This window comes from Triticum urartu, chromosome 1A, assembly GCF_056163025.1.
Source record: "Triticum urartu cultivar PI428250 chromosome 1A, HENAU_Tu73, whole genome shotgun sequence".
In the NCBI taxonomy this organism is placed as follows: Eukaryota; Viridiplantae; Streptophyta; class Magnoliopsida; order Poales; family Poaceae; genus Triticum; species Triticum urartu.
In genome coordinates, this window is record NC_141873.1 from 357,048,080 (window position 1) to 357,120,168 (window position 72,089).

The following is a 72,089-nucleotide window of genomic DNA, read 5'->3' on the forward strand; positions in this document are numbered from 1 at the left end:
ATCAAACACATAGCTACTGGTACATACCCTCAGCCGCGAGGGAGAACTACTGCCTCCTCGTCATGGAGAGCACCGGGATGATGAAGATGGCCATCGGAGAGGGATTCCCCCCTCCGGCAGGGTGCCGAAACGGGTCTAGATTGGTTTTCGGTGGCTATGGAGGCTTCTGGCGGCGGAACTCCTGATCTATTGTGATCCCCGATCGTTTTAGGGTATATGGGTATATATAGGAGGAAGAAGTACGTCAGGGGAGCCACGAGAGGCCCACGAGGGTGGAGGGCGTGCCCAGGGGGTGGGCGCGCCCCCTGCCTCGTGGCTTCCTCGTTGTTTCCCTTACGTGGTCTCCAAGTCTTCCGGGTTGCTTTCCTTCCAAAAATAAGTTCCCTGAAGTTTTAGGTCAATTGGACTCCGTTTGATTTTCCTTTTCTGCGATACACTAAAACAAGGAAAAAACAGAAACTGGCACTGGGCTCTGGGTTAATAGGTTAGTCCCAAAAATAATATAAAAGTGTATAATAAAGCCCATAAACATCCAAAACACATAACATAATAGCATGGAACAATCAAAAATTATAGATACGTTGGAGATGTATCAGCATCCCCAAGCTTAATTCCTGCTCGTCCTCGAGTAGGTAAATGATAAAAACAGAATTTTTGATGTGGAATGCTACCTAACATATTTCTCTAAGTAATTCTCTTTTTTGTGGCATGAATGTTCAGATCCATAAGATTCAAGACAAAAGTTTAATATTGACATAAAAACAATAATACTTCAACCATACTAACTAAGCAATCATGTCTTCTCAAAATAACATGGTCAAAGAAAGCTATCCCTACAAAATCATATAGTCTGGCTATGCTCCATCTTCACCACACAAAATATTTAAATCATGCACAACCCCTATGACAAGCCAAGCAATTGTTTCATACTTTTGATGTTCTCAAACTTTTTTAATCTTCACACAATACATGAGCGTGAGCCATGGACATAGCACTATAGGCGGAATACAATGGTGGTTGTGGAGAAGACAAAAAGGAGAAGATAGTCTCACATCAACTAGGCATATCAACGGGCTATGGATATGCCCATCAATAGATATCAATGTGAATGAGTAGGGATTGCCATGCAACGGATGCACTAGAGCTATAAGTGTATGAAAGCTCAACAAAAGAAACTAGTGGGTGTGCATCCAACTCGCTTGCTCACGAATACCTAGGGCATTTTGAGGAAGCCCATCATTGGAATATACAAGCCAAGTTCTATAATGAAAGATTCCCGCTAGTATATGAAAGTGACAACATAGGCGACTCTCTATCATGAAGATCATGGTGCTACATTGCCCCTTCTCTCTTTTTCTCTCATTTTTTTATTTGGGACTTCTCTTTTTTATGGCCTCTTTTCTCGTTTTTTGGGCTTCTTTGGCCTCTTTTATTTATTTATCTATTTTCGTCCGGAGTCTCATCCCGACTTGTGGGGGAATCATAGTCTCCATCATCCTTTCCTCACTGGGACAATGCTCTAATAATGATGATCATCACACTTTTATTTACTTACAACTCAAGAATTACAACTTGATTCTTAGAACAAAATATGACTCTATATGAATTCCTCTAGCGGTGTAGCGGGATGTGCAATGACTCATGAGTGACATGTATGAAAGAATTATGAATGGTGGCTTTGCCACAAATACAATGTCAACTACATGATCATGCATAGCAATATGACAGTGATGGAGCGTGTCATAATAAACAGAACGGTGGAAAGTTGCATGGCAATATATCTCGAAATGGTATGGAAATGCCATAATAGGTAGGTATGATGGCTGTTTTGAGGAAGGTATATGGTGGGTTTATGGTACCGGCGAAAGTTGCGCGGTACTAGAGAGGCTAACAATGGTGGAAGGGTGAGAGTGCGTATAATCCATGGACTCAACATTAGTCATAAAGAACTCACATACTTATTGCAAAAATCTATTAGTTATTGAAACAAAGTACTATGCGCATGCTCCCAGGGGGATAGACTGGTAGGAAAATACCATCGCTCGCCCCCGACCTCCACTCATAAGGAAGACAATCAATAAATAAATCATGCTCCGACTTCATCACATAACGGTTCACCATACGTGAATGCTACGGGAATCACAAAGTTCAACACAAGTATTTCTCAAATTCACAACTACTCAACTAGCATGACTCTAATATTACCATCCTCATATCTCAAAACAATCATCAAGTATCAGACTTCTCATAGTATTCAATGCACTCTACATGAAAGTTTTTATTATATCCCTCTTGGATGCCCATCATATTAGGACTAGTTTCATAACCAAAGCAAATTACCATGCTGTTCTAAAGACTCTCAAAATAATATAAGTGAAGCATGAGAGTTCATCTATTTCTACAAAATAAAACCACCACCGTGCTCTAAAAAGATATAAGTGAAGCACTAGAGCAACAACAAACTACTCCGAAAGATATAAGTGAAGATCAATGAGTAGTCAAATAATTATGCAACTATGTGAAGACTCTCTAACATTTAATAATTTCAAATCTTGGTATTTCATTCAAACAGCAAGCAAAACAAAAAGAAATAAAATGACGCTCCAAGCAAAACACATATCATGTGGTAAATAAAACTATAGCTCCAAATAAAGTTATCGATGAACGAATACGAAAGAGGGGATGCCTTCCAGGGCATACCCAAGCTTAGGCTTTTGGTTGTCCTTGAATATTACCTTGGGGTGCCTTGGGCATCCCCAAGCTTAGGCTCTTGCCACTCCTTATTCCATAGTCCATTGAATCTTTACCCAATACTTGAAAACTTCACAACACAAAACTTAACAAAAAACTCATGAGCTCCGTTAGCGAAAGAAAGCAAAACACCACTTCAAGGTACTATAATGAACTCATTCTTTATATATATTGGTGTAATATCTACTGTACTCCAACTTATCTATGGTTCATACCTGATGTCTACTACACAACCTTCTTCTTGTAGACGTTGTTGGGCCTCCAAGTGCAGAGGTTTATAGGACAGTAGCAAATTTCCCTCGAGTGGATGACCTAAGGTTTATCAATCCGTAGGAGGCATAGGATGAAGATGGTCTCTCTCAAGCAACCCTGCAACCAAATAACAAAGAGTCTCTTGTGTCCCCAACACACCCAATACAATGGTCAATTGTATAGGTGCACTAGTTCGGCGAAGAGATGATGATACAAGTGGTATATGGATAGTAGATAAAGGTATTTGTAATCTGAAATTACAAAAACAGCAAGGTAACTAATGATAAAAGTGAGCGTAAACGGTATTGCAATGCGTTGAAACAAGGCCTAGGGTTCATACTTTCACTAGTACAAGTCCTCTCAACAATACTAACATAATTGGATCACATAACTATCCCTCAACATGCAACAAAGAGTCACTCCAAAGTCACTAATAGCGGAGAACGAACGAAGAGATTATGGCAGGGTACGAAACCACCTCAAAGTTATTCTTTCCAATCAATCCGTTGGGCTATTCCTATAAGTGTCACAAACAGCCCTAGAGTTCGTACTAGAATAACACCTTAAGACACAAATCAACCAAAACCCTAATGTCACCTAGATACTCCAATGTCACCTCAACTATCCGTGGGTATGATTATACGATATGCATCACACAATCTCAGATTCATCTATTCAACCAACACAAAGGACCTCAAAGAGTGACCCAAAGTTCTACCAGAGAATCACGACGAAAACATGTGCCATCCCCTATGCATAGGTTCATGGGCGGAACCCGCAAGTTGATCACCAAAACATACATCAAGTGAATCACGTGATATCCCATTGTCACCACAGATATCCATGACAAGACATACATCAAGTGTTCTCAAATATTTAAAGACTCAATCCGATAAGATTACTTCAAAGGGGAAACTCAATTCATTACAAGAGAGAAGAGGGGGAGGAGAAACATAAGATCCAACTATAATAGCAAAGCTCGCGATACATCAAGATCGTGCCAAATCAAGAACACGAGAGAGAGATCAAACACATAGCTACTGGTACCTACCCTCAGCCCCGAGGGAGAACTACTCCCTCCTCATCATGGAGAGCACCGGGATGATGAAGATGGCCACGGAGAAGGATTCCCCCTCCGGCAGGGTGCCGGAATGGGTCTAGATTGGCTTTCGGTGGCTATAGAGACTTCTGGCGGATCATATTCAGTCCCATCATTATCAAGATTCATATTGCAAAACAAAGATTTAATAGGGGACACATCAATAACTTTTAGATCTTCATCTTTATTTTCATAGGAACTAGAAGAACACACTCTTATAAAGGCATCTTTCTTAGCATGCATCCTAGCGGTTCTTTCTTTGCACTCATCAATGGAAATTATCATGGCTTTGAGAGACTCATTGATATCATGCTTAGGTGGAATAGATCTAAGTTTCAAAGAATCAACATCAAGAGAAATTCTATCAACGTTCCTAGCCAATTCATCAATCTTAAGCAATTTTTCTTCAATCATAGCATTAAAATTCTTTTGCAAAGTAATAAATTCTTTAATATTAGATTCAAAATCAGAGGGCGTCTTATTATAATTTCCATAAGAATTGTTGTAGGAATTACCATAATTATTAGAGGGATTACTAGGATAAGGCCTAGGATTAAAATTTCCTCTATACGCGTTGTTACCAAAATTGTTCCTACCAACAAAATTCACACCCATAGATTCATTATTATTATCAATCAAAGTAGACAAGGGCATATCATTGGGATCATAAGAAACACTCTTATTAGCAAATAATTTCATAAGTTCATCCATCTTTCAACTCAAAACATTAATTTCTTCTATCGCATGCACCTTTTTATTAGTAGATATTTCAGTATGCCATTGAGAATAATTAACCATAATATTATCTAGGAGTTTAGTAGCTTCTCCTAAAGTGATTTCCATAAAAGTGCCTCCCGCGGCTGAATCTAAAATATTTCTAGAAGCAAAATTCAATCCGGCATAAAAATTCTGAACAATCATCCACAAATTTAAACCATGAGTAGGGCAGTTACGTATCATTAGTTTCATTCTCTCCCAAGCTTGTGCAACATGTTCATGATCAAGTTGCTTAAAGTTCATAATATCGTTTCTAAGAGAGATGATCTTAGCCGGAGGAAAATACTTAGAGATAAAAGCATCTTTGCACTTGTTCCATGAATCAATACTATTTTTAGGCAAAGATAAAAACCAAGCTTTAGCACGATCTCTAAGAGAAAAAGGAAATAGCTTCAATTTAACAATATCATTATCCATCAGGTCAAAAAAAACAATATCATTATCCACATCTTTCTTCTTTTGCATGTCACACAAATCAACGAAGCTATTTAGATGGGTAGCGGCATCTTCACTAGGAAGCCCGGAAAACGGATCTTTCATGACAAGATTCAGCAAAGCAGTATTAATTTCACAAGATTCAGCATCGGTAAGAGGAGCAATCAGAGTGCTAATAAAATCATTGTTGTTGGTATTGGTGAAGTAACACAATTTAGTATTATCTTGAGCCATCGTGACAAGCAAGCAAACTAATACACAAGCAAACAAAAAGCAAGCGGGCAAAAACAGGTAAATAGAGAAAGAGAGTGAGGATAGAGAGAGAGAGGGCGAATAGAACGGAAAGGGTGAAGTGGGGGAGAGGAAAACGAGAGGCAAATGGAAAATAATGTAATGCAGGAGATAAGGCTATGTGATGGGTACTTGGTATGTTGACTTTTGCGTAGACCTCCCCGGCAACGGTGCCAGAAATCCTTCTTGCTACCTCTTGAGCACTGCGTTGGTTTTCCCCGAAGAGGAAGGGATGATGCAGCAAAGTAGCGTAAGTATTTCCCTCAGTTTTTGAGAACCAAGGTATCAATCCAGTAGGGGGCTACGCGGGAGTCCCTCGTACCTGCACAAAACAAATAAATCCTCGCAACCAATGCAAATATGGGTTGTCAATCCCTATAAGGCCACTTACGAGAGTGAGATCTGATAGATATGATAAGATAATATTTTTGGTATTTTTATGATAAAGATGCAAAGTAAAATAAAGGCAAAGTAAATAGCAAAGGAAATAACTAGGTAGTAGGAGATTAATATGATGAAGATAGACCCGGGGGCCATGGGTTTCACTAGTGGCTTCTCTTGAGAGCATAAGTATTCTACGGTGGGTGAACAAATTACTATTGAGCAATTGACAGAATTGAGCATAGTTATGATAATATCTAGGTATGATCATGTATATAGGCATCACGTCCGAGACAAGTAGACCGACTCCTGCCTGCATCTACTACTATTACTCCACTCATCAACCGCTATCCAGCATGCATCTAGAGTATTAAGTTAAAAACAGAGTAACGCCTTAAGCAAGATGACATGATGTAGAGGGATAGACTCATGCAATATGAAGAAAACCCCATCTTGTTATCCTCGATGGCGACAATACAATACGTGCCTTGCTGCCCCTACTGTCACCAGGAAAGGACACCGCAAGATTGAACCCAAAGCTAAGCACTTCTCCCATTGTAAGAAAGATCAATCTAGTAGGCCAAACCAAACTGATAATTCGAAGAGACTTGCAAAGATAACCAATCATACATAAAAGAATTCAGAGAAGATTCAAATATTATTCATAGATAGACTTGATCATAAACCCACAATTCATCGGTCTCAACAAACACACCGCAAAAAGAAGATTACATCGAATAGTTCTCCACAAGAGAGGGGGAGAACATTGTATTGCGATCCAAAAATAGAGAAGAAGCCATCTAGCTACTAACTATGGACCCGTAGGTCTGAGGTAAACTACTCACACTTCATTGGAGGGGCTATGGTGTTGATGTAGAAGCCCTCCGTGATCGATGCCCCTTCCGGTGGAGCTCCGGAATAGGCCCCAAGATGGGATCTCGTGGATACAGAAAGTTGCGGCGGTGGAATTAGGTTTTTGGCTCTGTATCTGATCGTTTGGGGGTACGTAGGTATATATAGGAGGAAGGAGTATGTCGGTGGAGCAACAGGGGGCCCACAAGGGTGGAGGGCGTGCCTGGGAGGGTAGGCGCGCCCCCTACCTCGTGGACTCCTCTTTTCTTTCTTGACATAGGGTCCAAGTCTCCCTGGTCTTGTTCGTTGAGAAAATCACGTCCCCGAAGGTTTCATTCCGTTTGGACTCCGTTTGATATTCCTTTTCTTCGAAACCCTAAAACAGGCAAAAAACAGCAATTTTGGGTTGGGCCTCCGGTTAATAGGTTAGTCCCAAAAATAATATAAAAGTGGATAATAAAGCCCAATAATGTCCAAAACAGTAGATAATATAGCATGGAGCAATCAAAAATTATAGATACGTTGGAGACGTATCAAAAAACAATTCTCATTCTTAACATAAGTGTGATAAAATACCGATTCCTTTTGCAGAGGATTAATAAACAAATTGCTTAGGTTGTCCTAATGTTTCAGACTTTTTGAAGTTACAGAAGTATTCGAGAGTTACAGATCACTACAGACTGTTCTGTTTTTGACATATTCTGTTTTCCTTGTGTTGTTTGCCTATTTTGATGAATCTATGGGTAGTATCGGGGGTATGAACCGTGGAAAAGTTGTAATAAAGTAGATATTACACCAATATAAATAAAGAATGAGTTCACAATAGTATCAGAAGTGGTGATTTATTTTGTTATACTAACGGAGCTTATACGATTTTCTGTTGAGTTTTGTGTTGTGAAGTTTTCAAGTTTTGGGTAGGGATTTGATGGGAAATGGGATAAGGAGTGGCAAGAGCCTAAGCTTCAGGATTCCCAAGGCACCCCAAGGTAATATTCAAGGACAACCAAGAGCCTAAGCTTGGGGATGCCCCGGAAGGCATCCCCTCTTTCGTCTTCGTCTATCGGTAACTTTACTTGAGGCTATATTTTATTCACCACATGATATGTGTTTTGCTTGGAGCGTCTTGTACGATTGGAGTCTTTGCTTTTTAGTTCGCCACAATCATCCTTGATGTACACACCTTTTGAGAGAGACACGCATGAATCGTGATTTATTAGAATACTCTATGTGCTTCACTTCTATCTTTTGAGCTAGGCAATTTTGCTCTAGTGCTTCACTTATATATTTTTAGAGCACGGATGTGGTTTTATTTTATAGAAATTGATGAAATCTCATGCTTCACTTATATTACTTTGAGAGTCTTTAAACATCATGGTAATTTGCTTTGGTTATAAATTTAGTCCTAATATGATAGGCATCCAAGAGGGATATAATAAAAATTGTCATATAAAGTGCATTGAATACTATGAGAAGTTTGATTCCTTATGATTGTTTTGAGATGTAATTATGGTGATATTAGAGTCATGCTAGTGAGTAGTTGTGAATTGGAGAAATACTTGTGTTAAGGTTTGTGAGTCTTGTAGCATGCACGTATGGTGAACCGTATTGTAACGAAGTTGGAGCATGAGATATTTTTTGATCGTCTTCCTTATGAGTGACGGTCGGGGGTGAGTGATGGTCTTTTCCTACCAATCTATCCCCCTAGGAGCATGTGCATAGTACTTTTTTCAATGACTTATAGATTTTTGCAATAAGTATGTGAGTTCTTTATGACTATGGATTATACGCACTCTCACCCTTCCACCATTGCTAGCCTCTCTAGTGCCGTGCAACTTTCGCCGGTGGCATAAACCCACCATATATCTTCCTCAAAATAGCCACCATACCTACCTATTGTGGAATTTCCATAGCCATTCCCAGATATATTGTCATGCAACTTTCCACTGTTCCGTTTATTATGACACGCTTCATCATTGTCATATTGCTTTACATGAACATGTAGTTGACATTGTATTTGTGGCAAAGCCACCTTTCATAATTTTTTATACATGTCGCTCTTGATTCATTGCACATCCCGGTACACCGTCGGAGTCATTCATATACTCATATTTTGTTCTAGTATCGAGTTGTAATTCTTGAGTTGTAAGTAAATAAAAGTGTGATGATCTTCATTATTAGAGCATTGTCCCATGTTAGGAAATAAAAAGAGAGAGAGAAAGGCCAAATAAAAAAAGAGAAGGCCCAAAAAATGAGAGAAAGAGAGAGAAGGGGCAATGTTACTATCCTTTTTCACACTTGTGCTTCAAAGTAGCACTATGATCTTCATGATAAAGAGTCTCCTATGTTATCACTTTCATATACTAGTGGGAATTTTTCATTATAGAACTTGGCTTGTATATTCCAATGATGGGCTTCCTCAAATTGCCCTAGGTCTTCATGAGCAAGCAAGTTGGATGCACACCCACTTAGTTTTATTTTTGAGCTTTCATAAACTTATAGCTCTAGTGCATCCGTTGTATGGCAATCCCTACTCACTCACATTGATATCTATTGATGGGCATCTTCATAGCCCATTGGCCTAGTCGATGTGAGACTATCTCCCTCTTTTTGTCTTCTCCACAACCACCTTCTATTCCACCTATAGTGTTATGTCCATGGCTCACGCTCATGTATTGTGTGAAAGTTGAAAAAGTTTGAGAACATCAAAAGTATGAAACAATTACTTGGCTTGTCATCGGGGTTGTGCATGATTTGAATATTTTGTGTGAAGAAGATGGAGCATAGCCAGACTATATGATTTTGTAGGGATAAGCTTTCTTTGGCCATGATATTTTGAGAAGACATAATTGCCTTGTTGGTATGCTTGAAGTATTATTGTTTTTATGTCAATATTAAACTTTCATTTTGAATCTTACGGATATGAAAATTCATGCCACAATAAAGAAGTATTACATGGATAAATATGTTAGGTAGCATTCCACATTAGAAATTTTGTTTTTATCATTTACCTACTCGAGGATGAGCAGGAATTAAGCTTGGGGATGCTTAATATGTCTCCAATGTATCTATAATTTTTTATTGTTCCATGCTATTATATTATCTGTTTTGGATGTTTTATATGCATGTATATGCTATTTTATATTATTTTTGGGACTAACCTATTAACCTAGAGCCCAGAGCCAGTTCCTGTTTTTCCTTGTTTTTGAGTTTCGCAGAAAAGGAATACCAAACGGAGTCCAAACGGAATAAAACCTTCACGATGATTTTTTCTTGGACCAAAAGACAACCAAGAGACTTGGAGATGAAGTCGGAGGAGCCACGAGGAGGGCACAAGGACGGAGGGCGCGCCCAGGGGGTAGGGTGCGCCCCCACCCTTGTGGGCCCCTCGTGCACCTCCTGACCTAATTATTTCGCATATATATACCCATATATCCCCAAACCAATAGGGGAAGCCACAAAAACACTTTTCCACCGCCGCAACCTTCTGTACCCGTGAGATCCCATCTAGGGGACTTTTCCGGCGTCCTGCCGGAGGGGGATTCGATCACGGAGGGATTCTACATCAACTCTATTGCCCTTCCGATGAAGCGTGAGTAGTTTATTTCAGACCTACGGGTCCATAGCTAGTAGCTAGATGGCTTCTTCTCTCTCCTTGATTCTTAATACCATGTTCTCCTCGATGTTCTTGGAGATCTATTCGATGTAATACTCTTTGGCGGTGTGTTTTTCGAGATCCGATGAATTGTGGATTTATGACCAGCTTATCTATGATTATTATTTGAATCTTCTCTGAATTCTTTTATGCATGATTTGATATCTTTGTAATTCTCTTCGAACTATCGGTTTGGTTTGGCCAACTAGATTGGTTTTTCTTGCAATGGGATAAGTGCTTAGCTCTGGGTTCAATCTTGCGGTGTCCTTTCCTAGTGACAGTAGGGGCAGCAAGGCACATATTGTATTTTTGTCATCGAGGATAAAAAGATGGGGTTTTCATCATATTGCTTGAGTTAATTCCTCTACATCATGTCATCTTACCTAATGCATTACTCCGTTCTTTATGAACTTAATACTCTAGATGCATGCTGGATAGCGGTCGATGTGTGGAGTAATAGTAGTAGATGCAGAATCATTTCGGTCTACTTGACACACACGTGATGCCTATATTCATGATCATTGCCTTAGATATCGTCATAACTTTGCGCTTTTTTATCAATTGCTCGGCAGTAATTTGTTCACCCACCGTATTATTTTCTATCTTGAGAGAAGCCTCTAGTGAAACCTATGCCCCAGGTCTATTTTCCACCATATAAGTTTCCGATTTACTATTTTTGCAATCTTTTACTTTCCGATCTATAAACCAAAAATACCAAAAATATTTACTTACCGTTGATCTATCTTTATAAGATCTCACTTTTGCAAGTAACTGTGAAGGGATTGACAACCCTTTTATCGCGCTGGGTGCAAGTTGTTGTTTGTTTGTGCAGGTATTCGATGACTTGTGCGTTGTCTCCTACTGGATTGATACCTTGGTTCTCAATCTAAGGGAAATACTTATCTCTACTTTGCTGCATCACCCTTTCCTCTTCAAGGAAAAAACCAACGCAATCTCAAGAAGTAGCACATAGCCAGCAAGCTTTATTATATGCTCACTCATTGAGGAACCCTCTTTCATCTTGCATTCAATCAAGGCCTTGGTTAATTCAAACATTCAATCCTTGCCTGCTTCTTGTACAGAACTTCTAGTGACCCAAATATGAATTGAGTAGTGGATCGTTGAAAACGCTTCTGTAGTTCATGATCCATGAATGGTAACATGAGCCACTAGACTGAATCATAGTCATCACTATGAGCAGCGTAAGCATCAACTACTTCTGGTGTTGCGTCCTTTCCGGGAGCATCACCCAGGGGCTGATCCAGCACGTACTCCTTATCACTCCTGCGAACAAATCTCAAGTTCCGGATCCAATCCGCGTAGTTTCCACCATTAGCAGCCAACTTTTCTTTGTCCAACATAGGGGCTAAGTCAAACATATTGTGAGCCATTGATGTACAACTATAGACACAAAATACATTTAGACATTTATTCATAATTAATGTTGCCCTAGTATTTAACCAAATCTAATATAAAGTGCACTCCCACTCAAATTAATATCTCTCATAATTAATAGTGAGTGATTCAAGATCCAAATCTATTTCTCAGTCATTGATGTGGACATCACCGATGATGAGAATTTCAATCGGTGGGCAAACTATTGTCGATCATATCACCATATGATTCTTGTTCATCTTTCGGTGCTTTGTGCTCCAAGCTCAGAACGTTTCTGCTAGAACTTCAAGGTAACCGAGTGCTATCTGCACATATGGTCTAACCATCTTAGTCTTACATCTCTCATCTCGTTTGAACTCATATGGACATGACAAACTTCGCGATGCTAGAATGTCGTAGACGGTTGCAGCACTGGGAAGAGCACTTTTACTTGATATTTACTGTGAGAGATCACCCTAATAATTGACTACTATTGTAACGCCCCGAGACCGATGTGCCAGGTGTCCTCTAGTTATTCGCTGTTGTTGTCATGTCATTGCTTGCGTGTCATGCATTGCATATCATGTCATCATGTGCATTTCATTTGCATACAGGTTCGTCTCATGGATCCGAGCATTTTCCCCGTTGTCCGTTTTGCATTCTGGCGCTCCGTTCTCCTCCGGTGGTCATTTCTACCTTTCTTTCTTGTGTGGGATTAAACATTTCTGGATTGGACCGAGACTTGCCATGCGGCCTTGGTTTACTACCGGTAGACCGCCTGTCAAGTTTCGTACCATTTGGACTTCGTTTGATGCTCCAACGGTTAACCGAGGGACCGAGAAGGCCTCGTGAGTGTTGCAGCCCAACACCCCTCCAATTTGTCCCAAAACCCACCTAAACCTCCTCCATCATCTCGGTCGTGCGATCACGATTGCGTGGCCAAAAACCGCACCTCATTTGGACTCTCCTAGCTCCCTCTACCTATAAATATGTGGCTTCCCCCGAATTTTTCGGATCTTTCCCTACCCTAACCCTAGTCTCCGTCCTCCTCTAGCCGCCGGACGTGTCCGACCGGGCCGGAAATGTCCGCCCGCCGCCGCGCGTCCAACCGCCGCTCGCCACGTCGCCTCCCCGCCGGCCTCTCTCTCCCCGCGGCCCGCCCGGGCCCGAGGAGGGCCCCCGCGGCCCAATCGCGCCGCGCCGCTGCCTAGCGTCCCCGTCGCCCGCGGGTTCGATGCGCCGCCGCCCGCCTCCTTGCCGGCGTTCGCCCCGCCGCCACCGACGCTCGCCGGCGTCGACCGCCGCCTCGCCTCACCTTCCCCGCCGCCGTTTCTCCGTCGGATCTTGCTTCCGCCGCCGCGCCGCGGACCTCCTCCTCCGTGCCTCGGCGACCGAGCCTCCCTACCGCCTCCTCTCGCCGCTGCAAGCTCCGGCAGCCGCGTCGGCGTGCGCCGCCCCGTCTTCGACCTCGCCGGAGTTCGTCCCTCGCCGGCCGGATCCGGAGAAGAAGGTGGACAAGATCCACCACTCCATGAACCAAACGGTCCCTCCGATCTGGATCCGCGTCGTCCCGCACCGCACCATCCCGCGTTGACTTTTCCGAGGGTATAATTTTTCACTAAGTCCCCGAAATTCCCAGATCCACATGCCCATGTTCATCACATCGTAACTTTGCATCCGTAACTCCGTTTTGCGCATATAGCATATCAAAATGTTCGTCTCAGAGAGTATCATTTCATCTCATTGCATCATTTTCATTTGAGTTCATCTTGATGCCCGAAATGCTGTTAGAAGAGTGCTACTTGAGATAATTGTCAGATCTGCTGCTCCATTTAGATATTTGTCATTTTTGCCATGATTATTGTGTGCATGATATGCCCATGAGCTCTACATGTGTTTTGTTAAGGGTTTTGCCATCTTTCCAGAGGTGCAACCCATGTATTTTTGTGATGTGTGTGGTGACTAAAACAAGCTTGCTAAGTGGTGCACTTGGTAATGCTGATTTCAGGGACTTAGCAATTCCACTAAGTCCTTGACCTGTTTATCTCATTATGCCATATGTTCATGTTGTTTCCTAGTGATCCGTGCCTCTTTTGAGGATGATCAGTAAGGATGTTTTGTTAATCTTGTAGTGATCTATCCATCCATGTCTTTGTTTGCAATTATGGAGCACCCTAGCTTGAGTCAATCGAGCTCTACTTTTGCTTTTCGTGGATCTGGGCAGATTGTCTAGTTGTTAGCAATTTTGCCGAGGATGTTGTAGTTGATCCGTGCATGCTATGCCATTGTTCTTGCCATGTCTAGCTTGTATTTTGTGTATTCTTGATGGGTGTATGCTTAGATTGTCATGACTTTCTCTGTAGTGAGTGCATCGAGCTCGTAAACATGCCTACTTGATATCTGTTTCAGCATGCTCCAGTTTTCACTAAGTCTGAGAACTGATTATGTATTTGCCATGGTCACATGCTTGCAATTGTATTTTCTGATCCCTTTTGGCTCAAGGTCACTAAGGGACTTTTGTTAAGCTCTTTGAGTAGCTCCATGTCATGCTTTACTTTTCCATGTTCAGGCCCTGTAGCATATAGTTTTCATGCTCCAAAGAGTGCTATCTGATCTGAAATTCCAGACAAGTGTTAATTTCACTAAGTCTGAGATCTGTTTACCGTTTGCACTTTTGCCATGCTTGTTTGAACCTGTTAATGGATGAATTGTCCGTAGCTCAGTGTTCATCTTTTGTTAAGCATCATGAATGAATCCCTGCCATGTATTTTGTTGCCATGTTTGGGTGTTGTAGCATGTTCATCTCATTGCATTTAGATGGCTACTTGCTGTAAATCGCAGACCGGTGCCATATTTGTATTGCTTGCCATTTCCAAACCGTAACTCCAATTCCGGTGATCTTTATATCGTTTTCAAGCGATTTCACCTCATCTTTCCAGTGGCACACTTGGTTTTCCAAGTTGAGGCCAGGTTCATTCGTTCCTTGTCCAATCATGCATATGCATCGCATACCGCATCCCGCATATCATACCATGTTCATGTGTTGGTTGTTTACTATGTTGTGTGCTTCTTTTCCGGTGTTTGCTTCTTCGGGTTGGTTCCGATAATGTCGCGTTGTGAGGACCCGTTCGTCTACGTTCTGTTTGTCTTCTTCATGGACTCGTTCTTCTTCCTTGCGGGATTTCAGGCAAGATGACCATACCCTCGAAATCACTTCTATCTTTGCTTGCTTAGTTGCTCGCTCTTTTGCTATGCCTATGCTGCGATACCTACCACTTGCTTGCCTCCTATATTGTTGAACCAAGCCTCTAACCCACCTTGTCCTAGCAAACCGTTGTTTGGCTATGTTACCGCTTTGCTCAGCCCCTCTTATAGCATTGCTAGTTGCAGGTGAAGATTGAAGTTTGTTCCTTGTTGGAACATGGAGATGTTGTTCCTTGTTGGAACATGTTTACTTGTTGGGATATCACATTATATCTTATTTAATTAATGCATCTATACACTTGGTAAAGGGTGGAAGGCTCGGCCTTATGCCTGGTGTTTTGTTCCACTCTTGCCGCCCTAGTTTCCGTCATATCGGTGTTATGTTTCCGGATTTTGCGTTCCTTATGCGGTTGGGTTATAATGGGAACCCCTTGACAGTTTGCTTTGAATAAAACTCCTCCAGCAAGGCCCAACCTTGGTTTTACCATTTGCCACCTAGCCTTTTTCCCTTGGGAGTCGCGCATCCCGAGGGTCATCTTATTTTAACCCCCCCGGGCCAGTGCTTGTCTAAGTGTTGGTCCAAACTAGAGCCCCTTGTAGCGCCACCTCGGGGAAACTCGAGGGCTGGTTCTAGTTGTACGGATTGCTTATCCGGTGTTGCCCTGAGAACGAGATATGTGCAGCTCCTATCGGGATGTCGGCGCATCGGGTGGTCTTGCTGGACTTGTTTTACCATTGCCGAGGATGTCTTGAAGAACCGGGATACCGAGTCTGATCGGAATGTCTCGGGAGGAGGTCTATTCCTTCGTTGACCGTGAGAGCTTGTCATGGGCTAAGTTGGGACACCCCTGCAGGGATTTGAACTTTCGAAAGCCGTGCCCGCGGTTATGGGCAGATGGGAATTTGTTAATGTCCGGTTGTAGATAATTTGAACCTTAACTTAATTAAAATGAGTCAACTGCGTGTGTAACCGTGATGGTCTCTTTCCGGCGGAGTCCGGGAAGTGAACACGGTGTTGGAGTTATGCTTGACGTAGGTTGTTTTAGGATCACTTCTTGATCATACTTTTATCGACCGTGCTTTGCCTTCTCTTCTCGCTCTCTTTTGCGTATGTTAGCCACCATATATGCTAGTCGCTTGCTGCAGCTCCACCTCATACCTTTACCTTACCCATAAGCTTAAATAGTCTTGATCGCGAGGGTGCGAGATTGATGAGTCCCCGTGACTCACAGATTACTTCCAAAACCAGTTTTCAGGTGCCGTTGAGTCCGTGCAGATGACGCGACCCAGCTCAGGAGGAGCTCGTTGAAGATCTTGTCCTTCGTGTTGTTTCATTCTAGTTGATCAGTAGTGGAGCCCAGTTGGGGTCGTTCGGGGACCTTTGTCGCATTTGGGGTTCTTCTTTTATTTTGGTTCCGTAGTCGGACCTTGATTGTATTTGGATGATGTAATGCTTTGTTCATGTGTTGGGTGAAGTGGCGATTGTAAGCCAACTATGTATCTCTTTCCCTTATGTAGTACATGGGTTGTGTGAAGATTACCTCACTTGCGACATTGCTTTCAATGCGGTTATGCCTCTAAGTCGTGCTTCGACACATGGGAGATATAGCCGCATCGAGGGCGTTACAACTGTGCAATCAAAGGGTGCAAACAACAAAGAGATAAACATCTCAGGCGGTTCATAAAAGCATGATATGGTATAGCCCTGGGCATAGGGAATCTCCGTGATCATCTTCAATCCCCAATTGAAGTGTCGTGGTCGCTAATATTTTGTTGCCGTGGAAACCGTTTCAAAAATGTTGTCATGGCAGCAATTTCAGAAATCGTTGTTGTGGCGATCATTTCAGAAAATGTTGCCGTGGCACCAAATTCTGAAATTCCGTCGTGGCACGAAATTATAGCTCCTCGTCCGCGCCAAGTACACCTTCTCCATGTTGGGGTCCTTCGTGTATGGTTGCCATCGTCACTTGTAAAACGTAGGCCATCTCTACGATGTTTACATTAACGTGGCAATCTAGTGGCTCCAACCATCATGTCATGATGCGCATGCCACATAACATTACAACATATAACCATCTCATACATAAACTCATTATCGTGAAGAAGGCTATACCACATCATATGCATACCTTGCAAAACCAAATTAGACGTCCTCTAATCAGTTTTAGCAAAAATTTAGTTACGTGGTTAACCAATTTTAACAAGTAATACAAGTTACCTACGTCCACAATTTTAGGCGATGATTCTTGATGCTAGATTAAGTTTTGGTGTGTCAAATAAGAGACTTAACTAAAAAAATCTCTAACCCCACACTAAACTTCGTCAAATACGCGTGACCCCCTAAAAGATTATCTATCTTCGGCACCGTCTTTGTGTACGCGACATTTCACTATTCTCAACTATGGTGAAGCCCAAGCAACTGTTTGCAGATCATCGACAGCCAAATATGATCGATTGTTAGAACCTTGTAAGAAGCGACACCATGTATATATTAACATCTCCGGAAAAAATTTCCACCTATATATAATTTATCGGTAATACCCTGTATTACCCGATGCTCACCGAAAACCTTCCAATGACCCTGAAACGCTTCCGGATCCTCTCGAAACTACTCAGAATATTCATGAAATAATTCCACAAATAAATTCTCATGACCCCATCCTACTAACACTCAGCAAATTGTGATTGCCTTAAGCTTGTGATCCCGTAGGTTCAGTAACTCACAGACATGGACGAAACCGTTCGTTCAATGACCGCCAACAGGACCGCGGACGTGCATATTGGTCCCTGTGAGCACACGAACGATATTTGAGTGAACCTTTGGTTATCATGTGATGTTCCCTTTGCTTCGCGATACTTCACAAAACCCGGGATGCATCGGTATCCTCCTGAGTCATCACCATGCTCATTATACCGAAATCCTTGTTACCGGTTTTGTTCTTCTTTCTCGTTATTGTGTTCCGGCATCCCTGTGACAAAGTCACGAGTGTATGGCCAAACGATGATTGATGTCGTCACACCAAGAGGACCTTGAGAATATCTCTCCATCGTCGGAGGAGCAAATCTCACTCTCGAGCTATCCAATCACTTGTCAAATTTTCCGAGGAACCTGTAAGTTATCGTTATGTTCACTGTGTTACATGTGACGTTTCAGCAACCTCAAAGCCCATCGTATGGTAAGAAGTGACCATGAGACTCTCATGGTCTAAGGAGCAATATATCACATGTTAACACTCCGTGTTATTACAATTGAATGTAGACGATATTATCTCAATTCATAACAAATAAGATTGGGTCGATTCATTAGGATCGTTCTTCTAATGTCATAATCTCAATTTTGTTTTAGCATCGTCGTTACACTTAACGATATCCTAAGATGCAGAAAACGTGATCACCAACCACACTTGAGCTAGTCCTAGAGGCAAGACTAGGAACCTTTTATTTACCGTTTATCATTCGACACATGCATATGAGTTTTTCACTGAATCACATATTCCAGGATCACAACAGTTATAGCATAGAATAACTCCTAATTATGAATATGGAAACATAATAATACAAATATTATTGCCTTTAAGGCATATTTCCAACAGTCTCCCACTTGCACTAGAGTCAATAACCTAGTTGCATGTTTTTTCTTAACACATATGGCTTATTCGGTGCTGCTCATGCTTTGCTAGTGGTAGAGCCTCACTCTTCAAATCCCAATGTTATTTGTGTTACTCTTCATTTGTTACATTAATGGTGACACTATATCTCCGTATAGTCCATTTTATAGTAACACTATATCTTCATATAGTCCAATTGCTATATCTCAATATAGTCAATATTTATTTGGAACTACATCAATAAACTTTTATTGATCCAGATTATATTATATTGAAAAGTTCTCAAGTGTCTAACTATATCATTTATAGATCCACCATTTATCATTTTTTAAACTATTTCAAAATTATGGCCCGATAGTTTATCAGTCATGAAGTTGTCTTGTGTAACTTTTACAACAATTATTTTGTGCAACCTTTACAACAATCTCTTCATCTCCTCTCAAGGGAAGAAGCAAAGTTTTCGTCCAACTGAGGTACTTAAAACTTTAAGCAATTACCATTGTGAATCTTTTAGAGATCACTATGGCCTATTCAAAACATATGGCTTTGTACATTCTAATAACACACATGATAAATTCAATTTCTGAAGTAAATTGAACCCTGTTCATCCATACATGCTCATCAACTATTGATATTGCACAGTGTTATACTGTGTGACATTTTGAGAAAACTATTGATTTTGCATAGTGTTATACAGGCAGACATGCAAGTACGGATGAAAAGGAGGAAAATAAAAAAGGTTAATTAATCAAACAGGAAAAGAAAAAAGAAAAAGGTCCGCATGAATATCCGTGTGAAATCAAATGGTGGTAGAGGTTATAGTACGAAACTTTGTTGATTCTACTCGAGAATCAGCAAAAAGTAATTACATATGGCAGGACCAACTAATAAAAGCCGGATCGGATTTTGAAGAGTTTTAGCCGTGCTTTTACAAAGGGGGTGGACTTATAATAAACGGGAAAAGCCACGCTGTCATTTCTGCAGCAAACATCTCATCTCAATCCCCGCGGATAAATACGCCCGCGTACAACTCACCTTCCCGTTCCCCTGTTAAACCCCACCGCACCGCACCGCACCTATCCCGCACCGTAGCAACAGAAAGAAAAAAATCTCCTCCTCCGCCGCCGCCGCCGCAATGCAGCGCCTCTCCATCGGATCGCCGGGCTCGAGGCCCAGCCTGGATGCCGCCCCCGCCGCGGCCGCAGACGAGGCGGACGAGAAGGCGACGGGGAAGGCGGCCAGGGCGACCGCGCCGGACAAGTCCATCCACCTCGTCCCCCTCCTCACGCTCCTCTGCCTCCTCGTCCTCTTCCTCTTCTCCCACGACCCGGCCACTTCCCGCGCCATCGCCGGTAAGTAGCCAGCCAAACCTTCGCTCCACTCCCTTTCCCTCGCCGGCACTGCTCCTAACGCCGCTCGCCCGTCCGTGCAGATTCGCCGCCCGTCCTGGCCGTCACCGCCCGCTCCCTCGAGGCCACAGGTAGGCGATAAGACTCGCGACGAACACCCTGCGTCCCGTTCCCCCATCTCTTGCCTCGTTTGATTTTCTCTCTCTCTCTCTCCTTTGTTCGTTCCTGCAGCGGACACGACGCCGTCGGTGGCGCGGGGCGGCGCGCACCAGCGGCTGAAGGCGGACCCGACGCCGCGCCGCGGGCGAAGGCTGGGAGCGCCGCGGCGGTGACGGCGACGGCGACGGCGCGGAATTGGGGAACGGGAAGGCTAAGGCTGGCCCACGTCCGCGCAAGCAGCTAGCCGTTGGAACGTACGACGCGTCCTCAGCGCACGTCTCTTTCTTCCCTCCACCCCCGTGCTGCGTCGTTGGTGGAACTTGAATGGCCGCGAGCGTTCGTCTTCCTGTGGCCTCTAGAAATTGGGATTAGATTACCAGCCGCCCGTCGCAATCGTCAATCACCATGTGTTCATACCCCATCGTCATTCTTTTCCCCCTTCGGTTGCTCACCTGCTATTGATTCTGTAATTCTTTTTCCGTAATTGGTAGTACTGATGAGGAAATTGATTGATAGAATTCTGGTTCAGGTGCGTCGGATTGTCCATCGTCTTTGAACTGGTTTCTGTTTCTGCCTTTTGGGTTGAATGAATGGGCTGGTTCCAGCTTTCGGGGCCAAGCTGCCGCAGGGGATCGCGAGAAAATTTATTGCTCGGCAGCGGTAAAGTGGACAGACAGGCCACAACATACTGGGCGCTGGTACATTCACGTTGCTGCTGCTAGTGCAACTGGCCTGGCTGGCTTGGCTTGGCTTGGACTGGGTCCACTGGAAGCCTCAGGTGTAACGACTATATATGTCCAAGCTGGAGCCAATGCCCTCCATCTCTCACTTTTACAAGATTCAGAGAGACATTTACAGAATGCAAGTAATTAACCTTGAAAATGATCTTTCTATAAGTATGTGCATCTTTCTATAAGTATAAGCTCTGCCACCGTGGGTATGCGATATGCCCGATCACATTTGCAAACAGATTTACCATCACGGATCGAGGGTAGTTAGCTGGCAGTGGGGCAGGCTAGCAGACAATAGCATAGTGCAAATGTAGCGTTAATTCTAGACGAGTGATGAGCAAGTTTTGGACTAATGGATGACTTTGGCGGGACAAAGCGGGATGCCTACACGCAGGGCAAACTGCATCTCCATGGACACTAGTACAAAGCTTCGTATCTGAAACAAAAGCAAGCAAGAAAATGAAAAAGGAATACGGCAAGGAACAGAAGCAAGAAGAGATGGGAGTGGCAAAATCGTCGGTGGCGCCGGGGAGCACAGGCAACTGAGCAGTGGCCACAGCAGGAGATCCATATACAAGTGCTATCAGCAGCGCACCCCATTCCCCGGCAAGTCACATCCACCGACAAGGAGCTTTAAACACACAACACAAATGCTGGCTGCCGCTAGCTAGCTCAGCTAAACAACAACTTACAAATGGTGAATATATGCATTATTAGTTCTTCAAACAAACATTTGTACCTGCATGGTAAACAAACAGAGCACGCATAACCTAACACAAATGACCACGAAAATGTGAAAACTGGGGAAGGCACCTAAGAATCTAAACAATCCCGCAGAAGGGATCTAAGACACAGGTCTAACTGAAAACTTATTCACACAGATCAATAAAACAAACATGAACATTTACTGTATCTTACTGAATACATAATGATTCTATGGTTTATTTATAGCCAGTCATTTTAGATACGGGCTGGATTTTCTCCAAGAGAAAAGTTCACATTAGAAAGCAGCAACTGAAGTATCGTTTGAACTAATTACACCCTTAATCACTGTCTTTAACTGGAATGAGCAAAATACGACTTATCTATGTTTTAGTGCGGCCTGCTATTATCTTCAGTTGCCAAGCACTTTCAAACTAATGTTTACTCATGATGACAACCACATTCGCAAAGGCACCTTCAGGTTCACACTGACATTGAACACCACCACCGGAAAAATACAGGCGCAAAACCAAGATCTTTTGTGGGCACTAGCAGAAAAGTTATTCTTCTAAAGTTTCAACTTTCAAATCATTACCTCTGGAATAAAATTATAGTCAGGCCGTACATCCTTATATCATGCTTGCTAATATATTGACAAAGCAATTATATCTTACATTACTAAGCTGTGGGCCATAGAATAGCTCATACAGTATATTTAGAATAGCGCTGCAAATCTGTGTTCAATAAGCTGCAGAGGCAACAGAGGCCGATGGACAAGGGAGAATGATGACTACCACAGAACACTGATAATTTATAGCAAAACTCCAGAAATATCAGGAGTGCAAAGATAGCTTTTATGTGTGTCTCTGAGTAGAAAACCGGCCTACATTATTCTAACGTTTCAACTTTCAAATCATTAACGCGAACCCTTTCACTGTTAAAAAAAAGAACATTCAAATCATTACCTCTGGAAAAATCATAGTTAGGCCGTACATTCTTATATCATGCTTGCCAATGTATTATCAATGCAATTGTATCCTTCCCCTCACATTACTAAGATGTGGGGTACCGAATACCTCATACTAGTATCTATAGAATAGCACTGCAAGTCTGTGTTCAACAAGCCACAGAGACGATACAGAGGCAGATGGACAGGATGAATGGTGATTATTCAAGAACACTGACCATTTATATATACTTGGGAGAAAAACAAAAGCATATGCTGTTACAGCAAAACCACAGAAATATCATGGGTGCAAAGATAGTTTTCAATCGTCTAGCTTTTGAGTAGAAGCCGGCCTACATTCTTCATTTGGGTCAATAGTGATTCCGCAGCAACATCAAAGAGTACCGTGTTAGGCTATCAGATTGAAGATCAACTCAGAAGTGTTCAGGTAATAATGTGTTTTTAGGACCTTCTCTTGTTTGAAGGATGAACAAAGAGTAAGCAATTGGAATCACTTATTAGATGCATAAGAGGAAGCCGCCAGACAGGAATGAATAAGATCACAAACAGCTACGAAACAATCCCATACAAAGAGGATGACCCAGTTGACCAAGAAGAAAATATACCTTGCATCTTTTCTACTGCCAGGCTATTTGTATTCTAGGACAAAATGTGACAGTTAATCTCTTTTCTAAAGTTCAACTCACAGGTGATAAAAATAGATAATTGGCACCACGATGTATTGCTGGTCAAGACTGAAGGCCAAAGATAATGAAAGTGTATGTGCTTATCAATATTTTACATTTTCACCTACAAAGTCGACACACTGTATCTCAAGATTTATCTGAGATTTTTTTTGGGGATCAATTTGCAAGGATTTGGTGGCAAAAGGCACAAGTCATGAACATCATCATAACACTTGCATTACTTAAATGTAAATCATAGCATGTACCTGAAAATGATTTAAACAAGTTGTGAGCAGCTGCATCACACTTGGGTCACTTAAATATCCTAGCATGTACTTGGAAATGATTTAGCAGAATGAACTACAGGTGAGTGGAATCAGATGATAGCCCCTAGGAACATAGCCTGGATGGAAAGCCTATAATCCCTAGCAGTTCCTTGTCTTCTTGGACGCTTGATCCAGCTCCGCAATTTTCCCCTGTTGCTTGGGCAGGTAACCACCTGAAAAGAACAAACCAAGCCGGAATCAAACATAAACTCTCGTGATCGTGTTACACACAATCTCAATTCCTAGCTGGGAACAATAAACCATAATCAACCTCAAACTCGTGTGCTCATTTTGTATTTCAATGAGATTTACGGTGTCACTGTGTGTTGTTACCTGGCCTGGAGACGAGGTTGATGCGGGAGCGCGGGGCGGCGAACATCCAGCTGTTGTCGTCGAGAGACCTGACCTCCTTTTGTAGCGCCTCCATGACCTCCGACTTGAGCTCTGCGGGGGAACCAGACAGACCAATTCGACTGCTTAACTGAGAGGGGGAGGACATGAAGGGAGGGGAACTAGGGCTTGCGAGGTGCCGAGGGGGATGGATTTACCAGCCATGGCCTCGTCCTTGCGGTAGAGCGCGTCGATCGAGTCGGCGAGGTCGTCGGCAGCGGAGATCGCGATCCCGCCTCCCGCGCTCGCCGCCGAGACGGTCGACCTCGCCGGAGAGCTCATCGGAGATCGGCCTCGTTTGAAACGCGGCGCCCTTCCGTGTGTGTGGGTCACTGGTCAGACTCAACAGCGAATTATACGACCGCGCCAAGTGGGCCGTGTAAATGGGCCATATAAATGGGCCGGGCTGCTACTGCGCTCTGTAAGTGGGAAGCCATCCGTTCGTCTCTCTCCCCCATTCCCCAATCCCCACGACGAGATCCATCCACCCCAGAGGCCAAGAAGAGAGGAGAGAGAGAGAGAGGCCGGCGGCAGCGGCGGAGGAGCAGGCGATCGGAGATGGTGCGGAAGGCGAAGGTCGAGTTCGACGAGAGGCCGCCGGATGACTTCGACCCGAAGAACCCGTACGGGGACCCGGTGGCGATGCTGGAGTACAGGGAGCACCTGGTGCGGGAGAAGTGGATCCAGATCGAGACCGCCAAGATCATCCGCGACCGCCTCCGCTGGTGCTACCGGATCGAGGGCGTCAACCACCACCAGAAGTGCCGCCACCTCGTCGACCAGTACCTCGAGTCCACCCGCGGCGTCGGGTGGGGCAAGGACCACCGCCCGGCGGACCTCCACGGTACCGCCGCCCAAATCCTAACTCTGCCTTCAGGCCATGGTCTCGGTTTGTTTCACTGGCTGATATGGTTTGGTTGTTTGGTGTCGCGCAGAGCCCAAGAAGGTGGTCGAGGTCGAGGAGTAGCACGGTCGCTTCCGTCGCCGTTCCTGGAATGGAAAGGTCAGGGTGCTTCTTGTTATGCTCAGAATCTTAGTTATTATGCACATGATTTGTTTCAAATGCACGCACGATGCAGCTTATAGTGAAATGCACATGATTAATGTTTATCATTCCATTCACCCACTTCAGATTTCTGTTTGGGGTCACATCGCCGTGCTTAGATAGTTGGGAGCTTGGGAATGGTGTAGTGGTAGAACACCAAACATTAGCACTGGTGAACATTTTTGGTTTATAGGGGGTTTGAACTAGGACAAAAGGTTTTGTCGAGGAGTTGAGGAGGAAGGGGTTTGAACTGGAAGGGTGTTTGTCTTGGCACCTTAACTGTGTGTGCAAACTGTTCTTTCCAGCTTGTACTGAAATGGATTTTCCTCTTGTCGAACAACAAATACTGCTTGTCATGCGGACGAGGGGTATAAATCCTAAAACTTCCCAAAGAAATATCCCTCACTCAAATGCCCACCAAGTTTACTCATGACTTATCCCCGGACCAAACCTGGGTGAAAAGGAGATATATGGTAATGGGCTAGCATCATTTTCCCTATGTTGTTACCTCGCTGCTAAGACTCACTGTTGCCGCTGGCCTATTTCTTATTTTGCCTGAACCTAAGATGTTTGAATGAAGATCTACATGAAGTCAACTTTATATAGTGTGTACATTTAGTGATATTTGAATGAAGGTCTACATGAAGTCAACTTTATATAGTGTGTACATTTAGTGATATCCAGACAACTAATATTTTTGGATGTTTTTGGTTCTTGCGGTCATATTTCCCTGGATCAAATCATGATTGATTCGTAATTTATTAGCCATCATCATACTTTATCTGGCCTAACGCTGAAAGGATATCATGATTCACACATCCATGCTATAACCTTGTTCACCTCAATTGTTAGTAAAGCTGGATTGCTGAGATGTGCTCTGCTACTCAGGCCCAGGTAACGGGTACTGACTAACAAAGGCAGTCTGTTCTTTCAGAGTACGAGGAGTATCTTTGCTAAGCAAATTTGTCATTGCATCACCCCTTTTGGGAGTGAGCTAAAGCTACTCTTAATGTCTGAAATCACTTTTAAGTTACTTTTGAACAGTTGAAACAACTAGTCCATCAGTTCCGTAATTCTTGTGGTGGTTTTAGTTCAACTAAAACCATAACAAGAATTATGGAACGGAGGGAGTAGATAGTACCATGGACTAACACAGGCTGTCTGCTCTTTCAGAGTCGAGTTATACAAGGAGTATCTTACTATCACTAAGCGATTTGTCATTGTGTCATCCCTTTAGGGCAATTGAGCTAACACTACACTTGATGTCTGAAATCACTTTAAATGTTACTTTTAAACAGTTGAAACAACTAGATAGCTAATTTCTTCATGTAATTGCTCACACATTCTTGAAGAACCACTGCATGAATTCATCTTTAACAGTTTCTTAAAGTCCATGTAAGACAGTACGAGGGTTTATCTGATTTTCTTACTGGGAACATCATCTTCCACTACTCAAGCCTCGTATCATATTCTCGTTTCAGGAAAAAATAAAGATCGTGGAGTCGCTTTTGATTGAATATATAATTTTCTTAATATCGGAGTGAAAGAAATTTAGTTGCACATATTATTTATTGCTACTTACTAGAGCATCTACTTGCCATGTCTCACCATTTTTTAAATTTTATTGAATGCTACTCCCTCTATCAAAATATAAGACGCTTTTTGATACTATGGTAATGTCAAAAAATGTCTTATATTTTCATACAGAGCGAGTATCTGCTATTTTGATTATTCTGCCTCATCTGTCTGTAATTAATCGTCCTTCTATTTTCTACCTTGCAAATGCATTTCAACTGTCTAAGAATTCTGGTGACTGTGATCTGTTGGAATAAAGTAGACCATAACACTGACCCTTCTATTTGACGCGCAGGTCATCTTTCCATTCGAAGTGAAGGAAGTAACTTGAACTGCCACAGCTCCTCTCTTACCTCTGAAGTTGCTGATAGGCATTTAATAAATGATGATGCGAAGCAAACATTGTTGTGTGGTGTCTGTATTTTTTTTTGTTAACTTCAAGGAGTTAAGCAAATCGTTGCTTGGACTTACCTACCCTGTTTCCAATTTCATTTATACAAATGATGTTTAGTTGCCTTTGCCTTTGCATCTTGAGTTTACAAGTGTGTATGAAAGACGGCTCTTGCTGTGCTGTACAAGTTCTTTCTACTCTGTCACTGTGCTGCTTTTTTTGGTATTAAATGGGCTGCACATTGCCGTACTGAATGAAATGGGGAGGCAGCCGAGATTCAGGTGCCTTCGGAGAATGCAAACCAGAGGTTCATGTAACTAGAGCTTCCAAAACAGAATATATCATTTCTAATTATTCGGAGAATGCAAACCAGAGGGTCGTGTAACTAGACTTTCCAAAACAGAAAGATTATAAACAGAGTATAACATTTCTAGTTAACTGGTACTGATCCTGATGCTATAGAGCTACATACATTCTGCCTGACACAACAGGGGGGGCGCTCTAGAAAAACTAGGGGGGTGCTGGATATAATAACGTTTTCAGGTCAATATGCTCATAGCGTAATGCTGAAAAAGTTTGTCAGAACCGATACGTCAAAGCAAGCACGATTGCTCCAGTTGCAACTTCCGGATTTGTTTGCCCCAGTAGAAGTTCAATTTTCTGCAAACTGGGGCAGTGGTGCTTGCTTTGACGTTGCCATTCATCCAGTACTCATCAAACTGCATCATGTGTCATGTGTGCTCTAATTTTCAACCTCAAAATAAAACTTAACTATTTCAACAGCACATGAAGTTGTAAATATTCATCAACCACGGTCCCAAAAACTGAACAAATTTCTAGTAAAGGAAAATAGGTCATTATTCAAAACATGAAGTTAGAGCGGCCAGAAAATAAAATAAAATAAAGCAATGAATGGTTGCAATGCAAAATGCTTATGGCTATCTTGTTCACCTTTTCAACTGAAACTGATACAGATAACAGCCAAATTCTTCCCTGCTGTTTTCACACTCTAAAGAAAAGTAAGGCACTATCACAATATCGCTATAAGGAAAACATGCCATGATGCAGCCAATAATCTGAAGTTGCACAGAGTCCAGTAAAACATGCAAGTGCACTCAAGGTTAAACATTTCAAATTATGAAGGAATATGTGGAAAGGTTGCCCTCATGCAACTTACAAACGCTTCAAATTATGTTACTCCATAAAAAAGTGGAGTATCAAGCAGGAATCCATGTTCACATTATAGGATAATCATATGTGCTTATGAGAGTTTCTCCAGTAAACCGAATTTCATAAACAGATAGTCAAGCATAGGGTAAATGACATCATTGCAGGTACATGTATATATTTAACTCTGGTCACAGATGTAAAATTCAGTTTTCGATGATAGAACCGGTGCCACAGACAGAACTGACTCAAGCTTGAATTTCAAATGCTAAAAGTTCAGAGAATAGCATCACCCCTTTCTTTCAAGGAGGCGATAAAACTTTCGGAGCTCCGGTATCATTGGAAACATATTCATCACCGCAGTACCACTAAGATTTTGGGTTGCCATTCATCCAGTACTCATCAAGAACAAAAGGTTTGCACATCCAGAACAAATATATCTTCTTCAGAACTTGGCTTCTGTTCCCCCACTTTTGTTCTAACTAAACTGGGTGAAGCAAATTACGAAGAACAGAAAGATACCTAAACAACCGGTATGACAGGAGCAAGGAGAGAGGATTTACATTGCAGGTCCTCCGCTTGCGGCTGGTTGAAACCCAAGTAAATCCAGAACCTGTTAATCCCCATCTCCCCATCCTAATTGGTTGCTCGTTATTCCCCTCGAGTCTTGTAACCATCCTGCCACCTCACATTTCCCCCAGACATGAAAGAATTGCAGGTTTGCGAGCAAGCTATGCCGAGCAAATCCATCTCATTTCACAACAGCATGATTGCTCTGCTGCTCCTCCTCCTTGAGGGCCACGTCGTCCTTGTGAACCATATCCCAGAAGAAATCAGTAAGGACAATCTCGTAGCCGGGCATCTTCGCGTAACCGGGGAAGTAGTTGATGTCAATGACGAGATACCGGTCCCCGGCACGAACATCCCGGATCATGTCGAAGTTGAAGAGCTGCAGGCCCAGGGCACGGCGGAGCCCGCCTGCGATCTCGTTGACGAAATCAGTGGGCGGCATGACGGCGTCCTCGAGCCGCATGTCCTCGTAGTACTCCTCGGCCGTGCGCTGATTGGGGAGATTGGATACCTGCGAGAAGGAGATGGTGCCCTCGGCGGCGGCGTCCTCGAGGATCTCCTTGGAGACGTCCGGTAGGCTGCGGCGCTTGACGCAGGTGACGTGGCCGCCGACGACGTAAACCTTGAATATGACGCCGCCGTGGTTGACGAACTCCTGCAGGACGAGCGGCGGGCGGAGCTTGCGGAGCCCCTCTCGGTGGTAGACGAGGGACATCTTGTGCGACTTGGCGCTGCCGTCGGCGACGAGGGGCTTGGCGATGAGCGGGAAGCGGAGCGCGGCGAGGAGGCCCGAGTCGGCGAGCGCGGCGGCGTCGTAGACGACGACCTGGCTGGGGATGCCGAAGGTGTGGCGGTGGCCTTCGCCGTCAGCGGAGGCGGAGGCGGCGTCGGTGAGCGGGACGTCGAGCTCGGAGACGACCTGGAGCATGGAGATGCGGTTGTGGAGGCGGTCGATGGCGTGGGGCGGGTCGACGACGGGGACGGAGGGGTAGCGGGCGGAGAAGGCCTGGAGCTGGGCGCGCCAGTCGTGGCCGTAGAGCTTGTGGATGACGAGGTCGAAGGGGCCCTGGTCGGCGAGGGGCCGCGCGTCGTCGACGGGGACGAGGTCCACGCCGCGCGCCGCCGCGCGGGAGATGAGCGAGGGCTTGATGAAGCTGTTCTGCTTCTTGGGCGCGAGCGCGTAGCCCACGACGTAGCGGCGGCTGTCGGCGGAGGAGGGCTCGGCGGCGGCGGCGGCGGCCATTGCGGTCTGGGAGGGTTGGAGGAATCGGGGATTTGGATGGGGTGGATAAAGGAAGGGGAGGGGTGTGATGCCCTCTCTTTTATAAACAGATCGATTCGATCTGGAGTAATTCTCAGGTCGAAAGAACCCCCTTCGTCTCCTCTCCGCCCTGTCTCCGTGGACCGGGTCTACGCCCGTGGGCTGGCTGCATTTGTTAACAATCATCGTACGATGCTAAACCCTCATGGACCATCTCATCTTTGTTTTGGGTGTTGGTTAACCATTGCTGTTCTAGTTTTTCCTTTCCAGGACCTGCTAGTCCTTTTCACGTGAGTTTTTTTTTTCAAAACACAGTCTGAACGCAGACACTCGTGCATACGCATATACACTCATCCCTATGAACGCAGCCTTGTAACCATATTAGAGAGACTGAGTCGGCATATCATTTTGAGATTGGCGAAGTCATCACAGACATCTTCGTAGTCGACAGAAACGTATCCTCTCACTTAACGAGCATCGCCGAAAAGTCTGAAATAAATCCAGAAAAATGAAACTTCAATTCACACCGAGTTGTTGATAGCTACACAAGGGAGAATTGTTAACGTGGTAAGTTACTCATTTTATCTAGTTTTAGTAAGTATATTCTTTCTATGTCATGACCTTACTTGAACATGATATTCTTTCTAGGTCATTTCAGTATTTTTTTTAGGTGTCCAAATGATACCTTAATTTGGATACATGACTTTTGTTGCACTTTTCCAAATAGCATGAGCGGAAAAATAATCTCAGTATGGCTTTTCTGGACTTTTTTTGCAAAAAACATCAAAATCTATTTATAAAGTTCACAAAAAGTACAAAGCATCTTAAACATAATACAGATTACATCAAGGTCTCTGGACCACCAAATGACCGCTATCATCATCAGAACGAGCCACCGATGCGGCGATGTCGCCGCTCTCCTACAGAAGCCGACCTGACCTTGTCAATGACAATCGGAAAGTCTTGTGTGCGCGACCCTAAGGACTAGCGCCCTGGAGCTGCAGTCGTCGTCGTTGAACCCTTAGATCGATCTGAAGTGCCTGACATCAGATCTCATCATCGCACATGCACTATGAGAAACCCTAATAACCTCATTGTTCTAAAAAACATAAGGCTTCTTTGGGCATTAATCGGCTCAAATTCAAATCACATCACAAAAAAGTGTGAAACACATGACATCGACATGTTTTTCTTCTTTCAAAAGGAGGAAATACCCCGACCTGTCTATTTATTGATGTACACAGACACAACAATGGTAATAATTTTGCACAATTAAGAATGGAAAATTTGAATGATACAAGCAATTATTTTAACAAACACCCCTTCCAAGCTATATATAGGACGCATAGGGTTTCATTAAGAAAATGATTTAATAAAGAATTACACCAATTATATATGGTTTAGATGGTATAAATTTACCCCTAAAAAGATGGTATAAAATTACAACGTTAAGGAAGTAGTTTTGGAAGCGAATACAATGAAACCAATGTCATCATAAAAATATACTCCTTTCGATACATATTAATTATCGCTGATTTATACTGGACAAATGTTTTTATTAACGGAACAAAATACAGTCTACATAAAAGAACTAAGAAAAAAAGTATCTATTCGACGCAGTCACCCCCTCCTCTCCCAAGAGAGTATAGATTCCTCTTGCCCCCATTGTCACCATCGCCGGTCCTGCCTCGCGTGCGATGGCCCTAGGGCCATGGAGGTGTGTGCCGGCGTCCTGGGAACGGGGGTCCCAGACTTGCCTGCCTGCAGCCCACGTCGTGGCTCCATCAGCGGCCCCGTACGGCCCATCTTCACCAGCAAACACACAAGACCCTCGCGAGGCGGACGACGCAAGACCTCCTCGGGGGCGGCCTCACCAGGCCGGCTCGTGAGGGCCGGAGAGATCAAGGCAAGGGGCACCTCGCGAGGTTCCTGTGACGCAAGCCATGACGACCGGGGCCAAGCGGGCGCCAGCGCGCGCAGTGTCCTTGTTTCCTCTTTGGTGTTAAAGAGGCAAGCGCAGGCGAGGAGTCTCCAGGCATCAGGCAAAGGTTTCCATATCAGTGCAACGAGACCAAGACCATCAGGACGGCAGGACGAAGGTCACCGTGGAACCCAGGACGGTGTCACCACCAGAACCTTTGGCATGCGAAGGCCACCTTTTGTCAGGATACCTTGTACTAGCTGTCCCCCTTCGAATTGGTTGTTGTGGGATCCCTTCCCGCCTAATATTTGGGAAGAGGATCAGGGCCTCTATAAATAGGGCTAGCCACCACTGTAGGAGGCAACTAGAGAGAGATCCATTCCACCCACATATGCACAAGCTCATCGAGCTCAAGAACACCTCTCCTCAGGAGGTTATTCTTTCCTTGTACTTGTTCATCCTCAGCCAACAAGTCAATCCACCACACCACACTGAAGTAGGGTATTACACCACATCGGTGGCCCGAACCAGTATAAATCTTGTGTCCCTTTGTTCTGCGAGTTCGACGCGCTAAGCCTTGAGATCGCGGTGAGGGAGAGTGCAAGGGGAGGAGAGATCTTCGTGCGCACCCCAGTGTTCGAATCTCAAGGGTTTTGCTGGAACCCGAAATCCGACATTTGGCGCGTCAGGTAGGGGTGCGCCGAAACTCCGCCTCTACGCTTGCTTCGTCCAGCTCCATGGCAGACGCCATCCCTCTAGTTTGGCCGGCGGGCGCCTGTAGATGCGCCGCGGGCATCCGGGCCTTCACCCACACCTTGCGGCAGGTGCGATGGCTGCGCAAGTTCAAGCCAGAGGTGTCACCCCGCTACGATGGCGCAGCAGATCCAGCGGCCTTCCTACATGCGTATGAGAAGGCCGTCCTCGAAGCCGGGGGCAACGACCAGGTCATGGCCAACTGGTTCCCCCTGGCCCTGGTCGGCGTGCCATGCGCCTGGCTGCTCAGCTTGCCAGGATCTTCGGTGACCTCCTGGGAGGAGCTGCGCGGTTATTACACATTATGTCACAATACTTATGCCTATAAATACGTCCACTTTGCATCATGCTTTTACATCGATATTTATTGCATTATGGGCTATTATTGCACATTATGTCACAATACTTATGCCTATTCTCTCTTATTTTACAAGGTTTACATGAAGAGGGGGAATGCCGACAGCTGGAATTCTGGGCTGGAAAAGGAGCAAATATTAGAGACCTATTCTGCACATCTCCAAAAGTCTTGAAACTTCACGGGAATTATTTTCAGAATATATAAAAAATATTGGGCGAAAGAAGTACCAGAGGGGACCACCCACCCTCCACGAGGGTGGGGGCGCGCCCTACCCTCCTGGGCGCGCCCCCTGCCTCGTGGGCCGCCTGGTGGCCCTTCGATGCCCATCTTTGGCTATATGGAGTCTTTCGTCGAGGAAAAAATCATAAGCAAGCTCACGGGATGAAACTCTGCCGCCACGAGGCGGAACCTTGGCAGAACCAATCTAGGGCTCCGGTGGAGCTATTCTGCCGGGGAAACTTCCCTCCGGGAGGGGGAAATCGTCACCATCGTCATCACCAACGATCCTCTCATCGGGGGGGGGGGGGTCAATCTCCATAAACATCTTCACCAGCACCATCTCATCTCAAACCCTAGTTCATCTCTTATATCCAAACCTCAGATTGGTACCTGTGGGTTGCTAGTAGTGTTGATTACTCCTTGTAGTTGATGCTAGTTGGTTTACTTGGTGGAAGATCATATGTTCATATCCATTATGCATATTAATACCCCTCTGATTATGAACATGAATATGCTTTGTGAGTAGTTACGTTTGTTCCCGAGGACATGGGAGAGGTCTTGCTATAAGTAGTCATGTGAATTTGGTATTCATTCGATATTTTGATGAGATGTATGTTGTCATCCCTCTAGTGGTGTCATGTGAACGTTGACTACATGACACTTCACCATTGTTTGGGCCTAGGGGGAGGCATTGGGAAGTAATAAGTAGATGATGGGTTGCTAGAGTGACAGAAGCTTAAACCCTAGTTTATGCGTTGCTTCGTAAGGGGCTGATTTGGATCCATATGTTTCATGCTATGGTTAGGTTTACCTCAACACTTCTATTGTAGTTGCTTTCAATAGGGGTTAATCATAAGTGAGATGCTTGTCCAAGTAAGGGCAGTACCCAAGCACCGGTCCACCCACATATCAAATTATCAAAGTACCGAACGCGAATAATATGAACGTGATGAAAACTAACTTGACGATAATTCGCATGTGTCCTCGGGAGCGCTTTCCTTTATATAAGAGTTTGTCCAGGCTTGTCCTTTGCTACAAAAAGGATTGGGCCATCTTGCTGCACCTTATTTACTTTTATTACTTGCTACCCATTACAAATTACCTTATCACAAAACTATCTGTTACCGATAATTTCAGTGCTTGCAGAGAATACCTTGCTGAAAACCGCTTATCATTTCCTTTCTGCTCCATGTTGGGTTCGACACTCTTACTTATCGAAAAGGCTACGATAGATCCCCTACACTTGTGGGTCATCAGGACTCTTTTCTGGCGTCGTTGCCATGGAGTGAAGCGCCTTTGGTAGGTGGAATTTGGTAAGGAAAAATTTATATAGTGTGCTGAAATTTACTGTAACTTGTTACTATGGAACATAATCCTTTGAGGGGCTTGTTCGGGGTATCTTCACCCCGACCAGTAGAGCAAAGAGTTGCTCGTCAACCTACTGAACCTACTGAAAATGTTTACTTTGAAATTCCTTTGGGCATGATAGAGAAACTGCTAACTAATCCTTTTACAGGTGATGGTGAAAATACAACTATCCCTAGGTGGTTTTGGTAATTCGTAACAACATATATCTCATTGAGCTAATGCTATTTCAAGATCAATATCTCAGGAAAGCTCAATGATTGGCATGGCATGGATGAGAAAAGTGGACCCCTCAAAATTCTAAGGACAAAGGATTGGCTCAAGCTCAAAGCTCAAGACTCTACATTTTCTATTTTAGTGATCCAAGATCACATTGAGTCTATAGGAAAAGCCAATACTATCAATGAGGGATGAGGTGTTGCTTAATGAGGTTCTTGCTCAAAATTCTTAGTGATATGCTCCAAAACCCTCAACTACTTTCTCACATCCACATATGACCTAAACCAAAAGTCAAACTAGGCCCCACCGATTTTTCCTATCCGGCGCCACCGAGTTTCAAATGTCTTAGCCACTGCCACAAACCCTAGGCAAATCGGTCTCACCGATAGGGATCTCGGTCTCACCGAGACGGGGTTGTAATCTCTCTGTTTCCTTTCATAACATTTCGGTCTCACCGAGATGAGCGATCGGTCCCACCGAGATTGCAATGTAAACTCTCTGTTTTCCCTTCGTAACATTTCGGTCTCACCGAAATGAGCGTTCGGTCCCACCGAGTTTACCTGACCAACTCTCTGGTTAGCTTATTACCAAAATCGGTCTCACCGAGTTTGTGTAATCGGTCTCACCGAGATTACGTTATGCCCTAACCCTAATCATATCGGTCCTACCGAGTTGCATGTCGGTCCCATCGAGAACCCTAACGGTCACTAGCTTTGCTAAATCGGTCAGACCGAGTTTAACCATTCGGTCCCACCGAGTTTGGAAAGTTATGTGTAATGGTTAGATTTTGTGTGGAGGCTATAAATACCCCTCCACCTCCTCTTCATTCGTGGAGAGAGCCATCAGAACAAACCTACACTTTCAACCTACTTTTTCTGAGAGAGAACCACCTACACTTTGTGTTGAGACCAAGATATTCTATTCCTACCATATGAATCTTGATCTCTGATACGTCTCCAACGTATCTACTTTTCCAAACACTTTTGCCCTTGTTTTGGACTCTAACTTGCATGATTTGAATGGAACTAACTCGGACTGACGCTGTTTTTAGCAGAATTATCATGGTGTTATTTATGTGCAGGAGCAAACATTCACGGAATGACCTGACACTTCATGGAGCCACTTTTCAGAAAATAAGAAAAATACCTGCAAAAGATGAAGGCCAGGGGGCCCACCACCTCTCCACGAGGGTGGGGGGCGCGCCCCCCTACCTCGTGGGCCCCCTGTTGCCTCTCCGACTCCAACTCCATATATTGTGTTTCGGGGAGAGAAAAATCAGAGAGAAGAAATCATCGTGTTTTACAATACGGAGCCACCGCCAAGCCCTAAAACCTCTCGAGAGGGCAGATCTGGAGTCCGTTCGGGGCTCCGGAGAGGGGAATCCGTCGCCATCGTCATCATCAACCATCCTCCATCACCAATTTCATGATGCTCACCGCCGTGCGTGAGTAATTCCATCGTAGGCTTGCTGGACGGTGATGGGTTGGATGGGATCTATCATGTAATCGAGTTAGTTTTGTGAGGGTTTGATCCCTAGTGTCCACTATGTTCTGAGATTGATGTTGCTATGACTTTGCTATGCTTAATGCTTGTCACTAGGGCCCGAGTGCCATGATTTCAGATCTGAACCTATTATGTTTTCATCAATATATGAGTGTTCTTGATCCTATCTTGCAAGTCTATAGTCACCTATTATGTGTTATGATCCGTTAACCCCGAAGTGACAATAATTGGGATACTTACCGGTGATGACTGTAGTTTGAGGAGTTCATGTATTCACTATGTGTTAATGCTTTGTTCCGGTTCTCTATTAAAAGGAGGCCTTAATATCCCTTAGTTTCCGTAAGGACCCCGCTGCCACGGGAGGGTAGGACAAAAGATGTCATGCAAGTTCTTTTTTCCATAAGCACGCATGACTATGTTCAGAATACATGCCTACATTATATCAATGAACTAGAGCTAGTTCCGTATCACCCTAGGTTATGACTGTTACATGATGAACCGCATCCGACATAATTCTCCATCACTGATCCATTGCCTACGAGCTTTCCATATATTGTTCTTTGCTTATTTACTTTCCCGTTGCTATTGTTATCATCACTACAAAATACCAAAAACATTACTTTTACTACTGTTACCTTTTGTTACTGTTATCACTACTATCATATTGATATTACTTTGTTACTAAACACTTTGCTGCAGATATTAAGTTTCCAGGTGTGGTTGAATTGACAACTCAACTGCTAATACTTGAGAATATTCTTTGGCTCCCCTTGTGTCGAATAAACAAATTTGGGTTGAATACTCTACCCTCGAAAACTGTTGCGATCCCCTATACTTGTGGGTTATCAAGACTATTTTATGGCGCCGTTGCCGGGGAGCATAGCTCTATTCTTTGAGTCACTTGGGATATATATCTGCTTATCATTATGAAGAACTTGAGAGATCCAAAAACCAAGTTCTATCCCTCAACTACGAGGGGCGGTAAGGAACTGCCATCTAGCTCTGCACTTGATTCACCTTCTGTTATGAGTAAGTTTGCGACACCTACACCTGCTTCTGCTATTCGTTCTGATATGTCGCATGTTATTGATGATGCCACTTCTGCTATGCATGATACTTATGATGAAACTACCTCTATGTCTGATACTACTGTGCCACTTAGTGATTTTCATGATGAACAACTTGCTAGGGCTAGAGAGATTGAAAATATTGAATCTGATGATACTGATGAAAGTGATGATGAAGCATCACTTGTTATTCCTAAGGGTTATGTTTTTGATCAAGAAGCTTCTTTCGCTATTTTAGCTTGCAAAAATAGAAATGAACTCAAAAGGTTATTAGCTAAATGGAGTAAACAATCTCTAAATGCTAGAATGAAACCTGACCCTGCTTTTGCTACTTCACCTATCTTTGTTACTGATAAGGATTATGAATTCTCTGTTGATCCTGATATAATTACTTTGGTTGAATCTGATCCTTTTCATGGTTATGAATCTGAAACTGTTGTGGCACATCTTACTAAATTAAATGATATAGCTACCATGTTCACTAAAGATGAGAGAACTCGTTACTTTTACATCCTCAAAATATTTCCGTTCTCATTAAAGGGTGATGCTAAGATATGGTTTAATTCTCTTGATCCTGGTTGTGTGCATAGCCCCCAGGATATGTTTTATTACTTCTCTGCTAAATATTTCTCTGCTCATAAGAAACAAGCTGCTTTAAGGGATATATATAATTTTGTGCAAATTGAAGAAGAGAGTCTCCCACACGCTTGGGGGAGGCTTCTCCAATTACTTAATGCTTTGCCTGATCATCCTCTTAAGAAAAATGAAATACTTGATATCTTTTATAATGGACTAACTGATGCCTCCAGAGATTACCTGGATAGTTGTGCTGGTTCTGTTTTCAGGGAAAGAACACCGGATGAAGCTGAAATTCTATTGAATAATATGTTGACAAATGAAAATAATTGGACATCTCCGGGGCCAATTCCTGAGCCTATTCATAAACCAACTCCGAAGAAGAGGGGTATTCTATTTCTCAGTCCTGAAGATATGCAAGAGGCAAAGAAATCTATGAAAGAAAAAGGTATTAAAGCTGAAGATGTTAAGAATTTACCTCCTATTGAAGAAATACATGGTCTTAATTTACCGCCTATTGAAGAAACATATGATCTTAATCCATTACCTATTGAAGAAACTCATGGTCTTGATAACTCGACACAGGTAGTAAAGGTAAATTCTCTCTATAGATATGATAAAGTTGAAATCCCATTTACTAAATTTGCTAGCCCATGCTTAGATGAGTTTGATAAATTTATGGCTAAGCAAGAAGATTTTAATGCTTATTTTGGTAGACAATTGAAATACAATTCAAATATGATTGAACACTTGGGTGATTATATGGCTAATGTTAAAGGTGAACTTAAACTTATTAGTAAACATGCTTCTATGGTTACCACTCAAGTAGAACAAGTACTTAAAGCTCAAAATGATTTGCTCAATGAATTGAATAGTAAAGATAATGATAATGTTGTTAGAGTAGCAACTAGAACTGGTAGAATGAGTCAGGAACCTTTGTATCCTAAAGGCCACCCTAAGAGAATTGAGCAAGATTCTCAGAGAAATAATATAGATGCACCTAGTCCTTCTAAAAAGAAGAAAAAGAAAAATGATAAAACTTTGCATGCTTCTAGTGATCCTATTGTTGAAACACCTGAGAATCCAAATGATATTTCTATTTCTGATGCTGAAACACAATCTGGTAATGAACCTGAAACTAGTGGTAATGCTAATGATAATGTTCATGATGATGCTCAACCTAGTAATGATAATGATATAGAAACTGAACCTGCTGTTGATCTTGATAACCCACAATCAAAGAATCAACGTTATGATAAAAAAGACTTTGTTGCTAGGAAACATGGCAAAGAAAGAGAGCCTTGGGTTCAGAAACCCATGCCTTTTCCTCCCAAACTATCCAAGAAAAAGGATGATGAGGATTTTGAGCGCTTTGCTGAAATGATTAGACCTATCTTTTTGCGTATGCGATTAACTGGTATGCTCAAAACCAATCCTTATGCTAAGTACATGAAAGATATTATTACAAATAAAAGAAAGATACCGGAAGCTGAAATTTCCACCATGCTTCCTAATTATACTTTTAAAGGTGGAATACCAAAGAAACTTGGAGATCCAGGAGTACCCACTATACCATGCTCCATTAAAAGAAACTATGTTAAAACTGCTTTATGTGATCTTGGAGCCGGTGTTAGTGTTATGCCTCTCTCTTTATATCGTAGACTTGATTTGAATAAGTTGACACCTACTGAAATATCTTTGCAAATGGATGATAAATCAACTGCTATACATGTCAGTATTTGTGAGGATGTGCCTGTTGTAGTTGCAAACGTTACTATTTTAACGGACTTTGTTATTCTTGATATTCCCGAGGACGATAGTATGTCTATTATTCTTGGAAGACCCTTTTTGAATACTGCAGGGGCTGTTATTGATTGCACTAAAGGCAATGCCACTTTTCATGTTAATGGTAATGAGCATACGATACACTTTCCGAGGAAACAACCTCAAGTTCATAGTATCAACTCTATTGGAAATATTCCATCGATTATATTTGGAGGTTTTGAATTTCCTCTTCCTACTGTCAAGAAGAAATATGATATTCTTATTAGTGGGGATGTGCATATCCCCGTTGAGGTAACATAGTGTTATTCGAAATTTCTCCGGTTCCATGTTATTCGGAATGAGTTCGTTAACAAGACTTGATCAACCTTGTTAGAGGATTCCTTTTGATGATCATGAGATGGATGAAACTAGAAGGCACAACTCTCTGTACCCCACTTTTACTTTCTGTTATTTATATTAAATAAAATAAAAATAAATATTTTTCTGTCTGTTATCTGATTATCCGTGCAATATAAAAATACCTCAAAAATAAAAGTTCTCCAAATGCCCTGAAATTTAAATATGATTTTTTCTAGAATATTTGAGAATATTTGGCACTGAGAACACAGCAGGGGGGTCAGCCACCTGCCCATGAGGGTGGAGGGCGCGCCCCCTGCCTCGTGGGCCCACGGTGGCCCTCCTCCACTTATCCTTTCACCCATACACTTCTTCTTCCTCCCACAAACACGAATAACTAGCTCAAACCCGAGTCCAAGCTCATTTTGCTGCCATTTTCGATCTCCTTGCTCAAAGCACCTCTCACAAAACTGCTTGGGGAGATTGTTCCTTGGTATGTGACTCCTCCATTGGTCCAATTAGTTTTTGTTCTAGTGTTTTATTCATTGCAAATTTTTGCTGCTTAGGTGACCCTGTTCTTGAGCTTGCATGTCATTTATATGGTTAAAAGTAGTTTTTATGCATGATATAGGCCCTAGGCACTTGTAGGAGTAGTTGCTATCAATATTATTGAGTTTGGTTTACTTTTATTTTGAAGTTACTAAAAAATTTCAGAATTTTTCAGAGGAAGAAAAATGCTTAGGAAAATGTTCCAAGGTGGTTCTTCAAGGAAGCAAGGACCCAGGCTTGCAATGCGTGATGCTGATGACGAGCCACCAAGAGAGGCTCTAGTGCGTCCTTGTGAATGGCCTTTTGAGAAATTTATGGATCGAGCGTGAATTAAGGAAGAATTCAATGCATATTTGCGTAACGCTGATCTTGTGAGCTTCGAGGAAGAGAAGTGCAGCCAGTATCACAACCTCACCAGTACCTTTGTGAGGAGGTTTGAAATTTCAACTTCACGTAATTCTCCAACTGTCCTGTTTGATCTTTATGATAAATCTTACACTATGGACTTAGAGGATTTTACCACTGCATGCAAACTTCCACAATGGGGTAGTATAAGGGATCCTCGCAAATATGAATTTAGAGATTTTCTTGCTAGCATAACTGTGGGAGAATCTAGAGATATTACACAAGCTACCATAGGGAGCATTCACTTTCCTGCTATACATTATTTTGCTCTCTTCATAGGTAGATGTGTCAATGGTAAAGATGAGGCATGTCACATGTGTGTCCCTGACCTCAGTATTCTTAGCAGTGCTGTGTTAGGAGACCAATCTTATAATTTGGGAGCCATTGTTGCATGTAGGTTGCATCTTAATAGATTTAATGGTGATTTCTTTGGAAGAATTTATGCAACCCGCATAGCTAATTTTCTTGGTATAGCCATACGCGAAGATGATATTGAATTACCTCCTGCTTATCTAGATTTTAATGCTATGGTTCACCACCAGTTTGTCGAGAGGAACGAATCACCTCTCCAGTATCGACTAATCTTTGACAGACGTCGTGCTGTCCATATTACTCTCCCTGCTCCTGCCTTCTTTGATTATCATGCAAGAGGAAGATATACCATTACCAGAGAGGAGGCAAATGAGTACGAGAGGAGATATGAGGCCGCTCATCGCCACGCTGCAGCTCAGCAGGCAATAGCCGCTGCATCTCAGTACGACCCCAGCTACTATTATGGATATCCGCCAGGCCAGCTGTGGCCATAGACCAACTTAGGCCAAAAGCCTAAGCTTGGGGGAGTACGTATTTCCCACCGACATTACATTTATGTTCACACACTCATTGCTAGATGTCGGTGCTCATACTTTTTCATTGTATCATCCATGCTAGTTTATTTTCCTTTTTATGCTTTCTTCTTGTGTGTTTAATAAACCTTAAGAAAAACCAAAAAAAATTTAGTTGTAGCTTTTAATCAGTTTAATTTCCATGCTTGTAGTAGTAATTAAAAGGAAAACTCAAAAATATTTCATGTTCTTCTTTTGCTTGTTGGGAGCTTTCCCGTGTAAATAGTTTTATTTCTTTTCTTTCCCTTGGGGGTCGATAGGAGAAGACCATAATTAAATTGTTGAAGTGGCTCTTATATGCATACTTGTTGATCTGACAAAAGAGCCCATATTGCCTTGTCTTCTCCTGTTTATTGAATGCCTGCAGATTCCAGCTTAGTCCAATGCACGTGCACTATTATTATTATTCACACTATTCGGTCGTGCAAGTGAAAGGCAATTATGATGATATATGATGGATTGGCTGAGATGAGAAAAGCTGGTATGAACTCAACCTCTTTTGTTTTTGTAAATACGATTAGTTCATCGTTCCTGATTCAGCCTATTATGAATAAACATGTTTGCAATGACAACTAAAGATCATAGTTTCTTATGCCATGCTTGATTAGCTATGAGTTATAATGGTTTACCTCGCGTGCCAACATGCTATTAAAATGGTTATGATGTGGTATGATAGGGTGGTATCCTCCTCTCAATGATTTAAGTGACTTGAATTGGCACATGTTCACGCATGTAGTTGAAACAAAATCAACATAGCCTTCACGATATTTATGTTCATGGTGGATTATATCCTACTCATGCTTGCATTCGGTGTTGATTAATTTTAATGCATGTTCATGACTGTTGTCTCTCTCTAGCTGGTCGCTTCCCAGTCTTTTGCTAGCCTTCACCTGTACTAAGTGGGAATACTGCTTGTGCATCCAATCCCTTAAACCCCAAAGTTATTCCACATGAGTCCACTATACCTACCTATATACGGTATCTACCTGCCGTTCCAAGTAAATTTGTATGTGCCAAACTCTAAACCTTCAAATAAATATCATGTTTTGTATGCTCGAATAGCTCATGTATCAACTAGGGTTGTCCGTATCTTCCATGTTAGGCAGGTTATTCTCAAGAGGAGTGGACTCCGCTCCTCACTCACGAGATAAATGGCTGGTCACCGGGATGCCCAGTCCCATGCTTTATGCAAACTAAATCGAAATAATTGCAAAGAAAACTCCCCCTGGGACTCTTGTTAGTTGGAGGCACTCGTTGTTTCGAGAAAGCCATGGATTGATGCTTGTTGGTGGAAGGGGGGTATAAACTTTACCATTCTGTTTGGGAACCGCCTATAATGTGTGTAGCATGGAAGATATCGCCATCTCTTGGTTGTTATGTTGACAATGAAAGTATACCGCTCAAAATATTATTCACCTCTATTTCAAAACCGAGCTCTGGCACCTCTACAAATCCCTGCTTCCCTCTGCGAAGGGCCTATCTATTTACTTTTATGCTGAGTCATCATCCTCTTATTAAAAAGCACCAGTTGGAGATCACCGCTGTCATTTACATCCATTATTGTTAATTTACATTGAGTATGACTTGACCGGATCTCTTTTACCATGAATTACAATGTCTAGTCAGTCCTTGGTCTTTAAAGGTGCTCTGCATTTATGTTTTGCGGTCTCAGAAAGGGCTAGCGAGATACCATCTTGTTATAGCATATTATGATTGTTTTGAGAAAGTGTTGGCATCCGAGATTTATTATTATGCTCGCTAGTTGATTATGCCATTGATATGAGTAAACTTGAGACCTATGCGTTATTGTGAATGTGGTTAGTTATAATCTTTGCTGAAAACTTGAATGCTGGCTTTACATATTTAGAACAACAAGAGCAAACAGAGTTTGTAAATGTTTTTCTTTATCACTTTCAGTTTGCCAACTGAATTGCTTGAGGACAAGTAAAGGTTTAAGCTTGGGGGAGTTGATACGTCTCCAACGTATCTACTTTTCCAAACACTTTTGCCCTTGTTTTGGACTCTAACTTGCATGATTTGAATGGAACTAACCCGGACTGACGCTGTTTTCAGCAGAATTACCATGGTGTTATTTATGTGCAGGAGCAAACGTTCTCGGAATGACCTGAAACTTCACGGAGCCACTTTTCAGAAAATAAGAAAAATACCTAAAAAAGATGAAGGCCAGGGGGCCCACCACCTCTCCACGAGGGTGGGGGCGCGCCTGCCCCCCTAGGGCGCGTCCCCCTACCTCGTGGGCCCCTGTTGCCTCTTCGACTCCAACTCCAACTCCATATATTGTGTTTCCGGGAGAAAAAAATCAAATAGAAGAAATCATCACGTTTTATGATACGGAGCCGCCGCCAAGCCCTAAAACCTCTCGGGAGGGCTGATCTGGAGTCCGTTCGGGGCTCCCGAGAGGGGAATCCATCGCCATCGTCATCATCAACCATCCTCCATCACCAATTTCATGATGCTCACCATGTGTGTGAGTAATTCCATCGTAGGCTTGCTGGACGGTGATGGGTCGGATGGGATCTATCATGTAATCGAGTTAGTTTTGTTAGGGTTTGATCCCTAGTGTCCACTATGTTCTGAGATTGATGTTGCTATGACTTTGCTATGCTTAATGCTTGTCACTAGGGCCCGAGTGCCATGATTTCAGATCTGAACCTATTATGTGTTCATCAATATATGAGTGTTCTTGATCCTATCTTGCAAGTCTATAGTCACCTATTATGTGTTATGATCTGTTAACCCCGAAATGACAATAATCGGGATACTTACCGGTGATGACCGTAGTTTGAGGAGTTCATGTATTCACTATGTGTTAATGCTTTGTTCTAGTTCTCTATTAAAAGGAGGCCTTAATATCCCTTAGTTTCCGTAAGGACCCCGCTGCCACGGGAGGGTAGGACAAAAGATGGCATGCAAGTTCTTTTCGATAAGCACGTATGACTATGTTCGGAATACATGCCTACATTATATCAATGAGCTGGAGCTAGTTCTGTGTCACCCTAGGTTATGACTGTTACATGATGAACCGCATCCGGCATAATTCTCCATCACTGATCCATTGCCTACGAGCTTTCCATATATTGTTCTTCACTTATTTACTTTCCCGTTGCTATTGTTATCATCACTACAAAATACCAAAAACATTACTTTTACTACCGTTACCTTTTGTTACCGTTGTCACTACTATCATATTACTTTGCTACTAAACACTTTGCTACAGATATTAAGTTTCCAGGTGTGGTTGAATTGACAACTCAACTGCTAATACTTGAGAATATTCTTTGGCTCCCCTTGTGTCGAATCAACAAATTTGGGTTGGATACTCTACCCTCGAAAACTGTTGCGATCCCCTATACTTGTGGGTTATCAATCTATAGCTTACCCAAGTTGCTTTCCACTCAAATCTTCTTTCCACCAAATCCATATCCTGTGACAGAGAGTTGAGTGTTGGGGAGACTATCATTTGAAGCACAAGAGCAAGGAGTTCATCATCAACACACCATTTGTTACTTCTTGGAGAGTGGTGTCTCCTAGATTGGCTAGGTGTCACTTGGGAGCTTCCGACAAAATTGTGGAGTTGAACCAAGGAGTTTGTAAGGGCAAGGAGATCACCTACTTCATAAAGATCTACCGCTAGTGAGGCAAGTCCTTCGTGGGCGATGGACGTGGTGGGATAGACAAGGTTGCTTCTTCGTGGACCCTTCGTGGGTGGAGCCCTCCGTGGACTCGCGCAACCGTTACCCTTCGTGGGTTGAAGTCTCCATCAACGTGGATGTACGATAGCACCACCTATCGGAACCACGACAAAAACATATGTGTCTCCAATTGCGTTTGAATCCTCCAAACCCTTCCCTTTACATTCTTGCAAGTTACATGCTTTACTTTCCGCTGCTCATATACTCTATGCATGCTTGCTTGAATTGTGTTAAGATTGCTTGACTTGTCCAAAGTTGCTAAAATCTGCCAAGAACTAAAATTGGGAAAAGGCTAGATTTTTATTTAGTCAAGTAGTCTAATCACCCCCCTCTAGACATACTTTCGATCCTTCAAGTGGTATCAGAACTTTGGTCTCCATTTGCTTTGATTTTCATAGCTTTTGGAAGTCATAGCCTTGGTTTCACAACCAAGGAGAGTATGGCGTCTAGCGAGGGAAATTACCACCGTAGAGGTCCTTACTTTGACGGTACTAATTTTGCTAGTTGGAAGCATAAGATGAAAATGCATATTCTTGGACATAACCCCGCCGTTTGGGCTATTGTGTGTGTTGACTTGCAAGGTGAATTCTTTGATGGGAGAGAACCGAATCGTGAAGCTACCACGGATGAGTTGAAGATGCTACAATACAATGCTCAAGCTTGTGATATCCTCTTCAATGGATTGTGCCCCGAAGAATTCAACAAAATCAGCCATCTTGAGAATGCAAAGGAAATTTGGGATACTTTGATTGATATGTACGAAGGTACCGACTCCGTCAAGGAATCCAACTTGGATGTGCTTCAAAGTCAACTTGATAAGTTCAAAATGAAGGATATGGTGAAGGTGTCGCTGAAATGTACTCTAGGCTTGCTCTTATCACAAATGAGATTGCCGGCTTAGGAAGTGAGGAGATGACCGACAAATTCATAATCAAGAAGATCCTAAGAGCCTTGGATGGAAAATACGATACCGTATGCACATTGATCCAAATGATGCCAAATTACAAAGATCTCAAGCCAACGGAAGTCATTGGAAGAATTGTTGCTCATAGGATGTCACTCAAGGATAAGGAGGAGTTCCATAACAAGTCAAGTGGTGCTTACAAAGCCTCATGTGAAGCTCCCACATCATCAAGTGAGAAGAAAACCTTCAATGAAGAATTGATCCTAATGGTGAAGAACTTCAACAAGTTTTACAAGAATAGAAGCAAAGAGAGAAGTTCCAAGTCAAGGCCCTACAATGACAAAAGATCTTCTAGTCGAGAGCGAAACTGCTACAATTGTGGAAGACCCGGACACTATTCCAAGGAGTGTACGACTCCCCACAAGAGAAGAGAAGAACCACCGCCGAGGGAGAGAAGGAGTAGGGATGATCGTTATGAACGAAGACCCTCCCGGAGAAGCAAGGATTCGAAAAGGAAGGACAAGTCATCAAGGAGCTACACAAAACAAAGATATCAAGCTCATGTTGGTGAATGGGTATCCGGCTCCGAATCCGACAATGACTCCGAGAGAAGCTATAACTCCGACTCCGAATATACTCAAGATGAAGGTGTTGCCGGTCTATCACTTGTGTCAACCAACTCCTACGACATATTTGATTCACCAAATGAAGGAACTTGAAGATGCTTCATGGCTAAAGGCCCAAAGGTATCACACCCCGAGTATGTTGATTTCAATAGTGATGAGGATGACTTGTTAGGTGATGATGATTTACTTGTTGACAACTCTAGTGATGAATACTATGATGAAACGTCAATTAATCATGCTAATCAAGATGAAACGAATGACAATGATAAGGAGAAGATTGAGTCTCTAACTAAAGAACTAAACACTCTTAAGTTAGCTCATGAAACTATCTTAGGAGATCATCGAGAACTTTTAAGGACTCATGATAAATTACGTGTTGAGAAGCTCAATCTTGAGCAAGAGCATGAGTTCTTAAAGGCAATCAATGATGATCTTCGCAAGAAAAGTTCTTCTTAAATTGCCAAGCATTTACTCTTATCCACATACATGCCTCAAGTCAAGTCTAGTAACAAGAACAAGAAGGATTCTTCCTCTAGTAGTAACAATAATCATGCTAAATCCAATGTTGTTGCTTCTAGTAGTTCTCTTGATCCACTAATGATTCTCTTAGCCAAGTTACACTTGAGCAATAAAATAGCTTATTGAAGGGAATCATAGAGAAAGGTGTTTACAAGAGCCTTGCCGGGAGTAAGCAATTCGAGGAAATTGTACGCAAGCAAGGAAGGCACTGGAAGAATCAAGGTATTAGTTTTGAACGGAAGTTCAATGCCAATGGAGTTGAGTGGGAAGAAGATCAATACCCCAAGAAGAAGTTTGTTCCTCAACAAGAGAAGTATGATCCTACTTCTTTCAAAGGGACACAAGCTCAAGATGATCTTCCACCACAAGACCACAAGAAAAAAGGCAAGGACAAGCTTCAAGAGGAAATTGATGCATTTGAAGAAGCTCCTAAGGCATTGGTCAAGTGGGTTCCCAAGACTACATCAAGTTCCACTTCATCAAGTACAACTACAACTCCGAGGATTATCATCAAGATGGTGTGGATCCCGAAGAAGAAGAACTAGAGAGTTCTTGAGGGTGACTCCGCCAACATACTTCACTCTTATCATTTTGGCAAGAACAAGTGCAATCAACTTCCACATCTTGCACTAGTTCAAGGAGTCACAAACCCTCTTGTTGGTAAGACAAAGGACAAGGTAACCTAATTCTTTCATGGACATCATATTGTGTGTGCATCACTCTATGTCTATGGATATCCTTGTTTGTTCCTTGTGGGACTAACCCATGTAGGTATTGAAAGTGCAATTCACTCCAAAGGATAGCTCCGAATGATCTACATCAACTTAGAGCATCCACATCTTCAACACCTACATGAAGTCATCATCGACAAAACCCAAGGCTAGTTCATCCCTCTTAGGGGCGATCTCACATCTAGGGGGAGCTTTGCTCTAACAATTGAGTTAAAGCAACTCTAATGGTGTGAACACAACAATGCTTTATGTAAAAGTGGTAACCCCATTTGTGCTTAAACAATGAGTATGACCTACGATCAAATGTTCTCATTTGACTCCTAAGTCAATATACTCATATATAGATGACCTAGTCACCGCCAATTGCTTGATATATGCTAGAATTGCTTGTGCATGCTTTGCCACATATTTTATTTGCCATTTTATTGTGTGAGCATGTTAGTTGCATAATTTACTCATTCGAGGACATCCACTTGTTGTTTTGATTGGTTGGTTTCTTTTTCTCTTGCCAAGTGGATGGACAAGAATGCCTAAAAACCTTCTCTAGCTATCTATGCTTTTCTCGTCTCAAACTCTATTCATGCTGCATCACAAAGTTTGATCAAGTCAGATTCGAACCACTCTGTGAGGAGCACTCGGAGTCCCCAATTCGTCATAGACTTAAACTTCCAAAACTTCTTTGTGTGTTTCGGTCTGACCGATTCATCCATTTCGGTCATACAGAGGTCACTAAGTCGATCTAGGTTTTCAATCTCGGTGCAACCGATTTGAACTTTTTGGTCACACCGAGTTTCAGTAACTGCTTGCAGTTATGAATCTCGGTGCCACCGAGTTGTTCCACTCGGTCACCCCGACAGGGTCAGGCTATATATATCCATGGGTCAAAATTTGGAAAACTTTCTGAACCTCCTCGCCCGCGCTTAGCCCGCTCTGCCTCCCTGGGTCTCCGGATCATCCTCCTCGTCGCCAGCCGCCTCCTGTCGCTGGTCTCTGCCACCGTCAATGGGATCGTCTCCGCCGTTGCCATCATAGCAAGTTCATCACCGAACTAGGGTATGGACTTGAACTTTGTGCTGTTCTAACTCTGATTCCCCAGCACATTGCTTTGCCATGTATCTTGCCACTATTGAGATCAAGCTATCCATCGAAAACACTCCTAGTTTAGTCATGAATTGAAAATTTAGGGTTAGGTTTCCGGGAAACCATCTCGGACCGACCGAGTTGATGAAATCAGTTCCACTGATTTGGCTCAGGCCATTGCACATGTGATTCTCGGTCTGACCGAGAATTGCAAATCGGTGTGACCGATTTCAGCACTTTGTGAAACCCTAGCAGTCTCGATGCCACCGAATTGTGACTTGGTCCGACCGAGCTCACCAGTTTAGGTTCCAAAAGCTGCTTCGGTATCGCCGAGTTTGCAAATTGGTAGATCCAAAATGCTTTCTATGGAAAACTAAAACTAAGTTTTTAATTCATTCTTTTGCAAAACCTCTGTACTTTGTGATGCTCATCCACTCTACCTCATCTATAATCTATTCACAGGGTCTGCTGTCAGTGTTTGCATCATGTCAGATTAGAGTGATAGTCAGAACAAGTCAGAGGAGCAGGTTCAGATGAGTGAGGACACTAGTCCCTCTAGCAGCTCAGATGATGGAAGCAGGAGCACACCCAGCAATCTGCCAAAGGCTACCACCAGGGCCAACAAGAAAAGTACCTCAGAGTCAGAGGATGAGGACTATGTCGCTGAGGAAGAAGAAACCACCTCAAAGAGGAAAGTCCTGAAAAAGGAATATGGCACAGCTGCTGCTACCAAGCCAGGGATGAAGCAAAAGGTTCCTACCAAGAGAGCTCCAATGTCTAAAGCCAAAACATCTACTCAAGAGACTCTGGGATCTGCACCCAAAGAGCAGGTTGTGGCAGAAAAGAAAAGAAAGGAAAGGGTCAATAAGACCATTGCCAGAGTGCTTGGGAGATCTTCAATCATGAATGACTCTAAAGAAGAGGAAGAGGATGCTGCACCAGCACCTAAAGCTCAGAAACTTATGGGAGATGCCATAAGATCAGGGGATGCTTCATCTAAGCCCAAAGGAACTCCTAAGCCAGCTGCTCCAAAACCCAAAACTGCACCCAAGAGGAGCACCAGGAACATCCCAGCAGCATAAAAGAACAAGGCCCCAATGCCTGAAGCTGCAATGGAAGAAGAAGAAGATTATGTTGTCTTGAGGAAATTGAAGCCAAAAATTCCTCACCACAATGATGCTCATCCAGTTGCAGAGAACATGAAAGTCAGGAAGGACTCTGGTCTAAGGCTATGGAGAGAGTCTAATCCATATGCCACCAGGAGAAGGACTGCTGTGGACTACAGGTTCTATACAAAGGAACAGCAGGACTTCTATGAGACCATCTTGCTTGACAAGAAGCCCATAGTGTGTGACATGAGATGGGTCGATTGGACATTCATTAAAGAAAACAAGGATCACTTCCCTGGTGTATATGATAGCTTCAAGGCTTGTGGAGTTGATGAGTTTGTGGCTCAGAAGCTCACAAAATGGAATGATGAGCTCATCATGCAGTTCTACTCCACAACTCACTTCTACCCAGATGGAAGGATTGTCTGGATGTCTGAAGGTACTAGGTACCAGTCCACAGTTGCAGAATGGGCTAAGTTGATCAATTCCCCAGAAGAGAGTGAAGATGACATGGATGTCTATGCCAAGAAGAAGAAGGATCACAACACGATGGCACACATGTACAAGGAGATCCCAGATGCTGCTCTTGAGACACACAAGTTTGGATCTGTACATTACCTTCTGTCAGGCTTGCCAACTATCAACTGGATCCTCAGGCACACTCTCTTGCCAAAGTCAGGTGATCACAAGATGATCAGAGGTCATGCAATTAACTTGCTTCACATCTTTGATGTTCCACAGAAGTTCAAAGTCATGAGCCTAATAGTGGAAACCATAAAGAGGACAACTGCAGATCAGAAGAGGAGCTGTGGGTATGCCCCACAGATCCAGGAGCTGATTAACTCCAAGATGGGCACTGGCACATATCTGCTGGACAAGGAGCACCTGCCCATCTACCCAGACTTTGAGGACAACACTGTGGTGATGGATGAAAACGAACCATCTTCTATGCACGCACAAGCCAAGAAGGAGAAGGCAAAGGTGATACATCCATTTTGCATCATGCTTTTATATCAATATTTATTGCATTATGGGATGTTATTACACATTATGTCACAATACTTATGCCTATTCTCTCTTATTTTACAAGGTTTACATAAAGAGGGAGAATGCCGGCAGCTGGGATTCTGGGCTGGAAAAGGAGCAAATATTAGAGACCTATTCTGCACAGCTCAAAAAGTCCTGAAACTTCACGGAAGATGTTTTCCAAATATATAAAAAAATACTGAGAGCAAGAACTTCACCAGGGGGGCCACACCCTACCCACGAGGGTGGGGGCGCGCCCTACCCCCCTGGGCGTGCCCCCTACCTCGTGGGCCCCCTTGTGGCCCTCCGGTGGCCATCTTCTGCTATATGGAGTCTTTCGATGGGAAAAAATCATAAGCCATCTTCTCAGACGAAACTCCGACGCCACGAGGTGGAACCTTGGCGGAACCAATTTAGGGCTCTGGCGGAGCTGTTCTGCCAGGGAAACTTCCCTCCGAGAGGGGGAAATCATCGCCATCGTCATCACCAACGCTCCTCTCATCGGGAGAGGGCAATCTCCATCAACATCTTCATCAGCACCATCTCATCTCAAAACCCTAGTCCATCTCTTGTATCCAATTCTTGTCTCCAAGTCCGGGATTGGTGCTAGTAGGTTGCTAGTAGTGTTAGTTACTCCTTGTAGTTGATGCTAGTTGGTTCAATTGGTGGAAGATCATATGTTCAGATCCTATATGCATATTAATACCCCTCTGATTATGAACATGTTTATGCTTTGTGAGTAGTTACTTTTGTTCCTGAGGACATGGGAGAAGTCTTGCTATTAGTAGTCATGTGAATTTGGTATTCGTTTGATATTTTGATGAGATGTATGTTGTCTCTCCTCTAGTGGTGTTATGTGAACGTCGACTACATGACACCTCACCATTATTTGGGCCTAGAGGAAGGCATTGGGGAGTAATAAGTAGATGATGGGTTGCTAGAGTGACAGAAGCTTAAACCCTAGTTTATGTGTTGCTTCGTAAGGGGCTGATTTGGATCCATATGTTTCATGCTATGGTTAGGTCTACCTTAATACTTTTGTTGTAGTTGTAGATGCTTGCAATAGAGGTTAATCATAAGTGGGATGCTTGTCCAAGTAACGGCAGCACCCAAGCACCAGTCCACCCACATACCAAATTATCAAAATACCGAACGCGAATCATATGAATGTGATGAAAACTAGCTTGACGATATTCCCATGTGTCCTCGGGAGCGCTTTACATCATATAAGAGTTTGTCCAGGCTTGTCCTTTGCTACAAAAAGGATTGGGCCACCTTGCTGCACCTTATTTACTTTTGTTACTTGTTGCTCATTGAGGGAGTCCTGGATTAGGGGGTCTCCGGACAGCCAGACTATATCCTTTGGCCGGACTATTGGACTATGAAGATACAAGATTGAAGACTTCGTCTCGTGTCCAGATAGGACTCTACTTGGCGTGGAAGGCAAGCTGTGCAATATGGATATGTATATCTCCTCCTTTGTAACCGACCTTATGTAACCCTAGCCCCTTCTGGTGTCTATATAAACCGGAGGGTTTTAGTCTGTAGGACAACAAACAATCATACCATAGGCTAGCTTCTAGGGTCTAGCCGCTCCGATCTCGTGGTAGATCAACTCTTGTAATACTCATATCATCAAGAATAAATCAAGCAGGACGTAGGGTTTTACCTCCATCAAGAGGGCCCGAACTTGGGTAAAACATCGTGTTCCCTGCCTCCTGTTACCATCCGCCTTAGACGCACAGTTCGGGACCCCCTACCCGAGATCCGCCGGTTTTGACACCGACATTGGTGCTTTCATTGAGAGTTCCTTTGTGTCGTCGCTGTTAGGCTTGATGGCTCCTACTATCATCAATAGCTATGCAGTCCAGGGTGAGACTTTTCTCCCTGGACAGATCTTTGTGTTCAACGGCTTCGCACTGCGGGCCAACTCGCTTGGCCATCTGGAGCAGATTGAAAGTTACGCCCCTGGCCACCAGGTTAGGTTTGGAAGCTTAAATTACACGGCCGATATCCGCGGAGACATGATCTTCGACGGATTCGAGCCCCTGCCTTGTGCGCCACGCAGTCATGATGAGTACGATTTAGCTCTACCATTGGACCGTATTCAGGAGATCGCACCGGCAGCCGCTCTGAGCCTCAATTCGGAGCCAGTTGCGCCATCCATGGACGGGTGGATAGACCCCGTCACGGAGGCCGTATCCTCAGTGGCGATCGAGCCGAATATCGACCTTACCCTTCACGAGAGCCGTGTTGCAAAACTGCCGGATCCTTCTCCGGCCACGGACTCCGAACTGCCTGCGCCCGTTCCTATCGAATCCGATTGGGCGCCGATCATGGAGTTTACCTCCGCGGATATTTTTCAGCATTCGCCCTTCGGTGACATATTGAATTCATTAAGGTCTCTCTCCTTGTCAGGAGGATCCTGGCCGAACTATGTCCGGCAGGATTGGGATGCGGATGACGAAGAAATTCGCCGCCCACCCACCACCCACTTAGTCGCCACTGTCGACGACTTAACCGACATGCTCGACTTCGACTCCGAAGACATCGACGGTATGGACGACGATGCGGGAGACGAAGAGGAACCACTGCCCACAGGGCACTGGACAGCCACCTCATCATACGATATATACATGGTGGACACACCCAAAGAAGGCAATGGCGACGAGACAACGGTGGATGACCCCTCCAAGAAGCAACCCAAGCGCCGGAGTCAGCGGCGCCGCTCTAAGTCCCGCCAAGGCAAAAGTGGTGATACCGGCACCGGAGATAATAGCACTCCGGACAGTGCCGAAGACAACAACAATACCCTCCAGCAAGATTTAGAGCGGGAGGATGGAGGAGCCAGCCCTCCAGAGAGAGCAGCAGATGGAGAGGCGGAGGATGATAATTACATGCCCCCCTACGAAGACGAGGCAAGCCTCGACGATGATGAATTCGTCGTGCCAGAGGATCCCGTCGAACAAGAGCGCTTCAAGCGCCGGCTTATAGCCACGGCAAATAGCCTTAAGAAAAAGCAGCAGCAGCTTCAAGCTGATCAAGATTTGCTAGCTGACAGATGGACTGAAGTCCTGGCGGCCGAGGAATATAAACTCGAACGCCCCCCAAGAGTTACCCAAAGTGCAGGTTGCTACCCCGACTAGAGGAGGAAGCACCGAAACCTACATCCCTGGCGTATGACGCGGCTGATCGGCCACCTCGTGGCCGCGACAGAGAGGCATTCCAGCCAAAAGCTCAGCCCGCACCCCGACGCCATTCAAATAAAAAGGCATGGGGAAATATGCCAGACCTGCGAGATGTATTGGAGGACAAAGCAAAACATGCAAGATCGATCTACGGATCACGAGGGCACGCCACTATGCGAGACCATAATCGTCACGCCGGATACAGTAAAAGTAAGTCCGGCCAGGCCGAACACAGCGGGCAAGACTCATTCGAGCTGCATCGCGACATAGCCCAGTACAGAGGCGCCGCACACCCCCTATGCTTCACAGACGAAGTAATGGATCATCAAATCCCAGAGGGTTTCAAACCCGTAAATATAGAATCATACGACGGCACAACAGATCCTGCGGTATGGATCGAGGATTTCCTCCTGCATATCCACATGGCCCGCGGTGATGATCTACACGCCATTAAATACCTCCACTCAAGCTCAAAGGACCAGCTCGGCATTGGCTCAATAGCTTGCCAGCAGAGTCCATTGGCTGTTGGGAGGATCTAGAAGCCACATTCCTCGACAACTTCCAGGGCACTTACGTGCGACCACCAGATGCCGATGACTTGAGCCACATAATTCAGCAGCCAGAGGAATCGGCCAGGCAATTCTGGACACAGTTCCTAACAAAGAAAAATCAAATTGTCGACTGTCCGGATGCAGAGGCCCTAGCAGCTTTTAAGCACAACATCCGCGACGAGTGGCTCGCCCGGCACCTTGGTTAGGAAAAGCCGAAATCTATGGCAGCCCTCACGACACTCATGACCCGCTTTTGTGCGGGAGAAGACAGCTGGCTGGCTCGCAGCAATAACATATCAAAGAACCATGGTACTTCGGATACCAAGGATGGCAATGGCAGGTCACGTCGCAACAAACATAAGCGCCGCATTAACAGCGACAATACCGAGGACACGGCAGTCAATGCCAGATTCAAAGGCTCTAAACCTGGTCAGCGGAAAAAGCCATTCAAAAGAAGCACCCCGGGCCCGTCCAGTTTGGACCGTATACTCGATTGCTCGTGCCAAATACACGGCACCCCCGACAAGCCAGCCAACCACACCAACAGGGATTGTTGGGTGTTCAAGCAGGCCGGCAAGTTAAATGCCAAAAACAAAGATAAGGGGTCACATAGCAATAACGAGGAGGAGCCCCGGTAGCCGAACACCGGAGGACAAAAGAGGTTCCCCCCACAAGTGCGGACGATGAACATGATATACGCAACCCACATCCCCAAGAGGGAGCGGAAGCATGCGCTCAGGGACGTATATGCATCGGAGCCAGTCGCCCCAAAGTTCAACCCATGGTCCTCCTGTCCGATCACCTTCGATCGCAGAGACCACCCCACTAGTATCCATCATGGTGGATTCGCTGCACTGGTCCTAGACCCAATCATTGACGGATTTCACCTCACTCGAGTCCTAATGGATGGCGGCAGCAGCCTGAACCTGCTTTATCAGGACACAATGCGCAAAATGGGTATAGACCCCTCAAGGATCAAACCCACAAAAACAACCTTTAAAGGAGTCATGCGAGGTGTAGAGGCCCATTGCACAGGCTCAGTAAGACTGGAAGTGGTTTTCGGATCTCTGGATAACTTCCGAAGCAAAGAGTTAATCTTCGACATAGTCCCGTTCCGCAGTGGCTACCATGCACTTCTCGGGCGAACTGCATTTGCGAGATTCAATGCGGTACCGCATTATGCATATCTCAAGCTCAAGATGCCAGGACCTCGGGGGGTCATCACAGTCATTGGAAACACAGAGCGCTCTCTCCGCACGGAGGAGCACACTGTGGCCCTCGCAGCAGAAGCGCAAAGCAGCCTCTTAAGGCAATCCACTAGTTCGGCGATTAAGGACCCGGACACCTTCAAGCGTGCCTGGAGTAATCGGCAACAGGACCGCCTGGCACGTTCCGAGCTCGCATAGCAATGCGGCCCCCACCCCGGTCCCAGCCAAATGGTGAAATCCGTGCCACACGTACATAATTACGCATTAAAAATACCATGGGCACAGGTGGGGAGGGGGGCACGACTACAGCACGCTCCAAGGCGCGGCTTAAACCGCACTAGGGGCTTCCCGCTCTATTATTTTTTCTCTTTCAGGACTTTAATCTCTGAAACCCTGTCCGGCAGCATGATCGCCAAACACATGATGCAGCAACCAAGGAGGCAGAAAGCTACGTCACACCACGGAACTCCCAGGTGGATTACGATAACGAGTCAAATATTTGCCTTAATACTATTCCTCAAGCTTGCCCTTGGAAGGGACATGTCAAACAGTCCTACTTTTTGCTTATCACACTACTTGTATCATTCTGCTTTAACGCACCTTTTTGAATAAACAATGCATAGCATTAAGACTATTATTGCATTCTTCCTTTACATATATATGTTCATTCATGACATCTAGCACCCGTACACTCTGGTACGGCCAATACGCCAGGGGCTTAAGCATACCCCATAATGCGGCGTGAGAAGTCCAAACACTTTCGACAGTGCGGCACCCCGAACTTATAGCATTATATGCATCAGCTTCGAATCATGTCTTGGGTCAATAGTTGGGTTTGCCCGGCTCCCATGTTTTGGTACCTTACGTTCCGCTATATCGGCTAAGGTAGCACTAGGAGAACTACTGCGATTGTGCCCTAGTTCTGCTGGGCTAAGTACCTCAGTAGAGAAAGCTAAAACTGACTGTCATGATAAGGCGAGAGACTGGTCGCTGTTCGAGAGGTTTTCAAGTCCCTAAAGACTTATGTCGCTTAGAGCGAGGAGTCGGCCCTGCCCGGCTTAAGGCGTGTATCGCGCCCCGAATTCGGCCTTCCGAATACTAGGGGCTTCGCCGAAATTTAAAATTATAGAATTCTATGGCTAACTAAGAGTGATAACGCATTATAGTCCAATTGCCTTGTTCGTTCTGCTGAGCACCTCCCTCGAAGGACCCAAAAATGGGAACAAGAGTGCTCAGGTTTATCCCGAACACCCCAGCACTCGTAGCGTGGGGGCAGAAGCCGATGACTAGCCATCTCTCGGATTTGATAAACAGCCGAACAGAAGGTAATATTTTAAATTCAAACAAGCGTTGCATAGCGCATATGAACAAGTTTTCATAATACAGGATTACATGAGCAAGTTTACTCAAATATTACATCTTTCGTACACTCGTCCGCTACGAGACGGGCACCCTTCAGGACACCCTCATAGTACATCTCGGGGTGGCGATGCTCCTTGCCCTGCAGCGGCCCTTCCTTCACCAGCTTCACGGCATCCATCTTGGCCCAGTGCACCTTCGCACGGGCGAAAACCCGGCGTGCACCTTTGATGCAGACGAACCGCTTGATGACTTCTAGCCGTGGGCAGGCATCCACAAGCCGCCTCACCAGGCCGAAGTAGCTATTGGGAAGGGCGTCACCAGGCCACATCTAGACTATAAAGCCCTTCATGGCCTGTTCGGCCGCCTTATGCAGCTCGACCAGCTGCTTCAGCTGGTCGCTCAGAGGCATCGGGTGTTCGGTCCCAGTATACTGGGACCAGAACAGCTTCTCCATTGAGCTTCCCTCCTCAGCCTGGTAAAACTATGCGGCATCCGACACGCTACGGGGCAAATCTGCGAATGCTCGTGGAGAGCTCCGGATTCGGGTAAGTAACAAGTAATTTACTTTCACATGCTTGCTTTGCATATAGAATGCCTTACCCGCCGCTATCTTCTTCATCGCATCAATCTCCTGGAGAGCCTTTTGGGCTTCAGCCTTGGCACTCTTTGCACTCTCAAGGGCTGCGGCAAGCTCGGACTCTCGCGTCTTCAAGTCAAGCTCCAACGCCTCGTGCTTCGTCACGAGAACGTGGAGCTCTTGCTGCACCTCGCCCACCCATGCCTCTTGTTTTTTCCCGCTCGGTGCGCTCCTGGGCCGCTTTGTTTTCGGCCTCGGATAGCGCTTGCTTCAGGATCGCCACCTCAGTCGTGGCCCCTGGCAAATTTACGATGATCCTGTCATTTTGCAATCGCATTCTTTTTATATATATCCATAGACTAGGTACTACTTACCTTTGTTCTCCTCGAGCTGTCTCTTGGCAAGGCCGAGCTCTTCCTTGGACCCTTCGAGGTCCTGCTTCAGTGCGGCGACCTCCACAGTCAGTGTGGCAGAAGCCAGCAGCGAAGCCTGCATACACATATAGACATACTTATATTAGACTCCTGCGATATTGTTTGATCCTCTATTCGGCTTTTCTTTGTGAACACCGAACAGAGCATCAGGGGCTACTGTCTATGCGGTAATATTTTTCCTATATTTCAAATACTTACCTCAAAGCCTGTTAGAAGGCTGGCACAGGCTTCAGTCAGTCCGCTCTTGGCGGACTGAACCTTCTGGATCACCGCACTCATAATAGTACGGTGCTCTTCGTCGATGGAAGCGCTGCGAAGCGCTCCCAGCAGATTGTCCGGTGCCCTTGGATGGGCAGAGGTCACCGGCATAGGCGTCTTGCCCCTTTTGGAAGGAGGCCGCCTGCCCGATTCCGGAACCACTGGGGGTTCCGGCGCGGTGTTCGGCTGAGGGCCGAACTCGGAGCCCTCGGGAGCCTTACTCCCTCTGCCCCTGGAGTCCGGAAGGTCGCCTTGAGGTGCCTCCGGGATTGTCTCCCCTCGACCCGATGCCTCTTGAGACAATACCTCGGCATTGTCCGTAGGGCACGGGGAGGTGGCGGTCAGAAGTGGATCGCTATCCATATCCGACGAGTCTAAGGAGCCGCCCGACGAAGATACGTCGATACGGGCTTGGGGCGGTCTGCATAATCATATTCAGCGTTAGGGGAAGCAGTGCGACGAAGGTATGCTATGAGTTACTCTAGTATCCGAATACTTACGACTTCGCCAGGGGCTTGGCCCCGAGCAGCCACTCGTCTTCGCCTTCGGCGGCGGTGGTGGAGTAGTCCGGAAGGAGGGTTCTCCCCTTCTTGGACCCTTCGGCCCCCCCGGCCGGGGTGGCCTTCCTTTTCTTGTCTCCCCCGACTGAAGGGGGAGCATCTTCATCTTCCTCCTCGTCTTCAGGGGAGGAGTGCGTCGCGGAGTTATCGGACGATGAGTCCGATAACACCTGGCGTCGGGAACTCTTTCGGGTTCCCTGGGCCTTCTTGGTCTTCTCCGGCACCTTGTAAGGAGCCGGAGTCAGCATCTCCATCAGGAGAGCGTCCGCAGTGTCTTCGGGCAGAGGGGCCGGACAGTTAATCTGCCCCGACGTCTCCACCCAGTCCTGTCAAAGGCATGGAGCTCAGACCCCACACATGGTTAAGCTAGGAGGAATAAATATCCTACCGGATGTATAGAACTCACCGAATGCGCTAGGCACTTCGCGCTTAGCCCGCGGTCCTCGGTGAGAGAGGGAGGGACCTCGGCGCCCTTGAACAGAACCCTCCAGACGTCCTTGTGCGTCGTGTCGAAGAGCTCGCTTAGAGTCTGGTGCTGGGCCGAGTCGAACTCCCATAAGTTAAAATCCTGTTGTTGACACGGGAGGATCCGGCGGATGAGCATGACCTAGACTATGTTGACAAGCTTGAGCTTCTTGCTTGCCATATTCCGGATACATTTCTGGAGTCCGTCCAGCTCCACCGATGAACCCCAGGACAGGCCCTTCTCTTTCCAGGAGGTGAGCCACGTGGGGATTCCGGATCGAAACTCGGGGGCCACCACCCAGTTGGTGTCGCGCGGCTCGGTGATGTAGAACCACGCCGATTGCCATCCCTTTATGGTCTCCACAAAGGAGCCTTTGAGCCATATAACATTGGGCATCTTGCCCACCATGGCTCCACCGCATTCTGCTTGTTGGCCTCCCACTACCTTCGGCTTGATATTGAAGGTCTTTAACCACATGCCGAAGTGGGGTCGGATGCGGAGGAAAGCCTCACACACGACGATGAACGCCGAAATGTGTAGGATGAAGTTCAGGGCCAGATCATGGAAGTCCAGCCCATAGTAGAACATGAGACCACGGATGAATGGATGGAGGGGAAACCCCAGTCCACGGAGGAAGTGGTGGAGGAAAACTACCCTCTCGTGAGGTTCCGGGGTAGGAACGATCTGCCCCGCAGCGGGCAGCAGATGCGCGATATTCGCGGCTAAGTATCCGGCTCCACGCAGCTTCTTGATGTGTCCCTCCGTAACGGAGGAAGCCATCCATTTGCCTCCCGCTCCGGACATGTTTGGAGAAGGTTGAGGGGAAGGATGTGGACTTGGGCGTTGGAGATTGGGTGCGCAAGAATGGATGAGCAAGGAGGAAGAAGGCGTGGGTAGAGAAAGGTTAAGCCTTATCCCCTTATAAGGGCAGCCAAAACTATGCGCCCCCACTAGCCTGGTAAAACTCGCTTATCCCCCAAGCACCGTAATTGATGGCACGGTTGGGTTACCCACACCCGTATTGATGAGAATCCCGTAATAAGGGGGACACAATCTCTTCTTTGACAAGACGTGTCAAGAAACTGCCTCGCGTTATGTGCGGGGCTAGTTAAAGGAAACGGTTCGAATAATCATCGGGCCATGGCATAATGTCATGTTACCAAAACGTGTCAGCAGATTAGATTTGTGGAAATATTATTCTCTCTACGGTGGTATGTGGAACTTATTTTGCAGGGTCGGACACTATCCTTGTATTCAAATTCTTCCGTGGTGTATTCAGAGGAGGAACCCGTCTTGCAATGCCGAAGACAACACTGCGCGCCGGACTCATCGTCATTGAAGCCTGGTTCAGGGGCTACTAAGGGAGTCCTGGATTAGGGGGTCTCCGGACAGTCGGACTATATCCTTTGGCCGGACTATTGGACTATGAAGATACAAGATTGAAGACTTCGTCTCGTGTCCGGATAGGACTCTACTTGGCGTGGAAGGCAAGCTAGGCAATACGGATATGTATATCTCCTCCTTTGTAACCGACCTTGTGTAACCCTAGCCCCTTCCGGTGTCTATATAAACCGGAGGGTTTTAGTCTGTAGGAAAACAGACAATCATACCATAGGCTAGCTTCTAGGGTCTAGCCTCTCCGATCTCGTGGTAGATCAACTCTTGTAATACTCATATCATCAAGAATAAATCAAGCAGGACGTAGGGTTTTACCTCCATCAAGAGGGCCCGAACCTGGGTAAAACATCGTGTTCCCTGCCTCCTGTTACCATCCGCCTTAGACGCACAGTTCAGGACCCCCTACCCGAGATCCGCCAGTTTTGACACCGACACTCATTACAAATTATCTTATCACATAACTATCTGTTACCACTTATTTCAGTACTTGCAGAGAATACCTTGCTGGAAACCGCTTATCATTTCCTTCTGCTCCTCGTTGGGTTCGACACTCTTACTTATCGAAAGGACTATGATAGATCCCCTATACTTGTGGGTCATCAAGATTCTTTTCTGGTGCCGTTGCCGGGGGGTGAAGCGCCTTTGGTAGGTGGAATTTGGTAAGGAAAAATTTATATAGTGTGCTGAAATTTACTGTCACTTGTTACCATGGAAAATAATCCTCTGAGGGGCTTGTTCGGGGTATCTTCACCCCGACCAGTAGAGCAAAGAGTTGCTCCTCAACCTACTGAAAATGAAAATGAAAATGAAAATGCTTGCTTTGAAGTTCCTGCGGGTATGATAGAAAAACTGCTAGCTAATCCTTTTTTAGGAGATGGAACAAAACATCCTGATGAACATCTGATATATGTGGATGAAGTTTGTGGATTATTTAAGCTTGCAGGTGTACCCAGAGATGTTATCAAGAAGAAGGTCTTCCCTTTATCTTTGAAGGGACATGCATTGACATGGTTTAGGCTATGTGATGATACTGGATCATGGAACTACCAACGATTGAAATTGGAATTTCATCAGAAGTTTTATCCTATGCATCTTGTTCATCATGACCGTAATTATATATATAATTTTTGGCCTCATGAAGGAGAAAGCATCGCTCAAGCTTGGGGGAGGCTTAAATCAATGTTATATTCATACCCCAATCATGAGCTCTCAAGAGAAATGATTATTCAAAATTTTTATGCTCGGCTTTCTGGTAACAATCGCACCATGCTTGATACTTCTTGTGTTGGCTCTTTTATGATGAAGACTATTGAATTCAAATGGGAATTATTGGAAAGAATTAAACGTAACTCTGAAGATTGGGACCTCGACAATGGTAAGGAGTCAGGTATGACACCTAGTTTTGATTGTGTTAAATCTTTTATGGATACCGATATTTTTCGTAAATTTAGCACTAAATATGGACTTGACTCTGAGATAGTAGCTTCTTTCCGTGAATTTTTTTGCTGCCTATGTTGATCTCCCCAAGGAGAAGTGGTTTAAATATCATCCTCCCATAGAAGTAAAAGTAGCTACACCTATTAAAGTTGAAGAAAAGACTATCACTTATAATGATCCTATTGTTCCTACTTCTTATGTTGAGAAACCACCTTTCCCTGTTAGGATAAAGGATCATGCTAAAGCTTCAACTGTGGTTCGTAAAAGCAATATTAAAACATATACACCTCTTGAGCAAGTTAAAGTTGAACCTAATATTGCTATCGTTAAAGCTCTCTTGTCTAATAATATTGATGGGCATGTTATTTATTTCTGTGATGAAATTGCTAGAATTGCTAAATCCTGTGGTAAAGATAAACCTAGACCTGTGGTAGGCATGCCTGTTATTTCTATTAAAATAGGAGATCATTGTTATCATGGCTTATGTGATATGGGTGCTAGTGCTAGTGCAATACCTTATTCCTTATACAAAGAAGTTATGCATGATATTGCACCTGCTGAGATGGAAGATATTGATGTCACAATTAAACTTGCCAATAGAGATACTATGTCACCAATGGGAATTGTTAGAGATGTTGAAGTCTTGTGTGGGAAAACTAAATATCCTGCTGATTTTCTTGTTCTTGGTTCCCCACAAGATAACTTTTGTCCCATTATATTTGGTAGACCCTTCTTAAATACTATTAATGCTACCATAGATTGAAAAAGAGATGTTGTTACTATCGGCTTAGATGATATGACTCATGAATTTAATTTTTCTAAGTTTAGTAGACAACACCGTGAAGAAGAATTACCTAGTAAGGATGAAATTATTGGTCTTGCTTCTATTGCCGTACCTCCTAGTGATCCTTTAGAACATTATTTGCTAGACCATGAAAATGATATGTTTATGAATGAAAGAAGGGAAATAGATGAAGTATTCTTTAAACAGGATCCTATTCTGAAAAACAATTTACCTGTTGAAATCCTAGGGGATCCTCCTCCACCCAAGGGTGATCCCGTGTTTGAGCTTAAACCGTTACCTCATACTCTTAAATATGCTTATCTTGATGAGAAAAAGATATATCCTATTATTATTAGTGCTAACCTTTCAGAGCATGAGGAAGAGAGATTATTGAAAACTCTGAAGAAGCACCGCACTGCTATTGGGTATACTCTTGATGATCTTAAGGGAATTAGTCCCACTCTATGTCAACATCAAATTAATTTGGAAGAAGATGCTAAACCAGTTCGTGATCATCAATGTCGGCTGAATCCTAAAATGAAAGAGGTGGTAAGAAAAGAGATACTAAAGCTCCTTGAGGCAGGTAAAATTTATCCCGTTGCTGATAGTCAGTGGGTAAGCCCTGTCCATTGTGTCCCTAAGAAGGGAGGTATTACTGTTGTTCCTAATGATAAAGATGAATTGATTCCTCAAATACCCGTGTTAGCCAAAGATCAATCAAAGACTACTTTTACATGCCCTTTTGGTACTTTTGCTTATAGATGTATGCCTTTTGGTTTATGTAATGCACCTGCTACCTTTCAAAGATGCATGATGGCTATATTCTCTGAGTTTTGTGAAAAGATTTGTGAGGTTTTCATGGACGACTTTTCCGTCTATGGATTTTCTTTTGATGATTGCTTGAGCAACCTTGATCGATTTTTGCAGAGATGTGAAGAAACTAATCTTGTCTTGAATTGGGAAAGTGCCACTTTATGGTTAATGAAGGTATTGTCTTGGGGCATAAAGTTTCTGAAAGAGGTATTGAAGTTGATAAAGCCAAGGTTGATGCTATTGAAAAGATGCCATGTCCCAAGGACATCAAAGGTATAAGAAGTTTCCTGGGTCATGCTGGTTTTTATAGGAGGTTCATTAAGGACTTCTCAAAAATTTCTCGGCCTCTGGCTAATTTTTTACAAAAAGATATACCATTCGTCTTTGATGATGATTGTGTAGAAGCATTTGAAATACTTAAGAAAGCATTGATCTCTGCACCTATTGTCCAGCCACCTGATTGGAATTTTACCCTTTGAAATTATGTGTGATGCTAGTGATTATGTTGTAGGTGCTATTCTAGGACAAAGAGTTGATAAGAAACTAATTAGATGTTATTCAATATGCTAGTAAAACCCTTGACAATGCTCAAAGAAATTATGCTACCACTGAAAAAGAATTCTTAGCAGTTGTATTTGCTTGTGATAAGTTTAGACCTTATATTGTTGATTCCAAAGTAACTATTCACAGTGATCATGCTGCTATTAAATATCTTATGGAAAAGAAAGATGCTAAACCTAGACTTATTAGATAGGTTCTCTTGCTACAAGAATTTGATTTGCATATTGTTGATAGAAAAGGAGCTGAGAACCCCGTTGCAGACAACTTGTCTAGGTTAGAAAATGTGCTTGATGGCCCACTACCTATTGATGATAGCTTTCCTGGTGAGCAATTAAATATCATAAATGCTTCTCATACTGCTCCATGGTATGCTGATTATGCTAATTATATTGTTGCTAAGTTTATACCACCTAGTTTCACATACCGGCAAAAGAAAAAGTTCTTCTATGATTTGAGGCATTACTTTTGGGATGACCCACATCTTTATAAAGGAGTAGATGGTGTTATTAGACGTTGTGTACCAGAGCATGAACAGGAACAGATCCTATGCAAGTGTCACTCCGAAGCTTATGGAGGACACCATGCTGGAGATAGAACTGCACATAAGATACCGCAATCCAGTTTTTATTGGCCTACTCTCTTCAAGGAGGCCCGTAAGTTTGTCTTATCTTGTGATGAATGTCAAAGAATTGGTAATATTAGTAGACGTCAAGAAATTCCTATGAATTATTCACTTGTTATTGAACCATTTGATGTTTGGGGCTTTGACTATATGGGACCTTTCCCTTCCTCTAATGGTTATACACATATTTTAGTTGCTGTTGATTATGTTACTAAGTGGGTAGAAGCTATTCCAACTAGTAGTGCTGATCATAACACTTCTATTAAAATGCTTAAAGAAGTTATTTTTCCAAGATTTGGAGTCCATAGATATTTAATGACTGATGCTGGTTCACATTTTATTCATGGTGCTTACCGTAAAATGCTTGCTAAATATGATGTTAATCATAGAATTGCATCTCCTTATCACCCTCAGTCTAGTGGTCAAGTAGAATTGAGTAATAGAGAACTCAAATTAATTTTGCAAAAGACTGTTAATAGGTTTAGAAAAAATTGGTCCAAGAAACTTGATGATGCATTATGGGCCTATAGAACTGCATATAAAAATCCTATGGGCATATCTCCGTATAAAATGGTCTATGGAAAAGCATGTCACTTACCTCTCGAACTAGAACACAAGGCTTATTGGGCTATTAAAGAACTTAATTATGATTTTAAAGTTGCCGGTGAGAAGAGGTTATTTGATATTAGCTCACTTGATGAATGGAGAACCCAAGCCTACGAAAATGCCAAGTTGTTTAAAGAAAAACTTAGAAGATGGCATGACAAAAGGATACAAAAGCGTGAGTTTAATGTAGGTGTTTATGTATTGCTATACAACTCTCGTTTAAGATTTTTTGCAGGAAAACTTCTCTCTAAATGGGAAGGTCCTTACATTATCGAGGAGGTCTACCGTTCTGGTGCCATAAAAATCAACAACTTCGAAGGCACAAATCCTAAGTTGGTGAACGGTCAAAGAATCAAACATTATATCTCAGGTAATCCCATAAATGTTGAAACCAATGTTATTGAAACCGTAACCCTGGAGGAATACATAAGGGACACTTTCCAGAACGTTTCAGACTCCGAAAAGGAATAGGTATGTGGTACGGTAAGTAAACCGACTCCAAAACAGTTTTTAAGGCAATATTTCTCCGTTTTGGAATATTTAGAAAAATAGAAAAATAAGCAGCAATCCGGGAAGGACACGAGGGTTCCACGAGGGTGGAGGGCGCGCCCTACCTCCCTGGGCGCGCCCCCCTACTTTGTGGGCACCTCGTGTGCTCTCCGGACACCGTTTTCGTACATGATACATATTTTGGTCGGTAAAAATTCATTATATAATCTCCCGGGGGTTTTGACTCCCGTATCACGCAAAAATCTCTTGCCTTTGTTTTGAGTTGTCCTGCTATAGACAGAGCAACATGTCGTCCCAGGATTCGGAAGGAGAAAGCTATGTGGCTGATTACCTTGCAGATCCTAAGGTCTATGGGGATGTGGAGCATTGTGGTTGGACTACGAAAGAAGAAGAAGACTATGAACCCAAGGGAAAGGAGGAGACGAACTCAAATGAAGATGAAGTCCCACTACCTCAACCTGGGGACATGCATGTGGAGTTCAAAAAGTCAAGTCTCCCGGATAGAGTAAAGAAACCTCAGATCAAGTTCATCCCTTTTCGCCTCTTGCAGGAAAACAAGCAGGAACTATGCAAAAAGATACTGAGCCTGGAACAGGAGATCAAGGACCTAAGGGACGAAAATTCTGTCCTCAAACGCAAATTAAGGAAGAAGCCTACGCCATCAACAAAATCACCACCGTCTCCACCAATAAAGAAGAATTGAGTATCTGGTATGGGCACTCCACTTGGCAACTGCCAAGCTTGGGGGAGTGCCCCAGTATCGTATCACCATCACTTTTATCTTTACCGTTTTTCTTAGTTCGATCCTTTTGGTAATATCTTGATCTAGTAGAATAAAAGTTCTTAGTATGATTTAGTTGTGAGTTTTGCTTTATTATCCTTCTATGTAATCGAGTCTGTGAGATATATAATAAAGATTAGTGTTGTGTCAAGGGCTTGATTATTTTGCCATGATCCTAAGGAAATAAAAGAAAAGAGAAAGAAATAAAAATAAACAAAGAGATCATGTGAGTCTTATGGAGAGTAATGAGCTCACATAGAAAGAGTATGATAAATAAAAGTTGTTGAGGGTTGACAAACACAGTTTTGGTCACTGTTGCAATTAATAGGAAGTAATAAAGAAAGAGAGGTCTTCACATATAAATATACTATCTTGGACATCTTTTATGATTGTGAGCACTCATTAAAATATGACATGCTAAAGAGTTGACATTGGACAAGAAAGACAACCTAATGGGTTATGTTTTCTTACATCTGAGATAAATTATATTGTCTTGGATCTTCCAACATGATGAGCTTGCCTTTCCCCCTCATGCTAGCCAAATTCATTGCACCAAGTAGAGATACTACTTGTGCTTCCAAATACCCTTAAACCAGTCTTGCCATAAGAGTCCACCATATCTACCTATGGATTGAGTAAGATCCATCAAGTAAGTTGTCATCGGTGCAAGCAATAAAAAATTGCTCTCTAAATATGTATGATGGATTGGTGTGGAGGAAATAAGCTTTATACGATCGTGTGATATGGAAGTAATAAAAGTGACAGACTGCATAATAAAGGTCCATATCACAAGTGGCAATATAAAGTGACGTTCTTTTGCATTAAGATTTTGTGCATCCAACCATAAAAGCGCATGACAACGTCTGCTTCCCTCTGTGAAGGGCCTATCTTTTACTTTTATCTCCTACATTGCATAAGAGTCATGGTGATCTTCACCCTTCCTTTTTACATTTTATCCTTTGGCAAGCACAATATGTTGGAAAGATCCTGGTATATATGGCTAATTGGATGTGAGTTTTCATGAACTATTACTATTGACATTACCCTTGAGGTAAAACGTTGGGAGGCAAAACTATAAGCCCCTATCTTTATCTGTGTCCGATTAAAACTCCATACCCATAAGTATTGCGTGAGTGTCAGCAATTGTGAAAGACTATATGATAGTTGAGTATGTGGACTTGCTGAAAAGCTCTTATACATTGACTATTTCCTATGTTATGATAAATTGCAATTGCTTCAATGACTGAGATTGTAGTTTGTTATTTTCAATGAAGTTTACGATTCATACTTGATATTGTGATTGAATTATTACTCTAGCATTAGAGATTATATGACAAAGAATTATATGAGTTGTTGTTCTAAGAATGATCATGATGCCCTCATGTCCGTATTTTATTTTTATCGACACCTCTATCTCTAAACATGTGGACATATTTTTCGATTTCGGCTTTTCGCTTGAGGAAAAGCGAGGTCTAAGCTTGGGGGAGTTGATACATCCATTTTGCATCATGCTTCTATATCAATATTTATTGCATTATGGGCTGTTATTACACATTATGTCACAATACTTATGCCTATTCTCTCTTATTTTACAAGGTTTGCATAAAGAGGGAGAATGCCGGCAGCTGGGATTCTGGGCTGGAAAAGAGCAAATATTAGAGACCTATTCTGCACAGTTCCAAAAGTCCTGAAACTTCATGGAAGATGTTTTCCAAATATATAAAAAATATTGAGATCAAGAACTTCACCAGGGGGGCCACACCCTGCCACGAGGGTGGGGGGCGCGCCCTACCCCCTGGGCGCGCCCCCTACCTCGTGGGCCCCCTGGTGGCCCTCCGGTGGCCTTCTTTTGCTATATGGAGTCTTTCGATGGAAAAAAATCATAAGCCATCTTCTCAGACGAAACTCCGCCGCCACAAGGCGGAACCTTGGCGGAACCAATCTAGGGCTCTGGCGGAGCTGTTCTACCGGAGAAACTTCCCTCCCGGAGGGGGAAATCATTGCCATCGTCATCACCAACGCTCCTCTCATCGGGAGAGGGCAATCTCCATCAACATCTTCATCAGCACCATCTAATCTCAAAACCCTAGTTCATCTCTTGTATCCAATTCTTGTCTCCAAGTCCGGGATTGGTGCTAGTAGGTTGCTAGTAGTGTTAATTACTCCTTGTAGTTGATGCTAGTTGGTTCAATTGGTGGAAGATCATATGTTCAGATCCTATATGCATATTAATACCCCTCTGATTATGAACATGTTTATGCTTTGTGAGTAGTTACTTTTGTTCCTGAGGACATGGGATAAGTCTTGCTATTAGTAGTCATGTGAATTTGGTATTCGTTCGATATTTTGATGAGATGTATGTTGTCTCTCCTCTAGTGGTGTTATGTGAACGTCGACTACATGACACTTCACCATTATTTGGGCCTAGAGGAAGGCATTGGGGAGTAATAAGTAGATGATGGGTTGCTAGAGTGACAGAAGCTTAAACCCTAGTTTATGCGTTGCTTCGTAAGGGGCTGATTTGGATCCATATGTTTCATGCTATGGTTAGGTCTACCTTAATACGTTTGTTGTAGTTGCGGATGCTTGCAATAGAGGTTAATCATAAGTGGGATGCTTGTCCAAGTAAGGGCAGCACCCAAGCACCGGTCCACCCACATACCAAATTATCAAAGTACCGAACGCGAATCATATGAACGTGATGAAAACTAGCTTGACGATATTCCCATGTGTCCTCGGGAGCGCTTTACATCATATAAGAGTTTGTCCAGGCTTGCCCTTTGCTACAAAAAGGATTGGGCCACCTTGCTGCACCTTATCTACTTTTGTTACTTGTTGCTCGTCACAAATTATCTTATCACATAGCTATCTGTTACCACTTATTTTAGTACTTGCAGAGAATACCTTGCTGGAAATCGCTTATCATTTCCTTCTGCTCCTCGTTGGGTTCGACACTCTTACTTATAGAAAGGACCACGATAGATCCCCTATACTTGTGGGTCATCAAAAAGCTGAAAAGGCTGCAAGGATGCCAACTACTGAAGAAGCATCTCAGTATCTTCTAAAGAGCAAGCAAGATCAGCTTGGCTACTTGATTGCCTCCACTCTGAGGATTGAGAAGGGACTGGCCACCCTGACTCAAAACCAGGAGAGCTTGGAGAGGATCGTGGAGCAGAAGTTCTATGACCTAGATGTGAAGGTCACTGAGATCCAGTCAGTCGTTGAGAAACTTTAGGATGAAGTGCAGGAGAAGAAGGGCAAGACAACCACTGATGCTTTTGCTAGAGTGCCCAGAGGTCAGAGGTCTGCTACAGTGCATATTCCAGACACCAGAGCTACTTCATTTGCACCAGCTACAGCTTCAGTGACACCGGCTACAGCACCAACTCCACCAGCTCCATCTACATCGACTGATGCCTTCGTTCTTGGAGTTCTGTCTACACCACCACCCGAAGACCAAGCCCGAGAGTCGATCTAGCACTATGCATTTTTTATGAACTTTTTGGTAACTTTTTGCCAAAGGGGGAGAAAATGTATAGATCATAAGCTTCGAGAGAGAGCGTTGCTTTTTATTCTCTCTTTTTGTTTGCTGGTTAAACTTCGTTTATTTGCTTGGTTGAGATACTTTATACTTTGTGCTTGCTTGGATGATCACGTGTTTGATCATATGCTACCTTAATGCTTGGTGATGAGTGCATGTATTTTAATTATTATCATTTTGAGCGCTAACCAAGATGTATGTAACATGGAAGAGTAAATCATGATCCTAACTCTTTGTGCATTTGCAGTCTAAAGCAAATCTTAAACTATGCACAAACTTAGGGGGAGCTCTTGCTTTTCACATACTTCTCAAAGCGACAATGTTTTTCACTCTTATTATCATTTGTCGAAGCTTTGATCTATATGTTGTCATCAATTACCAAAAAGGGGGAGATTGAAAGTACAACTATCCCTAGGTGGTTTTGGTAATTCCTAACAACATATAGCTCATTGAGCTAATGCTATTTCAAGATCAATATCTCAGGAAAGCTCAATGATTGGCATGGCATGGATGAGAAAAGTGGACCCCTCAAAATGCTAAGGACAAAGGATTGGCTCAAGCTCAAAGCTCAAGACTCTACATTTTCTATTTTAGTGATCCAAGATCACATTCAGTCTATAGGAAAAGCCAATACTATCAAGGAGGGATGAGGTGTTGCTTAACGAGGTTCTTGCTCAAAATGCTTAGTGATATGCTCCAAAACCCTCAACTACTTTCTCGCATCCACATATGACCTAAACCAAAAGTCAAACTCGGCCCCACCGATTTTTCCTATCCGGCGCCACCGAGTTTCAAATGTCTTAGCCACTG

General features: G+C 43.8%; 4 protein-coding genes across 4 annotated transcripts; 2 read left to right on the top strand and 2 right to left on the bottom strand.

Moving 5' to 3' along the window:
* The first annotated feature begins 19,701 nt into the window (after nucleotides 1-19,701).
* LOC147991214 (uncharacterized) lies at nucleotides 19,702-20,712 on the top strand. The gene is made up of 3 exons (XM_087521187.1): nucleotides 19,702-20,028; nucleotides 20,109-20,156; nucleotides 20,257-20,712. The coding sequence occupies exons 1-3, from the start codon at nucleotides 19,812-19,814 to the stop codon at nucleotides 20,355-20,357; spliced, it is 366 nt and encodes a 121-aa protein (XP_087377313.1). The 5' UTR covers nucleotides 19,702-19,811; the 3' UTR covers nucleotides 20,358-20,712.
* Nucleotides 20,713-23,464: 2,752 nt separating this feature from the next.
* Nucleotides 23,465-24,324, bottom strand: SAMBA (valine-tRNA ligase). Its single transcript, XM_087521188.1, has 3 exons — nucleotides 24,124-24,324; nucleotides 23,909-24,019; nucleotides 23,465-23,748 (listed from the first exon to the last, which is right to left on the bottom strand). Exons 1-3 carry the CDS (start codon nucleotides 24,245-24,247, stop codon nucleotides 23,675-23,677), a joined length of 309 nt encoding a protein of 102 aa, XP_087377314.1. The 5' UTR covers nucleotides 24,248-24,324; the 3' UTR covers nucleotides 23,465-23,674.
* A 22-nt stretch (nucleotides 24,325-24,346) lies between these two features.
* On the top strand, nucleotides 24,347-27,101 carry LOC147991216 (NADH dehydrogenase [ubiquinone] 1 beta subcomplex subunit 10-B-like). The gene is made up of 3 exons (XM_087521186.1): nucleotides 24,347-24,809; nucleotides 24,901-24,968; nucleotides 26,881-27,101. Exons 1-2 carry the CDS (start codon nucleotides 24,362-24,364, stop codon nucleotides 24,930-24,932), a joined length of 480 nt encoding a protein of 159 aa, XP_087377312.1. The 5' UTR covers nucleotides 24,347-24,361; the 3' UTR covers nucleotides 24,933-24,968; nucleotides 26,881-27,101.
* Nucleotides 27,102-28,379: 1,278 nt separating this feature from the next.
* Nucleotides 28,380-30,018, bottom strand: ITPK1 (Inositol 1,3,4-trisphosphate 5/6-kinase family protein). The gene has a single exon (XM_087521185.1). It carries the CDS (start codon nucleotides 29,954-29,956, stop codon nucleotides 28,895-28,897), a length of 1,062 nt encoding a protein of 353 aa, XP_087377311.1. The 5' UTR covers nucleotides 29,957-30,018; the 3' UTR covers nucleotides 28,380-28,894.
* Nucleotides 30,019-72,089: the final 42,071 nt, after the last annotated feature.

Coding starts and splice junctions, on each gene's coding strand:
- LOC147991214 (XM_087521187.1), top strand. CDS start 19,812: ATGCAGCGCCTCTCCATCGGATCGCCGGGCTCGAGGCCCAGCCTGGAT. Junction 20,029..20,108: donor CACTTCCCGCGCCATCGCCG/GTAAGTAGCCAG, acceptor CCGTCCGTGCAG/ATTCGCCGCCCGTCCTGGCC. Junction 20,157..20,256: donor CCGCTCCCTCGAGGCCACAG/GTAGGCGATAAG, acceptor TCGTTCCTGCAG/CGGACACGACGCCGTCGGTG.
- SAMBA (XM_087521188.1), bottom strand. CDS start 24,247: ATGAGCTCTCCGGCGAGGTCGACCGTCTCGGCGGCGAGCGCGGGAGGC. Junction 24,020..24,123: donor CAAGGACGAGGCCATGGCTG/GTAAATCCATCC, acceptor GTTCCCCCGCAG/AGCTCAAGTCGGAGGTCATG. Junction 23,749..23,908: donor CAACCTCGTCTCCAGGCCAG/GTAACAACACAC, acceptor TGTTCTTTTCAG/GTGGTTACCTGCCCAAGCAA.
- LOC147991216 (XM_087521186.1), top strand. CDS start 24,362: ATGGGCCGGGCTGCTACTGCGCTCTGTAAGTGGGAAGCCATCCGTTCG. Junction 24,810..24,900: donor CCGCCCGGCGGACCTCCACG/GTACCGCCGCCC, acceptor GGTGTCGCGCAG/AGCCCAAGAAGGTGGTCGAG.
- ITPK1 (XM_087521185.1), bottom strand. CDS start 29,956: ATGGCCGCCGCCGCCGCCGCCGAGCCCTCCTCCGCCGACAGCCGCCGC.